The sequence below is a fragment of the Cornus florida genome, unplaced genomic scaffold, assembly GCF_030987335.1.
Source record: "Cornus florida cultivar Cherokee Brave unplaced genomic scaffold, ASM3098733v1 CherokeeBrave_3.0.0_Hap2_Chr01, whole genome shotgun sequence".
NCBI lineage: Eukaryota > Viridiplantae > Streptophyta > Magnoliopsida > Cornales > Cornaceae > Cornus > Cornus florida.
In genome coordinates, this window is record NW_026775571.1 from 72941238 (window position 1) to 73002185 (window position 60948).

At 36.4% G+C, this 60948-nt stretch overlaps 2 protein-coding genes and 1 pseudogene across 5 annotated transcripts; 2 read left to right on the forward strand and 1 right to left on the reverse strand.

Moving 5' to 3' along the window:
• The first annotated feature begins 14333 nt into the window (after window positions 1–14333).
• LOC132274602 (disease resistance protein RGA2-like) lies at window positions 14334–15122 on the forward strand. Its single transcript, XM_059775922.1, has one exon. It carries the CDS (start codon window positions 14334–14336, stop codon window positions 15120–15122), a length of 789 nt encoding a protein of 262 aa, XP_059631905.1.
• Window positions 15123–23943: 8821 nt separating this feature from the next.
• On the reverse strand, window positions 23944–33242 carry LOC132300533 (PTI1-like tyrosine-protein kinase 3). Of its 4 annotated transcripts, none has more exons than XM_059797675.1 (10): window positions 32899–33242; window positions 32561–32586; window positions 31594–31765; window positions 28855–29111; window positions 28575–28701; window positions 28201–28474; window positions 25057–25189; window positions 24845–24931; window positions 24603–24738; window positions 23944–24281 (listed from the first exon to the last, which is right to left on the reverse strand). In XM_059797675.1, the coding sequence occupies exons 3-9, from the start codon at window positions 31685–31687 to the stop codon at window positions 24613–24615; spliced, it is 1098 nt and encodes a 365-aa protein (XP_059653658.1). In that variant the 5' UTR covers window positions 31688–31765; window positions 32561–32586; window positions 32899–33242; the 3' UTR covers window positions 23944–24281; window positions 24603–24612. The 4 variants fall into 4 exon arrangements, with proteins under 4 accessions (XP_059653658.1, XP_059653647.1, XP_059653638.1 ...); XM_059797664.1 differs by having other exon boundaries at window positions 23944–24289; window positions 32899–33241; XM_059797655.1 differs by lacking the exon at window positions 23944–24281 and having other exon boundaries at window positions 24331–24738; window positions 32899–33241.
• A 1995-nt stretch (window positions 33243–35237) lies between these two features.
• Window positions 35238–53186, forward strand: LOC132274612 (nuclear pore complex protein NUP155-like; annotated as a pseudogene).
• The last annotated feature ends 7762 nt before the right edge of the window (window positions 53187–60948 follow it).

Here is a 60948-nt window from a genome sequence, read left to right on the forward strand (position 1 = left end):
ATTAACCTTACACGGGAAGAACAGTTGAATATGTAGTACATAATATTTGCACATTAATTAACCTTACAGTGAGGACCCAGTTGAAGGAGACTAGACTAGCTAGCTTTCAATTTTCACATGCTTCTGTTGGCCAATTTAACTTTAATTGTGGAGAAACATTCTCCACAATTGAGTTGGAAATGATAATTGAATTGGAATCACATTCTCTTAAGAAAACTAATTACAAAACTACTCTGCAGTGCAAAATTGAATTGGAATTACATTCTTGACAAAACTCATAAACATAGTTTCGACTTAAAATTTTATATTATTTTTTTAATTAATCATATTACAAAAGTATTGTGTCTTGTTGTGAATGTGCCAAAACGTATGAATATTGTGCCTATATCATGTCACAATCTCACCACCCAAAATTAAAGTTAAAATAAAAATAATTCAAATTCGAAACTCCAATATTGAACCTTCTTGTGATGAAGGCCAAAGCCACTACCACATCATGCTCACTGCTCACGAGAAATCCGGGTGCGGGCCCCACCTGGAACTCCTCGGCTCAAAATTCGAAAAAATATCAAAATAGCCGACAATGTATTTTTAAGTGTCCTAAACTCAAAAAAAATGCCCAAAAACAACTCCCGAAATTCTCACGAGACGGTAAATAAAATAAATCGAAAAATGCCCAAAAATAAGAAATGGAAAAATGAGAAACATCATAATACTATATGATATCACTATTTGACATTGTTACATAGTAATTATTATATCACCTATTTGGTCTTCAAATTAAACAGTTGTAACAATATCCTTTATCTTCCCCTTATCTTGTACAAATTGGTAGTCTATCTCTAGATCTTGATGCTGTTAAAAATAATAAATAAATAAATAACCTCTAGATCTTGTTTTTCTCTTGCAACACTGTCATATAATTTTTCAGAGAGTGGCCTAGTTCTCAAAAACATGTTCATAGATGAATCCATTACAAAATCTTCTCTCTTGCAAAAGTGACCTAATCCAAATGAGCCTCCCGCTTTATGGACCAATAATACCCTGTACTCAGCTTCTTGTTTGTTGTACCTTTTTTTGGGGGGTTAATTGGATAAGAAATCATCAGCAAGTTGATCACTGCAATAGTGCAATTAGTTAGTTAGTTAATTTGTTTGTTTTTATTTTTATTTTTATTTTTATTTCTTCTTCTGAAGTTGAAGCAAAAACATACTTATTATCCATTTATCTAGGTATGGTAGCGGGGCAGAGTTGGGGTAGAGTTGGTTAAACCCTACTTTGCCTCGTTAAAGAATCAGTCATGCCAACTCTGCTCCAACTCTAGGACGGGTTTATTATTAGTATACCATTCCTGCCCCTCCTCTAGTAGACAAAATACCGACTCTGCTCCGCATACTCCTTTTAATTGCACTAAAATTGAAACTGTTGAATTAATTCCTGAATTTGAAATAGAATAAAAAGATCTTGAATCATTGATTGATTCTTGAAGATTGAATCACGTGCACAATTGTGGAATTTTAGTAAGTAGTGATTTTAATGAATATTTAGTCAAAATATATTAATGGACACTTAACTTAAATATATACTATATATATATATATATATATATATATATATAATAGGGATCGAGGCCGGGGTGGGGCGGGGCGAGGGTGGGGTTGGGGCATTACTAAATCCGCCCCCGCCCCAAACCCGCTTTGGGTTTTCAATTCTTTTACCATATCCACCCCAAACCCATTTATGGAGTTACCAAATTCGTCCCATTAGGAGCGGAGGGGGGCGAAATCCAGCGGGTTAGAGGAAAATGCCATCCCTACATTTATCCACATATTCTTAACGTGACTTGAACTCAGTCAGAATTCCTTTGGTTCATTTATAATGTTGAAGTTGCCAATAATTTGAACATTACCTTTATACTAGGAAGAACATTATATATATAGTCAAGTAATATTTGGGCACTAATTAATTTACAAATGCACAACTTCAGTCTACAAACTTCTCGCTCATTTTCGTTTGTTTCGTTATCATAAAATATTTATGAAGAAAAAAAAAATTAAAATTTAATAAAAACAATGTATTCATCAATTTTCGGTAACTAATTTTACGCGTTTCACCCGATAGACTCGACCTCAACACCTTAACTAACCTCATACCTAAACTTTTGCCGAACACTAAAATACAGCCCATTTTTTTTTTTAATTTTTTTTTTTTAAAGTTTTTCTATCCATTGGAGGACCCAGTTGAAAAGAAGACTAGCTACTTTCTTCTTTTTTCATATGCTTTGTCGACCAATAAAACTACTTTACTTTACTTTTGAACTTATGATGAAAGCGAAAGCCACTGCCACTGCCACTGCCACTACCACTACCACTACCACAGCCGTGCTCACTACTCACCACTTTCCTTTTCTTTTCCACATTAGAAAAAGAAAAAAAAAAATGCTTGGGCTCCCACCTGATTATCATGACACGACCATATTACACCTAAATGCTCACTCATCAATTCTTGTGGGCTCTCATTTTCATATTTTTCTTTTATTTAGCTTTCAATCAATTTTCACTTTTACTTTGATTGAGTGGTGAACTATTTCTTCTTTTACCATTCTCCCAATCCTTCAATTTTCTTAAGTGCTTATTCTGTAACTGCACAAAGAAACTATTAAGCATCTCTTCCAAAGAAATAGCAGAAGCACTTCTAATTGATATTGTGAAGAAGTTGGGTTCCGCTCTTCTCCAAGATATGGGACTTGTGTGGGGAGTTAAGGGTGAACTTGAGAAACTCAGAAACACGGTTTCCACAATCGGAGCTTGAGGATGCCAAAAACGGCGCGAACCGGGTACAACCCACACGATGAGAACAGGCTGGGTAAGTGATCCTAGTCCGAACTAAGTTCTCATAAGTCAGGCCCAAGATTGAAGAATGAAGCTGAAAGCCCCCAGAAAGTACTCAGGCCCATGACTAGAGAAGCCCGGGAGTGAGCCCAACACAATTAGTTAGTTAGGAGCCTCTAGAAGGCATGTAACAGTTTATAAATAGGCTGAAAATAGAGGGAAAAGGGGTTGAAAAATTCTTGAAGTGTAAATATATTCTGTCAAAATAAAGAGGGAAATTTCTAGCATCTTCAATGGCGTCATCTGTGGGAATCGACGAGGATTGATTTGTGTTCGATCAAGATTAGTTCATGAAGTAGAAGCTTGACCTTTGAAATTTGAATCTAGATCGATGCGATCGTGATTCATCTTGCAGAGTCTTGATTCTGGTTGACTTTGAGAGATTCGTGTTGGATCTATGCAACTATGATTTGTTTAGTGAAGCTAGATTTGACAAGTTCACAGTAGTAGAGATTCAGATCCGGCCAATTCAGATCGGAGTTCATCTGGTTTGAGTCCAGATCTAACACAATTCGCATTAGAGAAGTTCAGATCTGATCAGGAATTTGTGGCTAATGACTTTGTTTCAATCAGGAATGATGATAGGAGGTAAGAGCTCAAATCCACTGGAGAATGGCTAGCAGTCGAAGCTCGATGAATTGATAAACATAATCGAAGTCCTGCGAAAAGAGAATGCAGAATTGCGAGCTGGAATGGAGTGCCGAGAAGCTTCGGTTATTCCACGACCGCCTCCAGCAGAAGAGGGAATTTTGCAGTTCGATGCTACTCATCAAGATGATCCGGAAGGAAACAATCGCATGGACCTTCATTGCGAGGAGATCATACTAGGCGATTTACCGCCAAATGTCCGTCAGATGGAAGATCAAGAGGAATCTATCCACTTGGATCCGCACCGCGAGCGGATCATGAATAAAGAAGCTGCAACGTTTGATCCAAGTCAGAAAAGATTGAGGTGTGAAGAAGCCTTGAAGTTTGATCATCATAGAGCTACATCACCGTGACAGAGAGAGTTCACGGAAAAAAGATCACTTGATCCACCCTACCGACCTTCAATGGATACGTATGACTACAGGAGTTCGGAAAGGGAGAATGAAGCCCTCCGTTCGTCAGCAAGAACGGTTGCCTCTCCATTCACTGACGAGATCCTGAACGCTCCGAATCTGAGGAAGTTTTCCATACCAGTTTTCATTATGTTTGATGGAATGACTGACCCGATCGATCACATTTACCACATTCAGTTGAAAATGGCTCTGAACACGAACAATGATCCTTTGATGTGCAAGGGCTTTCCTATAAGTTTGGCCGGGCCAGCGCTCAATTGGTTCAAGAATTTAGCCCAAGGTTCAATCGCTAACTTCCAAGATTTGTGTGATAAATTCATAACCCAGTATTATGGGAATAAGTGCCCAACCAAAGATATCTCAAGCCTGTTTACAATAAAGCAGCACGAAGATGAGAGACTCCAAGCTTTCCTCAACAGGTTCAACTTCGTCAAGAGCATGGTAATGAAATGTCATCCGTCCACGGCAGTTCAAGCATTCAAACTGGCCATGAACTGAGGAACACTGTTCCACACAAGCCTGGTGGTGAATACGTCGAAGACCATGGACGAGCTGAACGAGAGAGCTGACGATTTAGTACGTTTGGAAGAAGAAGAAGCAGCTAATGCGAGAAAAATGTCAATTATCTCAACAGAGGAAAAGTCTAAAGCCAAGATCCGGCAAAAATAAGCTCTACCTCAGCATTAAACCTCCTGGAAGGCAGAAAAGAGGCCTAGGGAAGAAAAATTGGTCACTCCACTCAAGATCACTTTGGCTAACCTGTACCAAGAAAATAAAGATAAGTTTCGCTTTCCCCTACCAATTAGATAACCTCTCAAACAGAGAGATCAGTCCAAACACTGTGTTTTCCATAGTGATTTCGGTCACCTAACTAATGAATGCAGGAACCTAAGGAGGCAAGTGGAGATGCTGATAGCAAGGGGGAGTTAGCAAGATATGTCCAAAGGCCAACAGTGGAGCGAAACCGACCGGCTGAGCAGGTAAAAAAAAGTCAAAAGTCGAGCCATCATACCGCTCAACCCGTTCAGATTATAAATGCAATTCATGGCCGACCTGAACAGACCGCAGAGTCGAAAGAGTTACTCCGAACGCATCTCCATTAAGCACAGATGAAGAGAAGAATAAGCAGTGTAAACGTTATGCACCAACAGAGTGCATCAACAAAGATAAAGTTTGACAAAACAGACCTGCTGCGAGTTCAGATTCCTCATAAAGATCCTTTGGTCATTAGTTTGACGGTGGCAGAGTGCCTAGTGCAAAGGGTGCTAATTGATCCAGGGAGTAGTGAGAACGTCATACCAAGGGTCACTTTTGATCGGCTCGAGATCAAGCCAAAGGCACTTAAACCTACTGGAAATCCGTTGTTGGGATTTGATGAAAAGCGAGTAGAACCGATTGGCATGGTAGAATTACTTGTTCGAGTTGCCGAGAAGGAACTAGTTGAAAGCTTTGTGGTAGTTAAGATCCATCTATCTTATAATCTGTTGATGGGAAGATGATGGATTCATAGGGTCCAAGGAGTCCCATCGACCTTGCACTAGGTAATGAAATGTCTGAGCCGGGATGGGAATAAGATGATTGATATCTATGGGGATCAGGTTGCAGCTAAAGAGAGTTACTCAGTAACTCTAAAAGCCGCTGGGAAGGGAAAAGCTCCCGTCCGCTCTGCTAGCCCAAGATAGCAATTACAGGAACCTCCCCCCAGCATGAACGGGGAGGAGGAGCCTTCAGCGTTGACCGAAGAACCCCTTGTTGATGTGCAAATTGATCATTTGAGGCCAGACCAAACCACAAGAGTAGGCTCGGGACTTGCAGAGGAAGAAAACCACCAGTTAGTTAATTTTATTTCTCAGAACACTGATGTATTGGCTTGGAGCCACTCGGGCATGCCAGGGATCGACCCTTTTGTTTCTTGTCATTCCCTTAACGTAGATCTGAGTGTCAAGCCTATATGACAGAAATAGAGGAGGTTCGCCCCGGAGTGCAACCAGATCATTGCCGATGAAATTGTTAGGTTGTTAGAGGCTGGGTTCATTAAAGAGGTTCAATATCCGTCCTAACTATCGAACGTGGTTGTAGTGCAAAAGAAGAATGGGAAGTAAAGAGTTTGCATTAATTTCACTAACCTGAATAAAGCCTGCCCAAATGATAGTTTTCCACTTCCAAAGATTAATCAAATGGTGGATGCTACAACTGGGTACGAATGGCTAACCTTTCTGGATGCATATTCAAGCTACAATTAAATCCCTATGGATCCGAATGATGAGGAAAAGACCTATTTTGTTACTGAATGAGGGATCTAATGTTACAAGGTCATGCCATTCGGACTGAAGAATGCTGAAGCCACGTATCAAAGGCTAGTCAATAAGATTTTCAAGAATCAAATGGGTAAGACCGTAGAGGTTTATATCGATGACATGGTGGTAAAGAGCAGAAAGAAGGACCATCATTTGTAACATTTGCAGGAGGTGTTTGTAGTACTGAGAAGGTACGGTATGAAGTTGAACCCGACCAAGTGCTTGTTCGGTGTAGGTTCCGGGCAATTCCTTGGCCACGTGGTCAACAACAGAGGGATTGAAGTTAGCCCAGCCCAAGCGGAAGCTCTATTAAAAAATGCAAAACCAAGCACAGTCAAGGAAGTGCAAGCTCTCACCGGACGCATAGCAGCACTAAGTCGATTCATTTCGAGGTTGTCGTATCGATACAAGCCATTCTTTGACATAATAAAGAGTCACAGAAAGCAATCTTGGGGGGATGAGCAAAGGTAAGCACTGACCAGGTTAAAAGAGTACATGTGAAACCCACTAGTCTTAACTACACCACAACCAGGTAAGACGTTTTTCCTATACCTCAGAGTTTCCAGCATTCCAACAAGTGCCGTTCTGATACGATGCGAGGAAGGTAAGTAGTTCCCAGTTTTCTATTAGCAAAACAATGACTGAGCAGGAGAAAAGGTATTCGAAGGCCGAACGAATGATCTGTCTTTGGTGAATGCAAAGAGGAAACTCAGGCACTACTTCGAATCTTATCCTATAGTCGTTCTGACCACTTTTCCCATAAGGGTGATCCTGCATAAGCTCGATTTGTCTGGGAGAATAACGAAGTGGGCAATAGAGCTCAGTTCTTTTGACATAACGTATGAACCCCGAACGGCCATTAAAGGACAAACGGTGGCTGATTTCCTACTGGAGTGTGACGTAGCAGACCCAGAAGAAAACTTGAAGACTCTTCATGGAAACTTTTCGTTGATGGTTCCTCGAATTAGATGGGGGCAGGAATTGGGATTAAGTTGCAGAAGCCAGAAGGCACCACGTTGAGTCAAGCGATCAGACTCGAGTTTAGGGTGACCAATAATGAAGTAGAGTATGAGGCATTGCTGACTGGATTAAAGCTGGCCAAAGAACTAAAAGTCAAAAGTTTAGTTGCTTTTAGCGATTCGTAGCTGATCGTTCGGCAGATAACTGGGGAGTACGAAGCCAAGGATTAAACAATGGAGGTATACCGTTCTGCCGTTTTGCGTGAGGCAAAGAGTTTTGATTGGATCAAGTTCATCCAATTACCGAGGGAGCGTAATGAGGACGTCAATCGATTAGCATGCAGTGTGTCAAGTTTCGGAGAAACACTGGCAAGGGTGATTCCGGTTGGTGTGTTGTGCCAGCCATCTATCTTTGAAGAACCATCGAGCTCGGATCCTTAGCAAGTGAATGTCATTTCATATGAGCCGAGCTGGATAAATCCAATTATGACTTATATACGAGATGGTGTTCTACCCGAGCAAAGGGATGAAGTAAGGAAGATCAGATCGAATACTACAAAGTATGTCATAGTGCACAACCAGTTGTATAAGAGGTCTTACTTAGGACCTTACATGAAATGTGTTACCCCCACAGAAGCTAGACAGATATTACGAACTATCCATAAAGGTGTATGTGGTAATCATTCAGGGGGGAGGTCTCTAGCACACAAAGCGATGACGCAGGGGTATTTTTGGTCGAATATGTTACAAAATGCAGAGGAATTCTCTAGAAGATGCGATAAGTGCCAAAGGTTTGGACCATTGATCCACCAACCACCTAAAGACTTGCACGTAATGGCCATGGCCTTTGGCGCAATTGGGGATAGATATGGTTAGCCCGCTATCGACCACCAGATCGTAGAATAAGTACGTTCTGCTTGCAACAGATTACTTTACCAAATGGGTGGAGGTAGAACGATATCCCAGCGTGACTCAAACTCAAGTGAGATGATTCATTTGGAGCAATATCATTTGTCGGTTTGGTGTGCCAAGGTCGATTGTTATGGACAATGGGACCAATCTTGACAGCAAGCAAGTGAGGGAATTGTTGGAAGAGTATGGAATCAATCAAAAGTTAGCAGCGGTCAGCCACCCACAGACAAAATGGTCAAGCTGAGATCACAAACAGAACGATCTTTGCTTGCATAAAGAAGAAACTTGAAGAAGAAAAAGGAAAATGGTTGGTTAAGCTCCCGAATGTCATGTGGGCTTACAAAACAACCCCGAGTCGGCCGACCGGAGAAAGCCCATTCGCTATGGTGTATGGCACTGAGGTAGTAATACCGGTCGAGCATTTAGTTTCGACTAGTCGGAGCTTAGCATGGAATCAAGAACAGAACGATAACATGTTGAAACTCAACCTTGACTTACTGGAAGAAAAGAGAGACGCAACAGCAGTAAGGCTTGCATCTTATCAGCAGACACTCAGAAATAACCACAACAAAAAGGTGAGGCATAGAGATTTTGCGCCTGGTGATCTAGTTCTGAAGAAGAAAGTGGGAATTGTCAAGAAGATGATGTCACCATGGGAAGGTCCGTACAGAATTGCAGAAGTCATAGGAAATGGGGTATACGTTCTGGAGACTATGGCTGGAAGGTTGGTCAATAAATCATGGAACGCCACATCTCTGAAAAGGTACTACCTGTAGGAAGTTGAATTCCATTTTAAGCAATGCCTGCTTTGAGTTATGTACTCATAAATGTATGCATAGAATTCCCAAAATCTATAAAAGATGTCATTTTGTTTCAAGAAAAAAGAGAAAGCAAAGGCTGACTGAGCAAAGAACACTTAGCAAAGTAAATGGCAATTGGCACTATGAGCTGAATGCCAAACACTTGCTAAAAAATAAAGTGGCAAGTGGCATTCTAGCCGAGCGTCAGGCACTTAGGAAAGTAAGTGGCAGCTGGCACTATAAGCCAAATGCCAAACACTTGTAAAAAAAAATAATAATAATAAATTAAATAGCCAATTGGCAAGTGACATTCTAGCCGAGCGCTAGGCACTTAGCAAAGTAAGTGGCAGCTGGCACTATGAGCCAAACGCCAAACACTTGCTAAAAAAATAAAAAACCAAGTGGCAAGTGGCATTCTAACCGAGTGCCAGGCACTTAGAAAAGTAAGTGTCAGCTGGCACTATGAGCTGAACGCCAAACACTCGCTAAAAATTAAATAGCCAAGTAGTAAGTGGCATTCTAGCCGAGCGCCAGGCACTTAGCAAAGTAAGTGGCAGCTGGCATTATAAGCCGAATGCCAATCACTTGCTAAAAATTAAATAGCTAAGTAACAAGTGACATTCTAGCCGAGCGCCAGGTACTTAGCAAAATAAGTGGCAACTAGCACTATGAGTCGAGCGCCAAACACTTGCTAAAAATTAAATAGCCAAGTGGCAAGCGGCATCCTAGCTGAACGCTAAACACTTGCACAAAGATGATATTAAGAGGCAACAATAGGATATTAAAAATACTTTGGGACAAGAGTTGGTAAAAAATCATTCATTTTATTCATAACTAGTTCACAGTTTCCGAGGCTTTTTTTTCGAGAGCCAGTCTCACAGACCGTTCATTAGACAACAAGCATTGGAGATTATCTCTTTTAGCCCTCAAGACTTCTCGCTCGGTCTGTAGAACGTTCTTCTCAATCTGGAGAGTGTTCTTCTCATCCTAAAGAGAGTCTGCATCTTTCTTCAGAGCGTCTCTCTTTTTCTCAACATTATTAAGCTGCACCATTAACTCGGCGTTCCTGGTGCTGATGACCTTATTTTATTTATTGGCCGTTTCAGGCCCACTAGCGAGCCTGCGTGCCCGAGCGTTGGATGAGTCGACATGTTTTTGCATTGTCATCATCCCAAACAGAATCTGCAAACAGATGCACGAATACTAATTAAGCTGAACGTATATTCAAAGAAGGCGGAGTATGAAGGTTTTCTTAAATTAAATAAGTAAGAGGTGAAAGATTACCTCGATGGCAGCCAGAGGAAAATGGTTAAACGTCTCCTTCTGGGTCAGAGCTTTAGCTACTTCAATGTCCTTAGGGGACCATAAGTGCTTGTAGTAGGCCAGAGCGGTCTGACCTTCCTTGAACATAGTTTCATTGGATTTAACGACCGATCCATCCGATCGGATGAATCGTGGGGTCCATGGGCCAGCTTCAGAAGGAGCAGAGGAAGCTTCACTGGCCTAAGAATGACAGTGGTTCTAGTTTGGGAAGTTATGGATGCACCCACCCCCAAGTTTCAAACCCTTCTTAATAGAGGAACGTCATCAAGACTGGGTTCACTGTCAGGCTGGGGTCTTTTACCCCGTTCTTTCTCCAGAGCGCACACCAAGGCGCTGGAAGGGTTATCTGCCCTTGGGGTGCTGTTCGGATTGGCAGGAGGAACACTGACGTTAGGGCTAGTGGTAGCCACGATATTCGGTGTGGTGTTGGAAGTAGTGGCAGAATTGGATACCGAGGCTGGAGAGGAAGCCAGGGCAGGAGCGGTGACACTCTTAGGAGGGTCCTTCCTTCTGCTAAAAGAAGGGATCTGAATTTGATTTATAGTAGTGCCTAGAAGTGAAATATCATTGAGATTCTCGGACGTAAGGAGTTCCGAACAAGAAGGAACGTTGTTCAGAACGTATTCCTTCAGATGTGTGATCATATCCCTGCAAACACTGTAACTGAGTTTGTTATGAGGAATACCCAAAGAATTATAAAGAAAAGAACAGAAGCGAGGAATGCAAACTTCACAAAGGCAGTCGCTCTTATGGTTCTTGTATTTTTGTATGAGGAAACAGAGCATTCACCAAAGGCATTTGGGATGTGGTAATCCCTGGCAGCCGGAGCAAACCAAGCCCCTCAAACCCCAATTATGCTCTTCTTCCACCCCTTCTCAGAGTCGAGCTTGTCCGTACAGATGGATCTTCTTTCAATAGGGTAAAAGTGGTAGTACATGTCATCTAAACTGATCTTACTGACTTTGTAACAGAGGAGAAGATCTATAATATCAAGATCTAAACCTCTATCACGGTTCAGAAGCAGTAGAATAAACAAAACCTTAAGAAAATTAGGGTTAACTTAGAGAGGGGAAAACCTTAACCTATCAAAGACATAACAGAAAAAAGGATGCAAAGGGAATCTAATAATGTTTAGGTGAAGGAGGGAGAACAAGGTTTCACCGGGAAGAAGGCCAGCACCAGTTTTAAAGTTTATGATGAGCACTGAAAAGTGCGCATTTAAACCCGTTAAGCTTAAGCATTCTAGTACCTTTATCTATCTTACTTTGCCGTTTTAGACTTATTACGTGTTATTTATATTTTCAGGCACTAATCCCAAAATTGAGCTAACTCAGCCAAATAAGAGCTTAATTGAAGCAATCCTGAGATAAACCAAAGGAGGGAGCAAAGTGGAGAAAGAAAGGAGCAAAAAGGAATCAAAGTTGTGCAGCTGAAAAGTTCGATCGATCCAACTTAGAGTTCGATCGATCGAACATCTATGATCGATCACAGTACTTCTCGATAGATCCAACCTTGGCCTTTGCTGAAATTCCAAGTTCGATCGATCCAACATCACCTTCGATCGATCAAACCCTATTTTGTCCTATTCAAATGATTGATCTTATCCACAGCTGTACGCCTACCAACCACTTTTGTCCTTTTTCCCATAAATATCTTCGAAATATCTCAGCCTTGTTCTTATCCGGAGGAGTCAGACCACTTCGATCGATCCAAGATGCAGTTCGATCGATCGAACCCATCTTCGATCGATCCAAGTTAATGTTCGATCGATCGAACTTCCTCCAGCAAGAAAAAGTTAAAGTCCAGCTCATTTATTCCGTCCTTCACCCAATCATTGGAGAATATGCCTTGCACGACCACAGCTCATCGTAGGGTGTATTTGACCTACCTATATAAGGAATATGATACACTTTTTGGAGAAGAGTCTAGAGTCTCTTGACACACATTGAAAATCATCTTGGAGGCTATTCTTGGAGAGGAAGAAGGGAGGAAGCTAGAGCAACCATTGGAGGAGATCTTCATCTACAAGGAGCAGCCATGGAGTTAGCCCTTGAGGGTTGGATCATCACTACCATGAGTGGCTAGACATCTTCTTGGGGCTAGAGTTAGCCCCAAGCATGCTTTCTATACTCTAATCTTGTGTATTATTGAGGGATTAGTGTTGTATGATACATCTTGATATTCATGTATATATAAATTTTGATTATTTCATGGTTTGTATGGTTTAATGCTTCCAATTGACTATTCTATTCTACCCATATGTCTATGTATGCTAGAGTAGGATATTCATGTGCTTATCTTTAGATTTAGTGTTTTTGATGCATGTCTATGTGTATTGATGCTATAGATCTAGAGATTATCAAGATGATATGCTTAATGAATGCTATTTTGGTTCATTTGATGGTTTATGCCTATTCTTGATGGTTTGTGCCTCTCCCCTAGTCTAGATAGCTTTATTTTCATGCTAGTAGTGTAGATTTAGTGTAGTGGAAGTATAATGTTAGATGGGAGGACAATTTACTCTTGATGTTTGATGTTCCATGCTTGTGAGTCCAAATGACATATTCCTCTAATATTGTGTTGCATGTGGATTGTGAGCTTAATGAAGGATTAATGACTTGTTTTGATCTATTGTGCTATCCCCATGTTGTCTAGACAATATATGCTCTATTGCTTAGATATATTGTGCTCTTCACATGATGTTTAGACAATACTTGCTTGATTTGTCATCCTTGCCAATTGAACCAACCTAATGCACACACACCCTTATCATATTGCAACACATCCATTACCCTCAATTGATCACTTGTTAGTAGTATAGAAAAGTATTGCTTGGTGGTGATCTCTACACCCCAAGACCTCTCTCTCTTGTTTACCTCATATTATTTTATTTAGTTGAATTCAATTTAGCTTAATCAACCAACCAACCAATTGTGTGATCACTTGACCTACTAATCCTAATTACCATAGTTTCACAATTCGATACACCATCAAATCCCTTGGGACGATCCCTACTCGCCCTATCTATATTTTATATAGAGAAAGGTAGTAGTGGCTTTTTATAAATGTAAAACTTGGCCACCTCCTAAACACACACAACTCTTCAAGCTTGACTTGGTATCGCGACCCTTGTAAAGGACCGGTCAGTTTACATTCTTGGGGCACTCCCTAATATGAATGTTGTTAGGGAGTTGGAGTTTCATGTGAAGAATATCTAAATCAATGGGCATGGTAAGGACGAACACGATCCCCAAAGAAGTATGTAAAGTTTTTAAGAGAGAAAGGGAAGCAAAACTAACCTCAAGAGGATTCAAAGTTGCAAAAGATGTTGCAGGATAGCTGAGAAGGGAGGATCTTTTGCAGGGATTCGCCGGGGAAGATTTGATTTGCTTGGAAAGAATGAACAGTGAGTTGATTGACAGCGAGATGTGATAGAGACGATAAAGAAGGCTGTGAGTACAGATTGAGGGTTTATAAAGGAAATGTAGACCCAGTAACCGAGATGTTAGGAAACTAAAGAGATTTCAAATTTCGTAAATATTAATTCTGAAGCCGACTGCTTAGTACCCTACGTAATCGCCTTGAGCCACCAAATCATCATTAGCTCCCATTGATAATCTCACCTTAATTAATTAGGGAGAGATTATTGGGGGCAGATAAGGATGCCAAAAATGGTGCGGGCCGGGTACGACCCATACGATGAGAAACGGGTTGGGAAAGTGATCATGGTCTGAACCAAATTCTCACAAGTCAGGCCTAAGATTGAAGAATGAAGTTGAAAGCCCCCAGAAAGTACTCAGGCCCATGACTAAAGAAGCTCGGGAGTGAGCCCAACATAATGAGTTAGTTAGGAAGCTTCTAGAAGGCATGTAATAGTCTATAAATAGACTGAAAATAGAGGAAAAAAAGGGTTGAAAAATTCTTGAAGCGTAAAGATATTCTGTCAAAATAAAGAGGGAAATTTCTTACATCTTCAGAGCTGTACTTGCCGATGCAGAGGAGCAGGAACTCACAAACCCTGAGGTTGAAAACTGGCTCGATAAACTCAATGATGCATTTTATGATGCTGATGACTTGCTGATGACAGGCTATGACTCACAACACAAGTCTAAAAAAGGTACGCCATTTTTTCTCTAGCTCAAACAAGCTTCCTTTCAATATTAAGTTGGCTCATGAGATTAAGGCCATTAGGGAGAGACTAGATGCAATTGCCCAAGATAAGAAAAAGTTTCACCACACTGAACGACCTATAAATCAGATGCGACTTGAGAATGTTAAGAGAAAAGAGACCTACTCTTTTGTTCGTGCAAAAAGTGTTATTGGGAGGGACGGTGATAAAATGACAATTGTACAACTTTTATTGGAAACCAACGTTCAAGATCAGAATGTGTCAGTTGTTGCAATAGTTGGAATTAGGGGACTAGGAAAGACCGCACTTGCACAATTAGTATATAATGATGAGAGGGTCAATAAACATTTTGATCTTAAGATGTGGGTTTGTGTTTCTAACATCTTTGATGCGAAGGTCGTTGCAGAAAAGATGTTAGGGGTCAAAATACCTGAAAACCTTTTGATGGGTAAATTACAAGAAAAAATTGGTGAAAAGAAATTTTTGCTTGTGATGGATGATGTGTGGAACGAGAATCGTGACAAATGGTTACAAATGATAGATCTGCTGGTGGGTGGTATGAGAGGAAGTAAGATTTTAGTAACTACTCATTCTGAGTTGGTTGCAAATGTTACAGAGTCAAATTCACCATATATTTTAAAAGGCCTATCTGAGGAGTCGTCATGGTCTTTATTTGAAAAAATGGCATTCAAACAAGGGAAAGAGTCAGATAATACACTTCAAGTAACAATCGGCAAGGAAATTGTTTAGAAGTGTAAAGGAGTCCCTCTTGCCATAAGGGCTCTAGGAAGCCTACTATACACTAAAGATACAATGGATGAGTGGTTGCTTTTTAAAAACAATGGTTTGTCAAAAATAGCCGAAGAAGAAGATGTTATTTTTCCAATACTGAAGTTAAGTTATGATTATCTCCCTTGCATCTGAAGAGATGTTTTACATTCTGTTCCTTGTATTTAAAAGATCAAATTATTGATAAGCAAGAATTAATCCAATTGTGGATTGCAGAGGGATTCATTCGAGGGCCGGTGTATGAAAATCAACAGTTGGAGGATGTTGGTGACTTATATTTTATGGATTTACTTAGGAGGTCCCTTTTTCAAGTTATTTAAGAAATGGATGGCGTGTTGTAGAAAGTTGCAAAATGCATGATATTGTTCACGATCTTGCGCAATTGGTTGCGAAGGCCAAATGTTTCATGGTGAATTTGGATGTAGAAATTGTTAATGAAAAAATTCCTCACGGTGTCACTTGATTGCAGTGTAAATTTATCACAACAAATTTCAAACCACTTGGTTAAAGCTAAAAAGTTACGAACATTTTTTTGGAATCATGGAAAGGTTGTATTTTCAAATAAATTAGATTGTGAAAGAATTGTTTTAACTTTTAAAAGGTTACGCGTATTGGATTTGCATTTCGTGGGGATTGAGATTGTGTCGATTTACATAGGCAAATTAAAACATTTAAGGTATCTTGATCTCAGTAAAAATGGGAGTATGGAGACTCTGCCAAGTTCCATAACCACATTGTAAAATTTGCTGACCTTAAAACTCAATGGATGTTGGTCTCTTAAAGAATTGCCAAGTGATTTTAAGAAATTGGTCAGTCTTAGACATCTTGAACTTGACAACTGTGGTGCATTGAGTTGCATGCCTAATGGATTAGGTGAGTTGACGTCTCTTTTGAAATTAACATTGTTTGTAGCAGAGTCAAATAACCGATTGAATGAATTGCAAAGCCTAAACAATTTACGAGGAAGGTTAAAAGTTGCAGTTGGACGCTGGGACTGCTCATCTGGCCGCAGGTGTTTAAAAACAACATCAGCAAGTGGCCTAAGCTGGAAATTACAGTTTGATTTAACATGTAATGCAGATAATGAGAAGGGGTTATTGTTTGAAGTCCTACGTCCACACCTGAATCTAAAGAAGCTGGAATTAGTTAATTATTGGGGAGTGAGTTTCCCAAGTTGGATGATGGTTGACAAAATTGGCTTATCCCACCCAAATCTAATCAAAATTGATATACACCGCTGTCATGGATAGAAACATCTTCCACCATTTGGGCAACTTCCTTCTCTCCAATTTCTTAAGGTTGATGATATGGAATACCAGGAGTACATTGACAGTAGTACTGGCCATGGTGACGAAGAAGAGAACCAACGTCAACATCAAAATTCATTCTTCTCGTCATCGAGTGGAGCAACAACAGTACCAATATCAATATTTATTCTTCCCATCGCTGAAAGAACTCGAACTCTCTGGCTTGTCTAAATTGAAGGGATGGTGGAGGACAATACAATACCAACATCAAAATTCTTGCTTCTCTTCTTTACCCTCCTCATCGAGTGGAGCAGCTGCAAGAGGAAGAGCAGCAAGAAGAAGAGAACCAACACCAACATCAATATTCTTCCCATCCCTGGAACAGCTAGAAGAAGAGCTCTCTAAATTACTTATTACTGAAGCAGAAGAAGAAGCAACAGCAACCACAACTTCTTCACCAGCCCAACAGCAATATCATCGGCTCCCATCATTTCCTTCACTTTCCAAATTGACCATCCGTAACTGCCCTAAACTACCAGTGTCTCTTCTGCAACCATGTCTTGAAACACTAGATCTCTGTAGGGTCAACAAGAATCAAGTACAACAACAGTTAATGATGATGGTGTCCCCAACAACTGTCACAACGTCGTCCTCTTCATCTTCTTTGCTTCTTCCTCTTTCCAATTTAAAGTCTCTGTCTTTAAGATCCATTGAGGATCTAGTTACTCTGCTTGAGGATTCGTTTCGTAACCTTACTTCTCTCCAGAAGCTTGAGATTAGGAATTGTGAAAGACTAACCTCTCTGTCAGGAACACTGCGACATCTCACCGCACTCAATTCCTTGTCTATCTCCGAATGAAAAGTGGTTGATCTGTTAGATGATGACGACGGCATGCAATTTCAAGGCTTCAAGAGCCTGACGTATCTCCATATTGAAGCTCTTACAAAGCTGGTATCTCTTCCTGTAGGGCTTCAACATGTTACCACTCTGCAAAAACTAGACATTTTACCATGCCATAAAGTTTTATATGATAGATGCCAGAAAGAAACAGGGAAAGATTTGCCAAAGATTGCTCACATCCCAATTGTTTCTATTCATCCATATCATCTTTTTTGGGTAAGACCATTAAACTTCGTCTTATTCTTCTCCCTTCTTGTTCATTGTCTCTTTCTTTATTTAAGTTCAATTGTTTGTTTTATGGGACAGAGGGACGACTTTTATTTGCAATCAGACAGTGATGGGGATGACGAGTCATTGTAATAAGTAAACAAGATTGCATATTTCATTCTACAAATTCCAACTACAACAACTTAGTAATTATCCTCCCTCTAGTCTCTTGTCATTGTACTTCTTTCTTCCTCCTCTTCTCTTTTTGTTATTATTCATGTTATACTCTTTAACACATATCTTTTAATAAAATTATACCGAGTTTGAATAGAAATATTATATTTTTTCTTTTTGATCTTATCAGGGAATGTCCGCATGTGCTATGGGGCATATTTGTTTTACAGTCTTATTCTTTTTCCTCTCCATGTGTTTAATCTCGAAGGTGAGACATTTTTAGTAGCTTAAATATTTTTGTGACTTTATGAACCAATTTGTGAAAACTTGCTTCGAGTCTGAAAACTTGCTCCGTATAGCAGAACATGCTCTCTCTCTCTCTCTATGAGCAAAAAAAAAATTGATCGGATAGACGAGTAATCGTCTTTTACATTGCGGTGACAAGTGTGAGAATGCATTTCAAGCCTGCTTGGTGCAAAATTGTAACGACCCACTCCACCACATGGTATGATATTGTTCGCTTTGGGCATGAGCCCCCACGGTTTTGCTCTTGAGTTTCACCCCAAAAGGCCTCATACCAATTAGAGATGACACACTTACATATAAGCACTTCACCTTTCCTCTACCCAGGCGATGTGGGACTGTGTACCCGTAGCTCGCTAATGTGGTAGCCTGTCAGTGTCTCTCGCACCCGCCCACGACACACCCGCCCACAAGGTCATCACAATCCACCCCCCTTGGAGGCCCGACGTCCTCGTCGGCACACTTCCGGCTGGGTCAGGCTCTGATACCATTTGTAACGACCCACTCCACCACATGGTATGATATTGTCCGCTTTGGGCCTGCGCCCGCATGGTTTTGCTCTTGGGCTTCACCCCAAAAGGCCTCATACCAATTGGAGGTGATACACTTACATATAAGCACTTCATCTTTCCTCTATCCAGGCGATGTGGGACTGTGCACCCGTAGCTGGCCAGTGTGGTAGCCTGACAGTGTCTCTCGCACCCGTCCACGGCACACCCGCCCACAAGGTCATCACAATCCACCTCCCTTGGAGGCCCGACGTCCCCGTCGGCACACTTCCGGCTGGGTCAGGCTCTGATACCATTTGTAACGACTCACTCCACCACATGGTATGATATTGTCCACTTTGAGCCTAAGGGCGGGTGTGCCGTGGGCGGGTGCGAGAGACACTGTCAGACTACCACACTGGTGAGCTACGAGTGCACAGTCCCACATCGCTTGGGTAGAGGAAAGGTGAAGTGTTTATATGTAAGTGTGTCATCTCCAATTGGTATGAGGCCTTTTAGGGTGAAGCCCAAGAGCAAAACCGTGAAGGCTCAGGCCCAAAATGGATAATATTATACCATGTGGTGGAGTGGGTCGTTACAAAAATAATGCCAAAGTCTAGTTTTGTCTCCGTCTTTTCTCCCATCATTACCCTGAATAAGGTAACCAAGCCTATTTAATGTCCTGTTAATGGTTTTCTGTCCACACTCAATGCTAGGTTTATTACCACTGAAAGATGGAGTGGAGAGATGACAAATATCAATATTACTTGCTAATGTGGTTCTATCTCGTGGATGAGACTGCAGATTTCGACTCGATGCCTGTGTTTGCAATCATTCCCTAGCAAGGGAAGTAAATAACATGTAAAAGGTTTCTTTTTATTTAGTAATGTACAAATTAATGGTTTTATGAGAATGCATAATATTTTACTCCCTTAAAATTCCCTTATCTAAATAGGTAGTATCATTTAGAGAATGGCAACATTTTTGTTTTAAGAAGATATCTTCAGTGTCTGAAAATGTTAAATCTTTATTTAATTTCTCAACAATTCATTGTGTTATATTTTACTTATCTTTATGCTTTAATGCAAATTTTTCTTTGCAGAACATCTAAACCCTCAGATTCACTAGCTCCGGTAGTGAGATTCATATCTTTGTGAGTCTGTAAGACTTGAGAACTTCGTGTGCGCTACATTGGGTATGACACTAAATTGATGGACATATTTCTGCTTCTAGATTGCATTATTATTGTGTTGCGATGGATCTTGAATGCTTAGTTCAAATGAATTTAGAATCCTGTCATGGAGCATGAAGGTTCACAGGACGAAAACTCAGAGGCAGCAGCAGTTGCTAGGGAAATGTGAATCTACGTGTATATAAACGCTGGTTCATCAAGAATACATAAGAAAAGCACTTAAAATTGTCGATTAAGTTGAGAGAAGTGATTCTTTCAAACCTGCAGCTATTTGTTTAGTTGAAAAGTTGGATTTGAGAATTTTCAATTACTTGGATTTGATTAAAAAAAATTATAATTTGTGTTTAATTGACTCTTATCATGCCAATAGGCCATTTGGGATTGTATGAAATTGGAGTATTTGTGATGTAATATACTTCTGGAGGAATATATGCACATACATTTGTTTTAAGTCTACAGCAACTTAACTATCTCATTCCTTAGCCAAAACAAAACCGTACTTTTGAATTTAGAAGATTGTGCCGAGCCTAGTAGCTCAGTTTGTGACCAAGCGAGGCATTAAAGTGGCTTGATGTTGAATGGTAAACACCCAACCCACCATGGGCTCGGTAGCAATCAACTCTCATGAATCCTTGACGAACTAGCTACATGAATTGTTAAAAATTGAAACTGCTTTGGCTAGAGAACTAGCTACACGAATTGTTAAAAAAAAAAAAATAGAAGACAGTGGTACTCCATGAACTACACTTCTTCTTCTTCTTCTTCTTCTTCTTCTTCTTCTTTTCGTTTCTTTTCTTCTTCTTTTTTAAATATAATACAAAGATAAGCGAAAGAAAAAGTTTTAAAATTTTAACATGCAAACAAATTAATAGAACTCAAAATTCTGAAGAAATGAATCAAGAATCTCATAACAACCTATAGATTACTTTGGAATACCTAAATTAAAAGAAAGAACATATCTATGCATACCTGTAATATAATGAAAGTACAATTTCATAAAAATGAAATGAGTGCATATGACATTTACCTAATAAAATGAGTGCCAGAAAATTGGGCCGAATATTACATACGACGTTTAGCCAAAGCCTGTTTGTCAAACCAATAGGACCAAATTGGGCTTCAAGTAAAGTTTGATTCAACCAAAAGTTGCTGGGCTTCTTATGCCTTCTGGATTCAACAGCCAAACGTGGGCTGGCTTCAAAGTAAATGGGATACTGATCTTTAGTTTTCTGACATTGGAAGTTGGCTTTTGCTAGGCCGAAGATGGTGATACATCCAACTGGACAAAAAATAATAATAATAAATAAATAAATAATGAGATGAACTTTACTTTCTAACTTTATCTTTCGAAAAAAAAACTTTACTTTCTAACTCTACTTTTGCTATATTGGGCGAAAGCGTCTATTTCAAAACTGGTCCTTCTCTTTTTTCAGCATGGGAAGCTAGTAAATTGCAACCAAATCATACTACCTCAATCCCATATTAATAGTCCATTATCTCATTTTTGATATCCTAAATTAGCTGTTCATTTTAAAAAGTCACAGCAAATAAGTCTTTATCTTTCCATCATTATCTTTTATATCTTGGAAAAACTTCAAACTTAATAACTATATTTATTTAAATTAAAAGTACAAGTTGATAATTTTAAAATGGGACAATACACTGTTTAAAAACTCTAATTTCTAAACATGAATATTTAATATGGGACAAAGGGAATAGTTTAAGAGGACCCCATAGCTCAAGGTTTTTTTTTTTTTTTTTTGCATTTTACCCGTTTATAATAATAGCAAGGGCATGTTACACTATTTCTTTAAAGTTTGGACCATTCTCATTAAATAGTTAAATAGGATTTTTACCCATTTATAATAATAGCAAGGGCATATTACACTATTTCTTTGAAGTTTGGACCATTCTCATTAAATAGTTAAATAGGATTATAAAATATCAGTTATGCCCTTATTCATAATATATTATTATAATACAAAATATGCATTTATTCTCTCTCATGTCTCTTATTTCCCTTTCCCTCTCCTGTCCACCTCCGGTCCTCCCATCACTGTCGATTCATCCAACCGCCACCACTATACCACCCCCTCTCTCTCTCAACAACAAATCATATATACAATAATACATATACACACAATATATATGGTTCTTGATATGAGTTATATTATTATACAAAATACACAATCTGTCTTTGGGGAAAAGCCCATTTTTGGGTTTGTTCAAGAGCACCTACTACCATGCAGGTGACAATCACCACCAATGGTGTGTTTCAATAATTGATTGGCTCTCTCCCTCTAAATATATATATATATATATATATATATATATATATATATATATATATATCTATGCAATTGACTCTCTCTTTCGAATTGGAAATGGCCATGACCGGTTCCGTTACACTCGATTTACCCGTGTGTACGAAATTACATATGAACCGGCCTAGTAATAAACCGGCCTACAAACTTTAAATTTTAAAACTTAAATATGGGCCTTTAAATTAGTAGTGCAGCCAACTTTTTGAACTTTAAAGATGGTAATTGGTAAGAGGCACGCCCTCCTAACCTTTTGGTTGATTAGGCATTGGCTTTATAAAAAGAGTTATTTACACCTTCTATTAAACTTTCCTACATGGGAACAATGACTTGTACCTTCACAAGCTTCTTTTTATCTCTAGACTTTTTCACACTTTTCAAAATATTTCGATGTGGGATACAAAGGGTATTATGTGAGGATTTGCTTTCTCTATCAAAATTTCTAGTAACCTAATAGAGCAAACCATCTATTTAAATTTGTATCTTTTACTCTCATGTGTTGTATATGATATGAAATTTCATCTCTTTCATAATTGACTTACTTTTTATTCATTAATTATGTAAAAAGTATAATTACTAAGTCTTTTTAATAATAATAAAAAAAAACATTGATTCAAATTCATGAATATATTATTATTAGTGTTAAATGATGTTAAAAAATTCATTAAAACTTACCAAAATTAATTTTAAAAAAATTATCTTTACCCAATTATGTTAAAAAAAAACTACCTATAGATATATTTTGATCACCGTATGCGAGTTTTAAAAAAAATTCACGATTGCGATAATCGTTACCGTTATGGAACACCGATACTTGTCCGAGTCCGTTACACCCCAACCGATATCGCAACTGCGAACCATGACTCTCTCATATACACAAACTATATATGGGTCAAGTACAAAAAGCACTCCTAAAATATGCTTAACAGGCATATCACACCCCTCACGTGCAAAACACACCCCTAAAATTTCAATTTGGTGCAAGCAGATCCTTCTAAATTTAAATCCTAAGTTGACTAAATTACCCTAAATATATAAAAATAAATAATTTTGTAAAATGACTAAAAAAGACACTATTAGTTTACCAATTTTGATTTGTGATTTTATTTGACTACTTTTTGTATCTAAACCACCGTGGTATACAAACATTTTAAAATCTTTTACTTGCCTTTCTTGATTATCAAGAATTTTAGGTAAGCTTTTCCAAAATACATATTTGCCCTTGCATACGTTAAAAAAGAAATATGTTAGCCGAGGGACTCAATTTGGCCCGCTTATAAAATTTGATGCTTTTAAAATTGGATCATTTGTGTAATTTTTATCCACTCAATAAGACATTATTTCTAAATTTTTAATTAGTTGTTTTTACTTAAAATAACTCATTTTACAGTATCAACCATTCTACTTCCAAGTTTATAAACTACTATGATCTTCCAACATCACAAAAAACAACATTCAACACATAAAATCAATTAATCTGCAAATACAAATATTGTATAGATAAATATTTTTTATGACTAGAAAATATGAAAAAATAATAACATATGGTAATCCAAATAAACATTTGATAAGATGTGAAAATTTCAATTCGTAGATAACTTCATTAAATTAGTAAAGTATTTAGAATGAATTTTAGTTTTACCAAGCATATTAGTCTTAAAATAATACTAGTAACACAACTAAAACATTCTATGTTTGACACATATTCAGTATAATTGAAAGGTAAACTAAACTTATAAGAACCTTACCTAATGTTAGTTTTACTCGTTATTAAACTCTTACTCGTTATTAAACTCTAAACTCTTATATGCATGAAATACAATTTTAAAATTAAAAATTCCTTTCTCATATAAGTTTTGTGAAATGAATATCTGATGTAATTGGTCACAAAAATCCTTAAATGCAAGCACATGAAACTACAAAATCTGATTTAAATAGGAGCATTCAACTTCTTAAAATCAGTAATTCTTTTCATATTTTTAAATGCAATCTAAATCCAAATAAATCTTCACCCCTTCACATATCAACAAATAAAATCCAAGATGTCACTGGAATTAGATTCAGGTTTTTCACAATCAAACTGACAATATTGAGACCTCATTTTCGGTTTTTAATGAACCCTGGAAGAAGATGAGCTTCCAGTATTCAACCTCTTATAGATTCGATCAGACTGTCTGCAATGTAGTAGCAGAATATTATTCCGAGTCTCTTTAATGGCCGAACCGACTTCAGCCAAGCCCAACTTGCTGGTATGAACCTAGCTTCATCTACAAAGCCTGGCAATGCTCTTTGCACCTCGAGAATAAAGCGTCAGTCATAATAGGTACATCGGGTAATTAGTAAAATGAGAAAGCTCATAGATAGTTTAAACAAATTCACCACCACAAATAACACAATGTCCATTAATGACTCAGCATAATTCAGCATCATAGTCCAATTATCAGCAACAGACTCAACAAACCAGACATAAAATGGGGAAATCCAATCTCAAATGCCACAGAATAAGAAAATTTACATGTACAGAAAGTGACTAAATCAACCTCTTCACCAATGAGCCGTTAACTGTGCAAAAGAAGAAAAAAGTTCAACACAAATAGGGGGAACTAACTTTATTTGGCTTAGACCTCGGGAGCAGGGGCAGTAGCAGGCAGCTTCAGAAGCGGTTGGAGAGCCTTAACAACAATGCTCATATTTGGCCTGAACTCAGCCTCGTACTGCACGCATAATGCTGCCACAGCAGCCAGCTGCATCACCAAACGATAGCCTCATTGTTAGAAGCTACTTCTGTGGGTGTGTTTTGTGTGTGCGCGCGCGCATGTGTGTTATAGAGAGAGAGGGAGTGAGAGATACCTTAGCAACACCTTTTGGAGGATATTCTCCCTTGAGCTTTGGATCTACACATTGTTTAACTTTGTCTTCACTCAGTCTTGGGGTAGCCTATCAGGAACAAAATAAATTTAATCAATTCTATGATCTGATCTACACAACTTTACCGGGAGAGAAAAAAAAAAAGGAGTCAACAGAAGGGATGATGAGAACATGAGCAAATATAGAAGGCTCACCCAAGTAACCAGAGACTGCTGTCCACGAGGCATTGTATGATCAACAGGTTTCCTCCCAGTCAAAAGCTCTAGCAGGACAACCCCGAAACTATACACATCACTCTTCTGCGTCAATTGTCCAGTCATTGCATATCTGCATTAGGATTTAACATACCAAATTAGTGTGGCTGGATACTTCTCAGATAAAAGAAAACCATGTGTGAAAAATTCTTTATTGGTTTAAAGCAAAGAGTGACTTCAAACAGGCATAAAACCACAATATGCCTCTATTTGGAGATTAATTTAATGTGTACCTTACTAAAATCTGCAATTATAGTAATTTCTTTGAAATGCAGAAAATAGATTCCTAGGCCCACCTAAAAATTTTAAATAGCAATTTCCCATAATTATGTTACTCAAACACTAACATTCAACACCACCACCGAAATAAAGCCTTCCCAAAACTACTTGGGGACGGCTACATAAAACTTATGATACATTTAAGCAAAAAATCAACCTATCACATATTTGGGTAAATACTTCTGCAATCAAGTGTTCACAAAATCTGAACATTACTTTGGACAAATTAGGCATAACTTCATTAAAAAATTAAAAAATAATTAAGAAGTAAGAGTGCTGACATCTCAATGATGCATCTTAGTAACAAAACCTATAACAACACAGTTAGTTTTAAAAGTAACCAATATCCCCAAATAATCACAGTCGTGTGTCCATTAGAAAGAACCCGTTAAAAGATAAATTAGAGAGCAGCATTTTTTTTCAGAAAGCTAAATGGCAGAATAAACTGACACGCGGCTTGCTGAAATCATTTATCATAAACATCACAATTTCTAATGACAAGTGCAACTCAGACTAAAAATCATCATTTACCTGAAAGTTTTGCTTACCTGGAAAAACATTAAAAATTATCACTAGCGTTCTCAGAAGTCATTCTTCCTCGAATATTGTTTCAAATAAATCAAAGAACCAATTTGTATGAAGGGCAAACTCCAACCGGATAATTGGGCTCTAGGCGGAGTGCTAAGATATTACATAAAAAAGAGGTTGAAACCATGGTGTATAATAGGAAAGAATGGAAAAAAATAATTCATGTGGCCGACCCCAAATCTATGGGATAAAGGAGAGGATGATGATGATGAAAAACAGTTCCTCAACAAGCTTCTAATTGAAGTCCGAAAATCATACAACATTTTCCCTTCCCTCCTAATAACAATCTTGTGCTTTCAAATTTTTAGATTAAAATTGAAATTTCTTGTTAATTTAATTACCAACCAAGAAAATATTGATCCTTAACTGACCAGTTACGATAAAATACTGATAGTTGGAGAGTTGTCCTGTGGCCTATGATTTTTGGGGTCTTCTTTTTGGCTTGTTTGGAGTTCAGTGGGTCATGCCTCGGTCTTCAAGAGGCTTGATTGATGCTTGGATAGGGTGCCTTGTGGGATCCCATGCTCGCGATTATTGGAGGGTGGCGCCCTTATGCATTTGGTGGTGTCTATGGAAGGAGCAGAATAGAAGGTCCTTTGATGGAGAGGAATCTTCTATTGGGTCTTTAAAATCTCTTATTGTTAGCTCGCTTTTTTGCTGGGTTATGCAGAGAAATTGTAAGTCTATAGAGGAATTAGTTGAAATTTTGGGGTTTTGGGGTCCTTAGGGTCCCTCTTGGCTTTTGGCCTTTGTGTAGCCTTTAGAATGTGTTCCCTTTTGAATGTTTTCTAATACATTTTTATTTCAAATGTTTATAAGAGTGATCCAAGTACACCTACATCATTCATAATAGGGTAAGTGGCATCCCAAGTGACCATTCTGGTCTGGCAAACTGTAGGAAGCAAAGTTATAATTAACATTGCTAAATTGTCATCCCAATGATGGTAAGTTGCAACCCCCAAAACCCTTATTAAGTTGATATATTTAATGCAATAAATACACAATAAATCACCCTTTAAAGATTAATAATCATTGGGCCAGAATACATTTTCAAGTCACGATATAGGTCATTAAATGGGGGCTAGCGATGTGACTCAGTCGCAGCATATTGGATACCAATCAGGTAGTATTCAAAGATGAGCTACGTACAAGTCTTATAAAATAGAAAAATAAGAATAAAAAATGAATTTACATAAAATAGAACATTTATAAAATATATAACATTGTCTAAAAGATTTATAAAGGAATTAGTATCACATCATAATCATATCATAGATCCAATTATAGCTCTACAAAGACCTAATGACATTTAAATATTATATTTACTATTTCAAAAAAATTACATATAAAATAACAATATGCATGCACACTTGGAAATATATGAATAATTATCTACGTTTAAAATGAAATTTGAAAATCAATAAAAAATACTTTTCTCTTTCTTTTTGCTTTTGTGTTAGAGAAAACCAACTACCCAAGGATCAAGACTGGATATACTTGATGATCGAACGGGATAAAACACTACTGGCCGGAGATATGAGTGAAGCAGAGAGAAAATGTGAGACTATAAATGGGTTTTGGAATGCAAGTAGAAGACATATTGTTTTAGGGAAAATTGAACGACTGCCAGTGGGAAGCATTGTTTTTGTAAAAAAAAAGGTGAAATAATATGTCTAAAACATTACAAGCCAATACCAATATGGCTAGTGCAACACCACACGAGATAAATATATAGAGTGGTACTTGTGATTCATTGCACAATACTATTGAGACAAAGTTGTCTCACTTAAATATTGTACTGGCACTCATTTACCAGCAGCCAGTGAGATTGAGATGACTTGTGCAAGTCAACTTGGTTGCCACTGATGCTACACCCCTTGGCCAAAAGAACTCATAATCGATATAAGAAAATACTATTTCCTCATCAAATCTTTGGAAGTCAATTGCTATATGAAGTGACCTAATGAAATAAAAAATAAAAAAATTAGAATTCTCGAAAGTCCTCTAATTTCTTAGGATCCTGCTATAGCTGGACTAGAAAGTAACTGATTGGTTGCAATAACGTCGAGTTTGTATCAGCAAATAGCATGAAACTAAATCACACAAGCACAAAAATAAAATATCTATTCTGTGAGAGAGAGAGAGAGAGATGTAAGAGACAGAAAATAAAATAATAATAGTCACAACCACCCCATGATTTGGGTCTTAGAGACATACTCTGGCGCATGATATCCAAAGGTTCCTAAAACTCTTGTAGAATGAAGGCGAGCAGCCATGTCAGGAGCCTGATTTGAAAGGTTGAAATCTGCAATCTTGGCTTTAAATTCCTCAAATAGGAGCACATTGCTAGATCTAATATCTCTGTGTATTATAGAAGGTTGAACCTTCTCATGCAAATACTCCAATCCCCTTGCAGCATCAACAGCAATTCTCACACGTTGCATCCAGTCAAGCACAGGACCTGGCTGTGCCCCTTGGACTCCCTTTCTACCTGTGTGTTGATATATAATTCAAGAAATTGCTTCTCACTTTAAGAAATTTTGAAGTAAAGTTCTTACTCAATTAAGAGAAGATAGACCAATTATGCATACCGTGCAAAATGTCATGTAAAGATCCCATGGTTGCAAACTCATATGCTAAAACACGGATATCACCTTCAACACAGTATCCAAACAACTCTACAAAATTTTCGTGCTTGAGTCTCGAAACCATGGAAACCTAAAACGAAAGGAGGACCCATATTATCAGATAAAATGATAGACATAAAAAATTCATTATTAAGAAAATGAAAATTGTAAACTCAAGGAAACCAAGGAAATCAAAGACAATTTATTCCATAAAAAGTTTGAAAAATAAAAAAGATGCACATACCTGAGTCAAAAACTCAACATTTGACTCATCAGGATCAGATGCAACATCAAGCTTCTTCACAGCTACAGCTTTCCCACTATTTAAGTCTGCATAATATACCCTTCCATAGGATCCTTCGCCAATCAATGCCTTCGATCCAAAATTGTCAGTTTTTTCTTTTAGCTCATCCAAGGAAAGTGCGGGAACTTCAATAGGTGGTACTGCCTTTTGTGGTTCAGCTTTAACAGGAGCTGAAACCTTTGACCCTTTATGGTATCCTAATGTGCACATATAAATTACCAACATTAGCAGAACACAAACAAATATTTGATTTTATGAGAAAGACTACAGGCCAGGTTGCAAAAGACCACAAAACAATTCACTAGTTAACAAGAATGCTTCCCTAAGAAGGGATATACAAGATAAAAGTCAATATGCGGTGCTGGCCCTCTTTAAGCAGGATGCTAAGCAGGAAAGACTGGGAGATAAAGCAAACATTTGTCGTCTCTTATACTCAAGCCGAATTCCTCTGCTTCTCAACCAAGCTTTTTGCATAAAGTAGTTGCTCTCAAGATTATAATAAATATATATATATATATATATATATATATATATATATATATATTCTCACTTTCCTTGTCCTTCTCTCACACTTTACAACATTTTTAAAACAGAAACTAAAAAAAGTGCACGTCTCCACTCTCCCCTTTCTCATTTCACTTTCCTTTACATCTTCGTTATCTTTTTGTACCCATTTCTTTAAAAAAAAAACACAACAGAGAAACTAAAGCATAATTAAATGACATATCCAAGTATAAATGGCCGCCACAGATGTGCAGCTACTAGCTAAGCTAATCTAAAAACCAAAAATACTTCTCAAGGAAGATTTCCTAAAGAAAGAAATTGCAAGAAAAATTGTGACAACTATGTAATTTGTTTTTCATTGTTTAGCGAAGAACATCAATTCATGGATCACTTGCCTAACCCAGTTGGCCTTTCAAGTTGATCCACTTTAAATCGTCAAGCTCATTCACATTTAGATTTTCAAATATTGGTTTAATATAGCATTGCTAACATTTTCTAATAACCAAATTATAACAAACAGGCTGATGGTTATATTTAATGGACATAAATAAGACATCATATGTAAACATTCTCATTTTTTCTTCATTGAAGATATTCCAAATATTTCAAACTCTTACTTTGCTTTTCTAACAAATAAGCTATGATATTATACTTTAAAGATTATAATTTAATAGACGTTAGAAATAAGAACTGTTTATCATGTTACAGATAGTATGACTAACATTTTCTAATTTAAAATCATAACAAATAGGGTTCATAGTCATATTTAATGGACAAAAACTTTGTACTAAATAAGACATGATATATTAACATTATATCTCAATTTCTCTTTCCAAATATTTTGAATTATTATTTTGTTTTTCTAACAAATAAATGCTATTATATTTGGAAATATTACATTATAATATTCAAGATCCGTTAGAAATGAGTCCTAAAGTATCAATGTGTGGCCAAAGTTAAGAGCAGAATTGGACCCTTGTTCAATGTAAAAAAAAAAATTAAAAGCGTTGATATATTTAAGAAGTAACGGACACGAAGTATTAATGCGTCGTAGGCTTAAATCAGATTTTCTTTTAGGACTACACACGGTACCCTTACCTGCAACTCAATGTTATGCAAAGCCTGCTACTCCACTAACTGTGCACTATGCACCTTCTACCTATAAAAGGAAGCTTTTTTAAATCCCAAAAATAACACAATACAACTACAAGCATACTTAACCAATGGCCTTCATTCATCCATATCTTCGTTGATGCTAGCATGCAACTTTCCCACATATCTATACTGAATTATATTAAGAATCCCAACCCATTTCCTATGTCTTCACAGAAACCCGGACAAAACCCAATTCTATTTTATGAATTTCCAGACAGCACCTGTAAAGCTGACTACCATGTCGATTCCATAAAAAGAGGGAAAAAGAACCCCACAAAAATATAATCATAAAAAATTACTAAATAAATAAACTGTAACAAAATAAGGATTCTAAATGCATTAACTAACATCTTGCTAATTAACTATGAACTTGAACTCAATTCGTTCGTAACAAATAACAAGAATATATATTACCTAATACAAACCTGAATGGAACCACAACCAACTTTTGACTTCACTCGTAAATGGAAAACTGACGAGCATAAGACAAATAACATGACCAAATCACTTTTCCCACTACATTGAAGACAAGGATGTGCTTTAAGACTTGATGTAAAACCCAGCTCTATTTCAAACTCTCGAATATTAGGATTGAAAAAGTCTGAAATCACCAACTTTTGGGGTAATCCACGTCTGAGATGTTGTGGAATTTAATAAGTGATTACTATTGAGGGAACTCCAATGCAGAATTTCCTTTTCAAATCCACAAAAGCAACTAACCTCATAGTGATCATACCTAAATTTTAAATACAACTCTCTTGTTCACTTCTTTCCAGAAACTCTTCTTCCCAATTATATATTATATTATATAGTTCTGTCATGCTAATCTTTACATCCAAATCTTCAAAAACTTATTTCAGTTTACAACAGGAATACCTAAGATGAAAACTTGAAAAAGTCAAATGAACCAAATCATTATTACCAACCAAACAAGATAATTATCATAATTTCCTTATAATAAAATTGCATGCTAATTAATATAAAGCAAGATTCGATAGAAATGGGATCAAGTAAGCATACCATCTGCATTGTCATTTGGACTTTTTACGAACTCATCATCATTTGATGGGTAAGACTCTTCTACTTGACAAGTACAACACAGCCACCTGCGCATACTTGATTTCTTTCTCGAAAAACGATCTTCTCTATTATTCTCCAGACGTACGAAGTAACCAGGAGGAGTCGCATGTGCCTGCATAATAAATTACAGTCAAATCTACAGCAGCTACAAGTATTACAGCAAATATTTAAAGTGCATCCAACAACATAACCTTATAAAATTTCATCGATCACTTCGATTTAGACATTAGACACCAGAGGATTAATGAAGCTAACTTTCACATAACATTGCAACTTTCTTCCAAGGGAGCTGACTTGCAAAGACTACTAACAATACTGGTCTAGTGTACAATTATATCTATATATACACATGGAAAACAAAAAAATTTAAGGAAGCAAAATGTAATCATGTAGAAGTTAGAACCCAGAGGTCTAACGTGATCCTGTATCTTGCTAAACTCACCCCACTTAAGATTCAACTTCAAACACACCTTTAACTTTAAGACTGACAAATATAATAAAATGTTGAAATCTGATAGTAGCTGAAATTGCAGTTACAAAAAGGATAATAAAAGCTACATTAAATGCAACTTAAGACTTCAAAGATGATATAATATTACATGTATCTACATATATTACATATATCTATGCTCACATACATAGAGATATATCTACATATACATATATACAGACATTTAGATACACCCAAAAAAATTACTACCAATCAGAAGAAATCTATACCCCTATATAATTGAATAAAAGGTGATGTCTCCAAAGCAATATTTCCAGGTAAAAGGCGAACCAGATAAGGTAACTTGAAATCAAAATACGTATTTTTTTGCATGGTTTCTAATAAAATTAACCTCAGATATATAACCCTAATAGCAGAATTTCATAAATACATGCGAGTTACAAAATTAATTCTCACCTTTGTACCACCACGTCGAAGGAAGTCTTCACCCATTAGCCCAAAAAAAAAAAAATGTAACAGATTAAAACACACCCACAAAAAGAAAAAGAAAAAAAAGTTCTCAATACGATTCGATCAATGAAATATACTCTGAACTGGGCAAATTCAGTAATTGAATTGCGAAAATAGACACTAAAATTGCATGAAAATGGGACTATTATCAAACAAAGTACGAAATATAGGAGACATATGAAAAGAATGTGCGAAATGAATGGGTCAAAAAAAAATCTTCAAGAAATGACAGATAGACAGATCAAGAATAGCCCTAGATCACCAACCGAAAATCGAAAAAGTACCTGATTTCTCTCTCTAGGGCTTGCAGTTTTGTAGATGGTTTGGTATCGGAAAATGGGGGAAAAGACAGGTGGGCAGACAGGAAGGCAAATGCAACGAACGCGACAGGGGACTTGGAAATCTCTCAAGGATGGTTTCGCTGTCTAGCTTTTCGTTACGTATATATAGAGAGAGAAAGTGTGTGTATACGTTTTAGTTTCTCTCTCTAAAAATGCCTACTGGTGATGAAAAAGAGAGGAGGTCGGTTGAGCGGAGAGGTGGCGGAGAGAGGAAGTCATGACAATAATTTGTACAAATTCTTTTCTTCGCCGTCAAAAAGCTTAGTGCGGCCAACGCGTTTTATTTTGCCTCATCCCAATCCCAAGTCCCTTTTCTTAGTCCTTTATCTCTATCTATTAATTATGATGCTTAATATTAATTTTTTATAATATTTAATATTTATATTTTTTGTAATTAATAATATTTGTTGATATTTGAATGCAACTGAAATACGAAAAGCTTGTTCACTAATGTTTCCTATTATTTAAATAGTACCGTAAGGTTTTCAAAAAAAAACGAAGTACCAATTTTAATTGGTATTATTTAATTGGTATTTCCAATGGTTTACCAATGAATAGTACCAATTTTTTTTTTCTTTTTCTTAAATGACCTTTCTAACTACTACATGAGAGAGAGTAATTATTTTATTTTCCAAATTTACAATGTTTTTTTACTTACATGTTTCCACACAATCAAATGAAACAAAAAGGCCTGGCCCTGGGCCTAGGTGTCCAGGCGGTCACCAAAGACCTCTAATTTGAGCCCAAAATTTTGTATTATTAGAGCCTCTCAAATTTTTGGACCTCACATTTGCCCAAATCTCATCAAATATTGAGCCTCTCAACTGGGCTCAAGTGTAAAAGCCACAAAATCTAAAATATTTTTGTGGGACCTATGCACTTTTTGGCAGTAAAAATACCATAAAGAAAGGGTTCATTTATTCTCAAACAAACTACCAGTGAAATAATTTCTAACTTCCCGCTTTCTCTCTTAATTTTAGTGAATTTGAAACACTCCAGAGAGTTCTCTACTAAGAAGCACGAATATTTCTCTGAAAGTGTTGTGGTAGTATCAGACATGTGTCCGTTCCCGATACGCATAGAATATACTCAAACATGTGTCTAATACTCTGGAGAAGTATCCGACTTTTTTAAAATAAATTTTAATTTTTGAATACGGTTGGGATACGCTAAGCCCCCCCTAATAATGAATGGTTTAAGGCTTTAAGCTTTTTTGATGTTTAATATGGTGTGCAATGAAATCTTATGTTTCATTTACTTGCTTATTTATTTATGAATATGTTAATTAAGCATTTAAATTCTAATATTACAGGAAATTGATATTTATTTATTTTTTGTGTAAAAAATGTATATATATATTTTAAAAATTACAATATATCGCCGTACCCGTATCTTATTTTTTTGAGGTCACGTTTGCATCATATCGTATCGGTGATTCATAACTTCTCAATAATTTATTATGTCAATCACGAGTCCTTTCCAAAAATAATAACGTAATATCTATCCAGTCGGGCTAACAAATAATTGTTATACTTCTTTGGTGCATGGATAGAGTGGAATGGAAATCACCATTCTATGAGTAAAGAAAGTCCTAAGAAATTTCACTCTACAACTAAAAATTATAAAATAATCATTCTAGTTTCAAATAATTTTTTTTTTTTTTTTTTTTTTAAATTAAGTTTCTAAAAAACTTTCATTTTTCAAGTAAAAAAAAACTAACACCACCTTCCATTAGGGATTTGGGCGGGTTAGCCGACACCAAATCCAAGATTCTAACACCTTAATCCGTGCTAAACCCAAGTCTTAAGAAATCCATCTCATCTTAGCTCACGCCATACCCCACTTGTTTCTTGAATTTTTCAGATCTCTCAGGCCCAAATTTTAATAACCAAGAAAATAAAATGTAAAAGTATAACTAAAATTCTTTTATATTCTTTATTATTTTGTTTCCTTAGCTAACATTTTATTAGTTTATTTTTATTCCTTAAAATTTTAAAGTTCTTTGTCAAAGTTAGGCAGTAGGATTGACGATAATATAAATAATTTTATTTTATTTTTATTTTACATAAATATATATAATATTTAAAATAAAAAAGTTATAAACTATTCTCATATTTCATGTTAGTAAAACATTTGCTCAAATCCGTACAAAATAAATTTGAAATTTAAAATTTAAATGAGTCTCATTCCATGGTCTCTCAAGGATCTTATTCACTCCCGTAAAATGTTTGGACGGGAATCAGGTTATTCGGGTTAGACCCACCCAAATCCTGACAATTACGATGACAATGGTTTGTCAAGAATGTGAAATGACAATTAAATCCTTCTTACTATTTATTTATTTTTATCATTTACCATTACAAGATATGAATAAAAATGTTTTTCCAAACGTTCTTGCTATTACTTTTTTGGGAAAAAAAGAGAAAAAAACTTCAAAGCTTTATATTTCCTTGCAATTTACTTCTTTTGAAAAAACAAAGAGTAAAAAAATTCCAAAGCTTTATACTAAAATATTTTATATTTCGTAAACCGTAACACTAGTGGAATAAAAATGCCCCCATGTACTTTCAACTGAATCGACTCTGGCCATCTCCTCTTATTCCCGCCAAACGAAACATCAACATCTACTACATCTTCCCAGGGTTTACATTCATTTGATTGGAAATCGATTGTCATCTACAAAATTAGGGTAAAGGAGATTATGAAATTGGAGAGGATTTATGAAATTGGAGAGGATCAAACAAACCGATGGCGACCTAGCCCTAGATTCTAGAAGCCTCAACATTTTCATCTCATCAATATTCAAATCATTCTGATGATGTAATTTTCACACACACACACACATATTTATATGTATTTATGTGCAATTAGAAATATTGAAAAAGCTTTTAGATGCACTCCTCGGAGATGACACTACCTACGAGTTCCATTCATCATAATAATGAGAATTTTTTTTTTCTTCACGTTGTGCAATGCTTTTTATTGCAGTGGCTTCCGCGGATTGAAGTGAAGGAGATTTGGGAGTTACCTTGCGTACTTACGGAAAGAAGACGTGGTGCTTCTGGTTCTTCTTTATGTGGAATATTTCCAGAGAGACCCCTAGCATGGGCATGCGTGAATAATGTTTTATTTGTTTGGCGTTTCAATAAGAGGTGAGAGTGATTTTCCCCCCTGTTTTGGCATTAATGGATTTTGTATGAAATCATTATTAGGGCATGAGCTTCTTTGCTATGTAAGAAAAGACTCTAAAATCAAGGTGTTCTGGTATTATCCTTCAAATTGTTGTGATGTTGTAAAATTGGAGTTTGGTCTTGAAAGTCATGTTAATCATCTGAAATATCAATAAACTTGTCAAAACATGTTGGCTATTATTTAAAAATTAAATAACTAACTGATTTACACTTAATAATCATAGATTTCAAGGGCACCAAAATATATATTTTTTCATTGCTGGTTAAATATTTGATTTGATTTTTTTTTAAGGGATTGTCAATGCTCTGAATATAGTGCGGGGGAGCAGGCTATTTGTGCTGTTTGCCTGGCCAAAGCTAAAACTGGCATTTTTGTTGAAGCCATCCAGTATATTTTGGTCTGGGCAACTCCTCTTGAGGTAGTAACATTTCCCTTTCTGTTTTCGTTATCTTACTTGGCAATCAGTTACATGCAAGTAATGACATTGTTTTTATTTTTTTTTTGCCTTTTACCCTTTCTTCTATTATATTTTATTTTTTGTTTTCATCGAACATAGGTTTTAAAAATGTTTGGATGATGTATTGAACTGCAATTCTTCTAAGTTAGTATTTTTTTTTCTCCATCTCCTGCACAATTTTATATTCCAAATGCAGGTTTTCAAAATACAGAGTTGTATGGTATGGAAATGCAGTTCTTCTTAGTTAGATATTAATTTCTTTTTTCTCTACAACCTAATTTGACCCGTCAAATCCTAATGTGACATCTTGGTAAATGGATGGTCAAGAAGACCAAATGGATAAAGGAGAGCATAATGGGCATTTAAATTGCTTGAATGATTAGCAGAGGTACGATGCCTCTGTTGTAACTACAAAAATGCTAGAAAGCTTTTAATTAGGCCCAAATAACCATACTAGCCTCGTAAACTAAAAATGGCACAATGGATCGAGAGATATGTGCATGCCCATCATGGTCTGGCGCAACAAGACGTTGTGGCATGTATGCCTATGGTCTTTCTCTACCTCACTTATCCCTTGCATAGTTCTCTCACCAGGAAGCTTTTAACTAGGCACAAATACACACTTCAATATAAATATCTCTGAATTATTATATTTAGGTGAGGTTGGACAAGGCTTTTGATGTAGGGGTGCAACTCGGGCAGGTTGGAGGCTCAAATGGGGCTCAACTTGGGGTATGAAATCTTCAACCCTAACCATACCACCCTGGCCTTTAGGGCTGAGCTAATTAACCCAGCTCAGACCGTTCTAAAATATTGGCAGTTGGGTTTGTAAAATCGGGTTATAAAAATGAGTTGGAAAAAAAGACAACCAATTCGAAGGGTTGTAAAAACACGTCATCAATGGTCACTTGAAACTTGACACGATCGTCGCAACGGTGAGTGCAGGCTATAGAAGCAGTACGTTGGGAGGAAATAAGAGTGAGAGAAATGAAGTTAATCAAGTTTTAATCTCGTGATTCTTCATATTCATACACTCATATATAATATATAATAAAGGGAGAGAGATAATAAAGAAAAAGCCTTAAGATTTTATGGCAAGTGAGAGAGAGACAGAGAGCGAGCTTGAGCTTTTACGGTGACTGAGTGCTTTGCAGAGCATTTAATCCTCATACATATCGCAGTGAAAATTTTCAAATGACCAATCTCATATCATATATAATACACACACACACACACACACACACACAAATTACACACAGTTGGGTTTATAATTCAGGTTCTTTGGGTTTCTTAATTCAGGATGGGTTGATTTGGGTTTAGAGGTGTCCGATGCACTAACCCGAGCCTGGATCGAGAAGAATTCAGGTTGCTGTTTTTCAACCAAGCCTAAACTGAGTTTGAAAAATTGCTGCCCCAGCATGAAAAAATTGGGTTGGGCTTGAATCAAGCTCGTGTTACCCTTCCTTAGTTGCAGCCCTATTTTGTTGTAAAATTTGAAGCATCCCAATGATTAAACACATTAATTCAGAATTTTAGAATAAGAAAATAGATAGAAGATGATAAAAGACAGGCACAAATGTTTATATATAAGGGCCAATGTCGCTCACCTTGAATTGTCACTTAGGTTCTATCCTACTTTTAGCACGACCACACACACATATAGAGTTGGACACTGCTGGCAAAGAGATAGAAGCCATAGAGAAAGTGAAACAGAGTTAGTGAGGAAGTCTGTCGATGGATCAACTGTTGGAAGATCTGATATTGGTCTTTCGTAAGTCTACGGGAGGGACTAGGTGATTCTTGTTATTGAAGTCTGGTAATGTAGTTTGTAACCTCTTTCTCACTTAGCATTTGCCTGGTTAGGTCCGTGGTTTTTTTTGTTTGGGGTTTCAACATAAAATTTGATATCTCGTTTTTGATTGCTTTAAATTTTGTTGCATAATTGAGAAATACAATGGTTAATTAATAATAATAATGTGTTATATAGTAATAGTTCTGAATATTACTTACATACAGTTTAATTTAAAAAATTAGTTAAACAATTTGCTAATAATCTAGTGAGACCTATTTTTCCCTCCTCTCTGTCTAGATCATGGACCTTGCGCAACTCTTATAAGAGTCCAGGTCTCGGTCTAACAGTTTTCTCATAGACATACTAGAGTTCTAGAATCGTTGCCGTCATAGAGTGATAATGACTCATTTCTCTTCCTTTTAGATCTCACTTTAGAAGAGTAGGACATGTGATGAAGAGCCGGGCCTGGCCCAAGAGCTTGAAGTCCATACGGTCCATGCCTTTTATTGGAGATGTGGGAAAGAAAGATAGAATTAGGGATTTTTGTTTATTTATTATTATTATGGGATATTTCAGCAATTTAGGGTTTTATTTATGGTAATAGGTTGATTAGGGTTTTCTTTGATGTCTATTTATATGTTGGTTCAGACATTGGGAAAGTCAGCTTTTTGTGATTATTATTGATATTGAATTTGAGATCATCTGTGATTTCTTCTCCCTCTGAATTTTTCTTCTCTTCTAAATTCTTCTTCTCTTCTGATTTCTTTCCCTCTATTCTTATTCCCTTTCTCTCTCAATCTCTTTCTTATTCTACTTGAATTTTGATTTCGAATCGCCCCTACCCGCTACTGCATCAACATGGGTTTTAAAAGTTAAAAACATCTTATCAAAATCGATGAAGGTAAGTCATTTTGGGTGTTTCTGCTGAAAATTCTTATCCTAGTAGAACATTTTCCTGACTTTCTTTTGCAACCAAAAATACCGAAAAATACTAAAAACAGTTTTCAGAAAGCATTTTACCTCAAAACAAACTTACCTGTAGTGTTATACAGTTGTAGTGCACAGTCGGTGCATGCAACACAATTTTTATTCAACAAGTTCTCTCATGTTGACATGCTATAGCCATGTGTTTTACTGGATTTCATGATTGTTCCAGAGTTAGCCATAGCCTATTTAATGCCCATTAAGACCTTATGCTCAATCTTTTTATTGTGGCAATCTGCTTAATATTTTTTAGCACCACAGGGAGAGAAATAATAGTGCATTGTAAAATCTTTCAGTAACTTGTTCTTACTCATTGAACTTTCTTCCTGATATGTCCATTTACAAAGGTTTAGTTATTTTATAGGAGGTTTACTCTATTGACTAAAGTTCCTATCCTCCTCAATATATCATGTGTTTTCTTGAGTGGATCGGTTCGTTTCCTTCTAATTTCAGAAAACCTAAGGACATCACCTGTTCTTAAGAACTGTTGTACAGCGTTGTGTTGCAGCGTTATATATGTCTTCTTCTGATTGTATAATTTGTTTTTAGCTTGAGTTATGGTTACTTGTGACTTGTGACTTGTGAGTCATAGTGTATGGAAGCTTATGTAACATATTTTGCCTAAAGTGGTATATGTGCTAGTAGATTTCTCAGCCACTTTGTTCTGATCCAGATGTGTCTAATGGTATGAATTTTGGTGTTTGAAATTTGGTTGGATTATTTCCAAGAGACAGGTCCTCCCATAAATACATATCTGCTGTTTAAATTTATCTCATCATTAGCCAAGATCCAGTTTGTATTATAATATCCTCAAAACACTTGACCTCTATAATGAATACATAGATCAACAATGGTTTTGTGTTGGTCTGATGCTATAAAAGGAACAATAGGCATTTATTTTCTTTACTGGACTTGACCTGGAGCTTGAGCCCAAATACTTTGTCTAAGTTTAAATTCAAAATCAGGCATGCATAAAGCAGGAATTTATTGCTTCGGCTGGACAAATAAGAACTTGCAACTTTTTTGTTGTAGAAAGTGACATTTATTGCTAAGGCAAATTCGAGTCGGCGGCTTTCCTCTATCCGATTTTGTTTTGTTTTGTTTTGTGTTCTCAAGCTATATGTTCGAGATTATTATTTTGCCACAATTCATGCTGTTTGTATTGATTGTGCTTCCATACAGTCTGGAGGACCAGACTCATTTCTTTTTTGAGCAAACCAAAAGTGACGCTCGAAAGTAAGAGTACTGATAACTTATTGAACTTCTTCCACTTTGTTGGGTACTGCAAACATGCAGTTTTTGTTCAACATACATTTATGTGTGTGTGCAAAATTTTGTCTTTTCTCCCTTCTGGGAGGGATCATCAATGTCTTTTTTCCCTTTGAGGATTTAGTCTTATTCTTGTAAAAATTTCCAAAATTTATGCTGTCTGTTTAGTTATTTACGTGTAGCTTTTATTGTGGTCAGTGGAGTATCGTTAATGTAGGCTGCTGTTCTAGAAGGGGTGAAGGAACAGATCCGTGTGAGGAGGTTTTACTACAGCCCTTGCCTGAATATACAATACCTTCTGATGACGTAACTGTCACGTGTATCACTTGTACTGAGAGAGACCGTATTTTCATGGCTGGAAAAGATGGTAACATCTATGAGATTCATTATACAGCCGGTTCTGGTCGGCCAAAGTGTTGTCATAAAGTTTGTCTAACTTGTCATTGGACAAGTGCCATTTCTAGGTATCTTGAATATTTTTCTATTATAGTTATGTTCTTTAAACACCTGCAAACTACTTCACCCTTGAAATCAACTCTAATTTCCAACTATAAGATGTTCAAAGAGTTGAAGTAATTTCGTTTTAGAATTCCACGAGTATCTTGTCTAATTTTCAAATATTACTAGTGTTATTTAAACCTTTAGCTAAAATTTTGAACTCTTGCTTAAGTTTAGTTCTTATTGGATGTTCTTCCCCTCTCTCTTTTTTTCTTTCTTTTAATTCAAGTGGGTTATACCAGATATATTCAAGTTGAGTGCTATTGGCTCCATTGTCGAAAGGGTTGTTGATAATGACAGACACATTATGTATGCACGCACGGAATTGTCGAAAATTCAGGTTTTTATTTTGGGATCAGATGGATATGGTCCACTTGAGAAAGTAGCAGAGGAGACAATTATGACCGACAAGGTAAATGAAAATTTTGGAGGTGGACAAGCTCCTCAATCAAGAGCTTTTCAACCAGAAAAAACATCTATAGTTTGCATTACACCAATATCGACATTGGAATGAAAGTGGCTGCATCTTGTTGCTGTTTTATCAGATGGCAGAAGAATGTACTTTTCCACTGCATCTAGCGGGAACAGTGGTGTTGTTGGTGGTCTAAAAGTTGTAACCACCAGGCCATCTCCTCCTTTAAAACTGGATGGTAGGCTAGCCTTTGGTGCAGTATTTCTTGGTGGTAGAATGACATTATGTCACTCAAGATAGAGTCTGCATACTGTTCTGCTTGAATTTCTATTCTTGTTAATTCATCTTCACCAGAGATCTCTTCCATTCTTATTGTGAACAGGGAATTAAACCCAACTTCATGTGGTAATCTAGGAACCGGTGCAAGTAGTTCACAGGCACTATGGGAATCTGTTTCTTCCCCACACATTAGAGGCCAAATGATTATGGCAGATGCTTTCCCACTACCTAGGCTGCAACTCTTTTGGGGTGCATGAACCGGCACATGGAGCAAGCACTTAGAGGGGTCCCCCAGGCGCTAACGTTGAAGATAGGGTTGGATGCATTTTTTAATCATTTTGGAGCCGGAGAGACAGCGTCAATGTGTCTAATGCGTCTAATGCTTGCTGCAGGGATAGTTCACACAGAAGACCCCATCAGCAATGTTACTTCTGAGAAGGCAGCGAAGGTTTATTTTGAGGATCCAAGAGTTGTTGGAAGGCCAGAATGCGAAGGCAGTGGTGCTGGAGAATGTAGCACGGGACAGGTTGTTCAAGAGGCCGAGCCTGTGATTTCAGGTGCCCATGAAGGGCTCTGTTTGTGCTCATCAAGATTGCTTCTGCCTTTGTGGGAGCTTCCTGTTATGATCATAACAGATGGCTTAGATACTACCGATATCAGTGAAAATGAGAGAATCATTTGTAGAGTTTCCATTGAGGCGATGCAGGTGCTTGAAAATAAAATTCGTTCTCTTGAGAAATTTCTAAGATCTAGGTGTCATATAGATGATAATGCTGACTGTAGTGAAGATGGTACATCTAATACAAGGAAGCAGCTTCCATTTAGTAAAAAAGTAATAGCTGAGGTAAGTTGAAATTCTGCGGCAAAAATTAATTCTAATAACATTCCATCAGCTAGTATGTTCTGAGGAGGGTGATCAACTTGCTACAAGGCTTATTTCTGCTCTGATGGAGGTATTTCATATTCAGCTATTAACAGACCCCAAAATGAATTCTCAGTGGAAATAACTATTTTTTTTTTTTTGGAAAAGTAGTGGAAATAACTATTATCGTAACTAATGTTTTTATATGTACTTTTGGTTACAAAAAGATAATGTATTTAGCGTATTTCAGTTCTATCTGGCATTGCCACGCTTTATTCTGAACCTTTGTCTGACATCGATCTCTTCCTTTTCTCCACCATTACACTGGTCCTGATGGCAAGGGAACAGTAGATGATATTAGTCGGAGATAAAGGCAAGGCTGCCCAAGTTATTACAAGGAGTTAGATTACAAGTATTACTCAGCTGTGGGATGTCTTGTGAGAGCTATTACGATCTCTCATACTGCTGAGAGGGAAGATCTTGTTAGAGAATCTTTTGACTGCCTAAGTTTAGTTCCACAATCTGCCTTTGAGGACTTGAGGTTTGTTGATTTATATTATGCAAAAAGAATGAAGCTGCAGGTTTATTTTTAAATATTATATCTATAATATTTTTATTCAATTGTTATATTTCAATCCTTACATGAGAGGGAAATTGCAGATTTTATGAAGCTGTGGTTCACTAGCCTCTGCGTAAGGCAGAAGCTCTTTACCCTGCGGGTGATGCATTCAATGATACTATAGATGCAGAAATTCATGCAAAAGCACTGGATCAGCGTGTGCAATGCTTTGAGTCTATCACCCAGGCTTTTCGTTACCTGAAAGATGAAGCTTCTCGATTGGAATTTGGGTTTCCCATCAGTTTTTCACTTGATCAGGCCACCAGGCGAAGATATATACGCTAGATTATACAACTTGGATTGCAATTACCTGATACATTATTTCGTGAGTATCTATATACAAAATTGATTGATTTAGGTCTTGAAAACGAGTTATTGGAGTATGGAGGCCCTGATTTGGTGCCTTTTCTGCAAAGTGCTGAAAGTGTACAACAGGTGTTGCCCTATTTTGTTTGCATTTAATTTGTCTTTTTATTTTGTTAAAAATTATTGGATATTGAAGCATTGACATTTGCTTGTGGGAATAATATTTCTTTTTAATTTCTTCTGCACGTCTCCTCTCTCCTTAGGTTGGTGCAGTTTCGCTATACCGTCCACCAAGAATACCTGGTCCACGTAATCCATCAAAATATTTTGAGCTTCTGGCACGATATCATGTCATTAAGAGTGAACATATTAAAGCTGTTAATGTTTTGTTGAGACTGGCAGAAAGAAGAATTACTGATGATGAGGATGTCCCTACGCTAGAACAGAGGTATTCATCATCACTTGCATAAGAATTGTGAATGATATATATATTTTTCTTTAATGATGAATATATATCATGCATCTTTAACACTTCTTACGAGGAGTGTCCATGTTGAAAACCATGTCAGACACACATTCGTGGGAAAAATATTTAACTTAGAGTTGAGCCAACCTAGGTATTCTTGTTATTACTGCAGAGAAGTGGAAATATTACTCTTTAGAAAAGACTAAGCCAACCAATGATTGCATTTAGGTACTTAGGTGGCAATTCATATGTCTATTTTCCTTGGTATTTTTAAACAGCTCAGGATTCAAACTTAACTGAATTTAATTGAGAGAATATTTTCCTCTTTGGTATGTAGTTGCGATAGTGGATAACTAGAATGATTGTGGTACCATGTGTATTGAAGAAGGCAAAGGGGGCCTATAAATCTGTATAACCTTAGATTACCTTCTTGTGTGGTTCACTAGAGAATCAAACTCGATTGCAGCTTCCTCATCATGATGGGGCTTCACTCCTTGGTGTACTTACTTAGGGATGAAATTTTCTTGGGGTGTTATTTTTCTTGTTTCCTCATCATGATGGGGCTTCATTTAAATAATTTGAGTTTTTGCCCCTATTTCATCTGTTTCTGGTTATGACCTCATTTGCTATTTATACCTCTTTTCATTCTTCTGGAAGAAATAATGGTTTCTTCTATTGTTTCATCTTCTTCTTTTTTTTTTTTTTAAAGATTTCATAAAGTTTTTGGAGTAAGACTCTACTAATTTGTCCCTTTAAATTGAAGGTTTTGGCAGGGTGGATAGTTGAAATTTAACTTTGGTAATAATTGTGCAGAGTCACTGCTCTTGAACTCAAATCACAACCTGAGCTTCTACCAAGCAATGGCCCCTACTTAACTTTTTTATTTTTTGGCTTATATATAACCATGTGTATATTATTTAGTTGGGCCAGAGAGAGTGAATTTAAAGTTATCAACCCAATACAAATGAACACTTGTTTTTAGTTTTTTATCACCAGCATGCACCCAATATATGTATGAAGCTGAGCTGAAAAAATCTTGGATCAGATTGAATTAATTTCTTTTCCAATGGAGTTTATGACCTATATGTGACTTCTACCATGTATCTTTCTGGTAAATTTTATTTCTTTCATCTGGCCAACCCCATTCGTATGGGATTAAGGCAAGGGTGATGATTTTGACTTTGTTGATGTCAGGCATCAATACTTAAGCAATGCAGTTCTTCGGGAGAAAGTGGGAAGACATGATGATGGTGCAGCTATAAAACGCAATGCTGATGATGGACTGCAGGATGCACTTGAAAGGAAGCTTGCTGCTCTTCAATTTCAAATCAAGATCAAAGAGAAATTGGAGGCTTCTGCTTGCACTGAATCTAAAAGAGAAAAGGTGAAAGAATTATCATTACTTTTCAAGAATATCGTTTAACCGTATAATGAATACGCAGTTCCTTTTAAGCTCTGGGAGGTACATTTTTTGGCGCCCTCACTGTTCTTCCCCCTCCACCCCACTGCGTCATTATAACTGTTTGCATATTAGAAACTTTCTTGAATTGATATGTTTGTATGGATTATTATTTTTTCCCCAAATGATTCTATAATAAATGAGGTCATAGAGGGAAAGGGAGGACAGCATAACCCTGTACTGATTATATGATTTATATCTCACCTTCCATAAGTTTGCTATTTTTTCTATTCTCTGTTTAATATTACTAGATTTCCATGTTGGAAAGAGGTAATTTTTTAATCACATTGTTGGTTTTTCAATCTTCATCATCATTCTTGTCCTCTGTCTTTTAACTTCTAATTGATCTTCCTCTTCTCATTGGTGCATCTTGGATATGTCCATACTACCCAAGTCTTCTCTCTCTTATTTTCTCGCTGATGGGCACCACACCTAAATTCTCCCTAATCCTTCAATTGTTAATCTTTCCTAGGTACTACTTAGTTACTAACATCCATCTTAACATTCACATTTCTGCCACATGGATGCGTTGTTCGCGTTTCTTTTTTAGTGCCCAACGCAGTTGCAACACTGCGCTCCATATAAAGTAGCCGGTCTAATTACTGTTCTATATACTTTCCCTATTAACTTGTTGGATAAATTACACTGACCTCCCCTGTAGATAGCCATAAAACAAGGACCTCACCTCTAGTTTCAGAAATAACACTGACCTCCTCGGTAGTTTTTGTCAGTAGTGACCTCCCGTCATAAATAATGTCAGTCTTGTCGGCTGATCTCATGCTTGAAAAATACTGAAAATCCAAAAACGATTGAAAAGATATTTCTGTCCCGATGTTGTACTAGTAAATGACTAAAATGCCCCCCTTTACATAAAAATAAGTGGTCAAAAGTGCCCTTTGGTAAAATATTTACAAAATCCCCTCCATTTCACCCCATTTCCGAGTCTCTCTCACTACAGAGAGCTCTTCCTTGCTGGGAAGTCTTAGTAAAAGAAAATATTATCTTCACATGCAACTAGTTTTTTATCTTCAAAATTCAGTGGCCAAAGAATAAGAAACTACCATGATACAACAGATGTGTTACCACACTAACCGACATATATATATGTATATATATGCATGTCTATGTATCTAGATATATATAAGCAGCTGGGATAATCGCTTTAGTGGATTAATTTTCAAAAAGGATCATCTCTTTAGTGGATTGGAGATATTAGGTTGTTTATACATGAAAACATGATCCGGAATGATCTGGGTTACAATTTATGAATATTATATGGTTGGTGCTGAGAAAAATAAGATAGTAAGCCACCCAATTGCAAGATTTTATAAAAGATATAGGCACTACAGATATAGGAAATGATGATTAGCCAAGTTGATTTCCAATGCTTTCAAATCAGATCTTGGTCCTCACACTTAATTAGTGCTATAGAAACTTGATTAACTTGACCTGCTTTATTGAATCAAAATTCCCTCAACATGAACGTAATTGATCTTTTTCTCTTTGTGGTCTGTGGGGAAGGTATAAAGCAGGTCTTGTTAAGGAAGTTATAGGAGTATTTTAAGAATTGAGGTTGTGTTTGCTAAAGGAGCAAGGAGGGTGAAATTGATTAAAATAGGATTGTTTCTGCTGCTTTTGGGTCCTTTTGATGTTGCTTCACTGGTTATTGGACCCCTTTGTTTCCTGCAGATTCTCTCTCAAAATTTATTTAATTGTATATATGTGTGTGTGTGTGTGTGTGTGTGTGTGGGTGGGTGTGCGTGTATCTAAGCAACAGCAAGTCCTAAAGCAGTAAACTCTGAAGTTAAAAAATTCTAACAACTAAAAAACCTTAATTGCATGCAATGGAAGTGAGAGATGGAAAAGATGAAGAAATTGATACCTGCAATGGAGTTTTCTATCCCAGGTGCTCTAAGTGTACACAGTGAAACAAATGACTTGATGTGAAAAAGTGAGTCATTTATCATACTTTGTGAGAGGGCGTTTTGGCTTTTTAAACAAACGGATATTTACATTGAATACTAATAAAAGTACAATGGGTATAATTGTCATATGCCTTCTCCAAATCTATATAAACCAGGTGTAGATCTTTTTACTTACCTCTACAATCCTCTACTAATTGCCTAAATAGGTAAATGGCCTCTACAGTGGATCTCCCTAGCATAAATCCAAATTGATTATCGTATGCAGTACATTCTTTCCTTAGTCTTTGTTCTATTGCCCTTTCCCATAATTTTATAGTATGACTCATTAATTTAATTCCTTGATCAGTGCTAAAATTTTGTATATCTCCCTTGTTTTTTTAAATTTGTATTATAGTACTTTTCCTCCACTCATCTGGCATTTTACTTCCTTTACAAATTTTATTAAATAGGTTTGTTAGTCATTCAACTCCTAGTCTCCCTAAGTGTTTCCACGCTTCTATAGGGATGCTGTCTGGTCCTACCACTTTATTGTTTCTCATTTTTTTGCAATGTGTTCCTATTGATTTGTTTATCATACTGAGATTAGGCTCATTATTCTCAATGCCCTCTTCAGGATATTCCTCATTTAGGAGTTGTTGAATGTAATTTTGCCACCTATTCAATATGTCGTCATCTTTTGCCACACTCCTAATGGAATCCGCCATGGTACACCATACATTATATATATTGTTAGTCAGTCGGTTTTTCAATCTTGAATTTTATATTCTCTTTCCTTCTCTTTCTGTCCCACCAAAATAGGGAAGCAATTTCTATTTGCATTCGAGACCAGAGACCTTTTAAGATTTTCTCATATTTACGCGAGTTGCACACAGAGGGAGGGAGGGTACTGGAGGGGGTACTGGGTTTTCTGGTTCATAAAAAACCTGTTTACTGGTTCTCAGTACCTTATCATACAGTCCAGTACTCCTAAAGTTTCACTTATTTAGTTATTTACTCCTTAGAATTATATAGATTTTCACCCTGGACATGGGCATTACACAATCTATATGTTCACTCTTTCTCTATATCTGTCTGTGTGTCTATCTATGTATCTATTTATATGTATGCATAAGTATTTGATAATGAATTGTTAGTTTTTACTAGTACAATTTAGTGTTAGCATATTTTGGTTTGTTTTTCTACTAGGATTCTTTGATTTTCCATTTCTGCATTCAGATATGTCTGGAGATGTTGTACTTTGCAAACTATTCTGGTGAGGAGACTATACGAGAGACCTGGGCCATAGTAGTTGATGAAGCTCTTTTGAAGGGTGGCATTGCTGAAGCATGTTCGGTATTGAAGAGGGTTGGTTCCGACATTTATCCAGGAGATGGAGCTTTCTTACCTTTAGATACAGTGTGTCTTCAACTTGAGGAGACCGCTTTAGTACTTCTTCCTTATTCTTCTTTTAATTAGTTTTTTTACCCTCATCAGCAGTTTAAGCTGTTTATTTTAATATTGTCTAAAGGTTATTTTCCTGATGTGATGACAACTATGTTTCGCTTCACATCTTTCCTTGATTAATTAATATGTTTTTTTCCTTTTCTTTGTAGGAACGGAAGGCGTCAGGGGTTGAAAGTATCGGAGATGAAGATATCGCATTGGCTCTTCTTGCCGCATGCAAGGGTGAAATAGAATTTTTATTGGAAACTTATGACCAACTGTTATCATATGGATCAACCTTTCAATCACCCCATCAAAGATTGTGCCTCCTCCAATCAGTTCTGGTGCTGCTTCGTGAATGGGCAACGTGTCTGTTTACACAGAATGTGCACGAGTGCTACTGGAGCATCTCTCATTCTTGGTGGAACCTCACCGGATCAAACAGCCAGTAACCAGTTGGTTCGTGATAAGATCACTAGTGCAGCGAAAAGGTGAATTTCTTATTCTTCTTTCGTTTTCCGTTAAGTATCCTATTTGCAGTCTCTTTTCTGGATTGATTTATATAGGTTACTTATTCATGATACTCCTAAGCTGGCCATGTTGTGTCTCACCATTTTTCAAACCTTTGATACCAACTTGAGCAGAAGGTTCAAAACTTTTTCTGTCAATGGCATTTCTGTTGGCCCTCTAAGTGGGCCTTCAACTAAGCCTATTTTCTATTATGACAATCTGTTTTTGTAATTACTTGTTCTATTAAGCTGGTGCAATCATTTTAAAACCCTACACACATGTTTACGAACTCATTGATATGTATCAATCAATTGGTACTTTATTTCTGTAGTGCCATATGCTACAAGAAAATTAATGACTTTCTAAACCCTGAATAGGACTAACCCCAGCAATTGAAATTATCAATGTGGGTTTGTGAAGTTTTTTTTTTTTTTTTTTTTTTGAAAATAAAAAAAATTCACTACGAACTACTCTAACCACCCCCAATGAAGGGTGAAATAAAGTCATCTGGGTCCATCGATCCAAAGTAGTGCCAAAACAGAACACAGTCTTGCTTCTATAGTCTCTCATGGCTACGCAGAAATAATGTGTCAGAGACTATTAGTAATGTATTGTTTAGGATCACCGATTCGTGTCTTTGATTTGAAATTGTAAAAAAATTAGTACAAACTTTGAACTAAATTTCTTCAAAGTCATGACGCCCTTTATTAATTACGCAGGAATAATGTGTCAGAGACTATTAGTAATGTATTGTTTAGGATCACCGATTCATGTCTTTGATTTGAAATTGTAAAAAAATTAATACAAAGTTTGAACTAAATTTTTTCGAAGTCATGACGCCCTTTATTAACTTCGTAGGCTTACTATTAATTGTTAGGGTCATGGGACATGCCCATGTTATTTTTGTAATTAATTTTCTTCACATAGACATTATTATTCATGAGGTTTGTGAATATAATCTATAAATAATGCAATCAAAACATGAGAATACTTTTTTAAATAAGTAAAAAAATGAAGTGTATAATAATTAAACCAACAATGCATGGATCGGGGTGGTGTATAATTAACGTACACAACTATGCATGGTTGAGGTAGGCTGTGTATTTTTATGGTTGGATGGGGTCAACAATCTTTCTTCTTTTATTCACTTCCTTTTACAAATATCATTTATGCATGAGTCTCGTACTATGATTGGTACTATGATTGATGTTATGTTTGAAAGTATAAAATATGTATTCTGAATTTAAAATTTGACAATTTCAATTTCAAATTCAAGGCAACCAGCTTATGATTCGAATGCCGCCAAACATAGCATGAATAATAATGCAATCACACACAGAAAACTTGGATAATTGTTGGATATAAACTCAATGTAAAGAATTTCCTCTAATAGTGCCACGTACACACACCCAAGAAACGGAAAAGAACAAGAAAAAAAAAAAGCTAGTAATTAAATTTGTATTTAAGAAATCCAACTGAAACCCTAAAACATCATCAAGCAGGGAAAAAAAACACCGTAAAAAACCAGCATCGCAGCTGGCATGCAAAGAATAAAAAAGAAAAATTTTTTGATTCGATATTTATCTCCGGGTTTTTCTTCTCCAACCAGAGACAATATTCGAAAGGCACAGTAAAACGTCATCCACAAAAGACCCCACCAGTACGCAACCCACCAGTACTTAACTGCACCTCTCCCCTTGCCAACATTCTTGCTGCTGCTTTTGGTAAAATAGATCAAGTATGGCCATCCTTCTCTACACCACAATCACACAGCCCTAACACCCCCCTATACACACACACACACACACACACACACACACTTACCAAATACATATCCTATTTAATAGAATATTTGAATCTCAATTTCAAATTTTTTATGTTTTATTTTTGGAAATTCAAATCTATACCAAATATGTTACCAAATACATATTAGGAAACTATGGACATCAATTATTTTGTTTTGGGATTAAAATGAAACAAAATAATTAAGGATATTGTAACCCAACAAAGAGTAATTAAGGGAACTCACTTAAAGTTCCTTACAAGTTTAGAGTTTCCTCCTAAGGTTAGTTTGCATAAAAAATCACAAAATTCTAGTTTTTATAGTTCAAACTCTAGTGAAGTGCACTTATCAAAAAAAAAAAAAAAAAAAAAAAAAAAATCCTATTGTGAAGTGCATAGGTTATATAGATACATACATACTGCTTTAGTTCTTCTACTTCTCAAATTAAGGTAATTCCTCATATTTCAAGTTTTATTAAAAAGGACTATTAATTTCAGCGGAAAATTCGTTGATGATGATGGCACAACCAAACTGAATTCTTCGAAAGAGAACATATAGAGAGAAACTTTGATATATCAAATTATTGATAATAAACAATCATTAACAGTGGCAAACAGCTGAGTTCTATTGGATAACTTGAGTCTTGATCACACATAAGTTGTTTCCAATATTTTAAAAAGCCCTAATCAATAATTTTAAAATCACGCATTTAGATGGAGGCATATTTTAAACTGATAATATTAAGCTACCCAATTTTTATTGCCTTAATTTTTTATTTTTTATTTTTGCTTTTAGTGACAAGGCAACCCGAAAGTTCTCCTAACACTTGATAGATAAATGTATCATTAGAAATTGGCATAACCCATCTACATGGATCAATACACAAGTTGTTTCCAATATTTTATAAAGCCCTAATAAATAATATTAAAATCACGCATTTAGTTGAAGGCATATTTTAAACTGATAATATTAAGCTACCCAATTATTATTGCCTTAATTTAATTTTTTAGTGACAAGGCAACCCTAAAGTGCTCCTAACACTTCATAGATAAATGTATCCCTTGCTATTGGGCAGTGAATGATTCACCAATATCCCATCCCACTTGTACATGCAAAATCAAATTGATAGTTCTTAAATCTTTCCTAACATAGCAGTCCATTCAGCTGAAGTAACCTTAGGTGAGGCTACGATGATTTAAATCAAGGTTGTTAGAATCGGGATCGATGAGGGGTCGATGGGATCGGAATCATAGGATCGTAAAATTCTATAAATCTATTAGAAAAGTAACTAAAACTAACTTTCCAAATTAAATATTTTCGATATAAGTAGAGAATAAGGCTTAACAACCAATTCAGACCTCTTTGAACCTAGTTTTATATGGTCATTTTAGTTATAATATATTACTTAATGCTTCATTCTTGCAAGCTCATTTTGTTTTGTATGTGTATATCTTTCTCAACCTTTTTTGTCAAGATTTTAAAAATCCTTATAATACTTGATACAATATGGTAGTGATATGTCAAAATAGGAAAATGATATTATCGCGATTCCAGAACTGTGCATTTTTGGCAATGAAACAGCCTTATTTTGGTGGAAATTACAATACCTTCTCGAGTAAATGGTCCCTTCAAAAGAAAGACTGGTACCTTTTGCAATAATGCTACTTTTTTCTGATGATATGGTTTTTGAATGGGAGAGAAGCTGAGTGAAAGTACTGTAGTATTAGAGGGTTTTATCATTCTTTCATCTTTCTATTTTATGCAATTTGGTCAAAAGAAATATATATAGTTTTTGTAGATTCCTTACATTTCGCATTTGTAGCTTCTTGGTGTTGTATATCCATTTAATTTTTAAGTGGATAGACTCATGGTTCCAATTAAAACTTCTGATTCTTTCTTTGCATGATTCTTGATTGGCAGGTATATAGCAGAGGTGTGCGGATTGGCCCTACCATTTTTACTTAAAAAAACAACTAAAATTCCGGCATAAAATAAAGTAAATCGTAAAAATATGCATATATACATATACTTGTACAATATGAATGCTAATAAAAAAAAATTGTGATAAAAAATACGATAGCATATATATATATATATATATATATTATGTATTACAATGATTATTATTTTTATACTATTTTGTTGCTTTTATAATCATATTCCAATATTCAATCAAAATAAAAGAGTGTTTTGTATGGATATCTTATTTTTTACTTAAAAAAAAAAAACCTATTTTTTTCCCTCTCTTTTCTTACTGCATAGTTTTAGCAAATTATGTATTATTACTAAGTTACATTATTTAGTATAGACTTTAACAAAGTACATGGCTATTTAGATATGATACTAGTTTTTGCTAAGGAGATATAAAATATTAATTTTCTATTGACTGGGAAAATAAAATGGTTAGATTTCATTCGTTCCGCAAATAAAATGATTTACAGAAATTTAAACTTCATAAAAAAAAAAAGAAAATTACATCAATAAGAATTTTTCATAATGTATAATACGTAAAACATTTAATAGCTGTTATATGTATATATATTGCAAGTGTTTTATATGATTCAACTAAAAATTTGTTAAAGTTTGAAACTCTTGTGAAAAGAGGAAATTATTTATTTAATAGCTGTTATATGTATATTTATTGCAAGTGTTTTATATGATTCAACTAAAAATTTGTTAAAGTTTGAAACTCTTGTAAATTAATCATGATTATGTGTTTATTGATGAATTAATACGACTTCTGGACAACATGTAGACTGTTGGAAGAGTATGCCAATACAACACAAACACATAGGATTCAATAATATTAATGCTATGTTTGGCCATGATGAAAGGCACCAGGCAAACATGGTGAAGTTATCCTTGTATTGTAACATTTTCTTGATTTCTTTGTCTCTTTCTTGTGGAGGCATTGATTTCCAAGATGAGTGTCAATAAATTCAGCAAAATAATGAAAACTCCACTATGCTTGTGGGAACACTGCAACATGTACTGATCTCCAAGATAAGCTTCAACAAATTCAGCAAAATAACGAAACTCGTTGGGAACTCCGCACTGCCACATGTACTGATCTTCAAGATAAGGTTCAACAAATTCAGCAAAATAACGAAACTCGTGGGGAACTCCGCTGTGCTTGTGGAGGCACTGCAACATGTACTGATATCCAAGATAAGCTTCAACAAATTCAGCAAAATAACGAAACTCATTGGGAACTCTACTGTGCTTGTGGAAACACTGCAACATGTACTGATCTCCGAGATAAGCTTCAACAAATTCAGCAAAATAAGGAAACTCGCTGGGAACTCTGTTTTGTTTCTGTACAACTAAAGGAGAAGGGTTTGCGCGAGTGAAGAAAATCAAATTTTTGGTTTTTTTTTTTCCTCATCAAAACTGAATCAAAGAGACGAAAACACACTGTTTGGATGACATAAACAATGCCTTAAAGGTTTTTTTTTTTTTTTTAACATTTTTTTTGCACAAATACTGCCATTACAACCATTAAGACATTGTTTGGCTTTAAATATACACAATCCCTTGTGTATACTCATTCAATCGCCAACAACATAAGCAACACCAAGCCTGCCCATTTCTATCTCTTCGTCTTCTTACATTTCTCTCATCACGTTAACACAACCTCTATCCATAGCAACAATCAAAAGAAATGGATGAAAGTGCCAACCTCTATCCAAAGCAACAACCAAAAGAAATGGATAAAAGTGGGGGAAAAAAACAGGTTAGACATAAAAATGTTAAATTTCATTTATGTGAAAGAATATATGTACGTGGGTGTGTGTGAAAAGGAAATGACGATTGAGACTACTTAATGCATTATTTATTATGTTTTTCATTGTTTTGTTTCTGTTTTAACACTTTTTCTACACACATACTGCAATAACAACCATTAACACAAGCAACACCTAGTCTGCCCATTTATATCTGTCCTTCTTCTTACCTTTCTCTCATCACGTGAACCAAACATCCAAAGTAACAGCCAAAAGAAATGGATAAAAGTAAGGAAAAAAACTGAGTTAGACATAAAAAGATTAAATTCTATTTATGTGAAAGAAGATATGTATGTGGTGTGTGTGAAAAGGAAATGGCGATTGATACTACTTAATGCATTATTCACTAAGCTTTTAACACTTTTTCTATACAAATACTGTAATTACAACCATTAAGACATTGTTTGGTTGACAGTTCTTCAAATATATTTTTCGTTTTTCTTAAAAAGATGGGTTTTTTTTTTTAAAAAAAAAAATTGTCTTTGTTTTCAGCTCCATAATGGATATTGTATTTTATTTGACTTTCTTAAAATATATATATTAAAAATTTTTAAAATATTATGTCATGATAATAAAAATATTCTAAAAGACAAAACTGTAACAGGAAATCCATTCAAAATGAAGGCTATTGTCATTATTTTATAGACTACTTTTAAAATTTGTTGATTGACACTTCCATTTGCTTGCAACTCCTGTGCTCTCTTTCTCTCTCTCTCAAATACTCTACTTATTATGAAGACTATTGTTGTCATTTCAAACCCTTGTTTTCCATGCTTCTTTTTCTATATTGGATTGATCATCAATTCTATGCCCCTCTCAAATTTTTCATTTTCGTGTGTTATCCTTTCAACTCACACCACAAACCAAACCCTCAAATCTCAAAAGCAGTATAAAATTGTTGGAATACTCAAACAGAAAAATGATATCTTTTGATTGTTTGAACAAGTTACTCAGAAACTACCAAATATTCCTGTCTATCTCTCTCTTTGATCAGACCTCCATTCGATTCCCTTTTCATCTATATCTTCGTGTGTGTCAACTATTCTATATAAATCAACACCTAGCCTGCCCATTTCTATCTCTCCATCTTCTTACCCTCTCTCATCATGTGAACCCAACCTCTATCCAAAGCAACAGCCAAAAGAAATGGATGAAAGTGGGGAAAAAAACAGAGTTCGACATAAAAAGGTTAAATTCCATTTATGTGAAAGAATATATGTATGTGGGTGTGTGTGAAAAGGAAATGGCGATTGAGACTACTTCATGCATCATTTACTATGCTATCTATTGTTTTGTTTCTGTTTTAACACTTTTTTTGCACAAATACCGCAATTACAGCCATTAAGACACTATTTGGCTGATAGTGCCTTCAAATATATTTTTTGTTTATCTTAAAAAGATGATTTTTTTTTTTCTTACTTTTAAATTGTCTTTGTTTTTAGCTCCATAATGGATATCATATTTTATTTGACTTTCTTAAAATATATATATATTAAAAATATCAAAATATTATTATTTTTGGAAAGCGAAAACCCTTGGAGCACATGTGATAGCTAAATTTTAGATAATCCAAATGTTCACGTGGCTATTGAAAATGTTGATGTGGCTCTTGAAAATGCTGACGGGTAAAAATCTCGATTGTCAAATTTTGGAGATGCCATTAGAATTACTCACGGGATGTTACAATTTGAACGACTTGGGGGACGACAACAATAACCAAACAGTGGAAAGAAAAGTAGTAAACGTAAAAATCAATTTAAGAGGGAAAAATAAACCTAAACTGATAGGAAAAAATAAATCTAACCTACCTTGATCTAACGATAGAGGCAACTAAGTATTGATCAGCCGTCAGACCTCTTCGACTTTCGAACGATGATATTTCCATTTGATAAGAATAATAATATTTCATTATCAAGGATAATGAAAGATGACGTGGTTCAATAATGTAAGGAATACCTTGGCACAATTTGAGGAAGTCAAATGAGTAAATCATATCCCCGATAAATCTGGCAATAAACGGATTTCCTTTAATCTCGCACAAGCGGATGATAAGGGAGACCTCAGCCATCGACAACGGCGGAACAATTTGATTCCAATCGACAGCCATAAATAGGGCACCAAGCTATTAAAGAATATACATAATTATTATGTATATTCTTTTTAGGGGTTTTTTCTCGTACCTTCTTTAACAGCTTGGTGTCCTATTTATAGCTGTCAATTGGAATCAAATTGGTTCCGCCAATGTCAATGGCTGAGGTCTCCCTTATCATCCGATTGTGCGAGATCAGAGGAGATCCGTTTGTTGCCAGATTTGTCGAGGATATGATTTACTCCTTTGACTTCTTCAAATTGTGCCAAGGCTATCCTCACTCTATTGAACCACATCATCTTTCATTATCCTTGATAATTGAATATTATCATTCTTATCAAATGGAAATATCATCGTTCGAAAGTTAAAGAGGTCTGGCAGCTGATCAACACTTAGTTGCCTCTATCGTTAGGTCAAGGTAGGTTAGGTTTATTTTTTCCTATCAGTTTAGGTTTATTTTTCCCTATCAGTTGCCCCCCATTCCCAAACTTGCTCGTCTAGCTTTGGGAATGTGATTTTTTTTTTTTTTTTTTTGCCTTGGGCACTATTCCCTCGGGAAGAATGCCCGCGGGTATTGTTTATGTGAACAATAATTTTTTTTTTTCCTCCCTGGGTAATATTCCCTTGTGTAATGTTCCCTTGGGTAATCTTCCCTTGGGTACTATTCCCAATGGTGGAATTAACACAGATACCAATTCAAGGTTCTGTTTTGGAAGGGCATTGATTCAAACCCATGATCAACTCTTAGTGATGTAAAACTGGATTTTTCTTTTGAAAATCCAATATACTAGTTGTAAACTTTATGGGTTTCAATCAGTTCATACCTTTGGCAAGGGAATAAATTTTACAAGCTTCACTCAGCTCGTCACACCTTTAATAAGATAATTAAATTTTACGAGCTTCACTCAGCTCGCCCTTTTAATAAGGGAAGTAGGTTTTACGAGCTTCACTCAGGTCGTCCCTTTAGTAAGGGAATTATGTTTTTTGTTAGCTTTTTGTAAAACATTAATTACCACATAGGTATAACACATGAGGGAGCTATCCTCCATTTAAAACAATAAATTACCGATCAATAAACATCGTTCCTTTAAAGATGAACTTCTCAGAAACTTGTGAGGAGGATCATTTTTTGACTTGATCTTTGTAGGTTAAATCCTGATCTCTGATGACCATACTTTTGTCAGTTAGGCCTTGGTCTTGGTCTCTGATGACCAGACTTGGGGTGACCAGGCACTGATCTTGGATGACCGAGCCTTTGTAGACTTTGGGCAATCAATTCTTAATCTTGGTTGACTAGGCCTTGGTTTCGGATAACCAAGCCTTGATTTATGATAACCAAAGGTTGTACCCTTATGATCTAAGTTTTGGTGTTGGAACTATTTTCTCTTTCCAGAGTCGTATTTAGATCTGTTTGACCATTGATGTCTCGACCCTTTAATAAGGGAAGTAGTCGTTCTTACTCCTTCGGTAAGGTGTTTGTAATATGTCCAAGCTTCACTCAGCATGCCCTATTGATAAGGGAAATAATAATTTCGAGCTTCACTCAATCTGCCCTTTTAATAAAGGGTTATTTTTACGAGCTTCACCTAGTTCGCCCCTTTAATAAGGGCATATTTTGCCCCAAGCTTTATATGATTGCCCTTTAATAAGGGAGTTAAAGTTTTTCACTTTCATGGACTTATCCTTTATGCTTGCCTTGCTTTGTGGCTATGGTGGTAGTGACCCGTCAAATTTGAAGTGCATGTGACTAAGCTTGGTTCCTGGTAGAAAAAACCATCATTGGTGCTTAATGGTTAAAAACCTCAAGGGACCACCTTGGACACGGTGGACTCATTGATTATAGAAATTTTACTGGACTCAGAGTCCTTCCCGGTGTGTAGAGACTTACCAGGTTATGGTTTCGGAAGATCGGGCACCGATCTTGGACAACTAATACCCCTGAGGGGTCGCTAAAGGAGAGAGACTAGAAACCCGACTAGCTTGATTTACTAAGGTTGGTACGACAATCTTCTAAACCTTGTCATCACATGTAGATTGACGATTAATATCGTGTGATCCACTATTCTGCCCCCGATATAGACGTTTATATAGCAGACGGGGTGTCTGGTGCTGCAACAATTTACAGTTGTCTAAAAATATTAGATTGTGTTAGAAATAATTACTTAAAATTAACCTGCAATGGATTATCAATCCAAAATTCTGCATAATCTGAAGTCGATAGGCTTGAAGGTAGGTGGAGGCTTAGTGTCCAGTGATTGGCTTGAAGCCTGGTGGATGGGGGCGTGGTACCCAACGGCTGACAGATGATGGTCTGGTGGCCAGTACCTCGTTGGGTCCAATGATCGCCCTTAACTAAGGAACCTCCTTGGGAATACAGACCTCATTGGATATGGGATTTTGAGAGACATTGGACCTGAAGGCCTCGATACATTCTTGGGTGTAGAAGGCCACCTTAATTGCACGAACGGACGGAGTAATGAGACTCCGTTGCTAGAGGCATCCTCAGTGGTAGAGGCTTTACTAGTAGGTAGAAACCCCCTTATTGGTAGTGATTTTCTTGATGGGTGGAGACCTACTCATTTATGTAGGCGCAGAAGGACAAGGCCTTAGTCTTCAACGATCAAGCCTTGGTAGTTGGTTGCTGCCAGATATGAGATAGAGTTTGGTCTTAGACGACCAAACCTCAGTAGTGAAGGGACCAAGCATCGCTAGATGTAAAACACCACATTGGACTGCCTGGGTCGACGTGCTAAATTTTGATTATTGTCATCATATATTGGGTGACATCACGCAACCCATCGTTTTGCCCCCAATATGATGAACGGGTAATCATGATGTAGAGATCCATCCTTATATAAGAACATAGAAACCCGTTGTCAACTGATAACTTTGGGATGGTTTCCATGATCAGAAACTTTCGTCTTGCCGTCTAAGCCAAGTAGCGTCAGGATTATTATTTCTTTAGAGAACTAACCATTCCCATAGAAGGCGTCAACTTATATGATACGATTACAAATACTAACTTGATCGTTGGAAGGGTCCTCGGCTAGCACCCCACCGGTGCCATTCGAGATAACGTCCTTTTGTTTTGCAGGTAAACGCCGTCCTTCCGAGTCACGATGATTTTCGCATCAACGGGAGATATGTTAAAGGTCTTTGTGTAATAAATTAACTAATGGTGGAGGTTTTGGTGTTTTTATCGAACTTAGTTAGTAGACTTTAGGTGGCATGATTTTATGGTCTTCTCTCTACACATGTCTTTCATGCACCTTATTATTTATTCTCACCTTACGTTTGTGTACACCTCTTGACCACACCTCAATTGGAATGATACAGAGAATTAGAGAAAAGGAATAGAGGGACTGAGAAAGAAAGTTTCGGCCATGGAAGGGAGGAGGAGAAAAAAAAAAAAAAAAAAATCTGGCCGGACCATGGGAGCTTCACCATCACCACTACCATCATCTCAACTATTTCATATTGTTATCTAAAGGCAGGGATATCTCTAACACTTGAAGCCATGGGAGCTTTTCATCTTGAATTTTACTTATTCTCCTAAATTTTTATAACTTTCCAAGTCATTCTACTCTATATTTGAATATATTGCATTATTTATTTTCATTTCTGAAAATCTGTTTCGCGTGTGTTGAAATTATGATCTTTATCTGGTCTTACTACCTTTGTTTTTATGAATTAAAGTTATGAGTCATGGCACTTGCTGGATTTTGTCAAAGTGATTTTGTATCAGTTTCTCATGCTCTATATTTTGAGTTAAATTAATCATTTTTGGATTAAACTTTATTGTTGCTAAACTATGGGACTAGGAGGGTGATGTTCCGGATGAAAGGGGTGAACAATTGGGTATGAGCTACCCATAAGTGAAAGACCTT

Coding starts and splice junctions, on each gene's coding strand:
- LOC132274602 (XM_059775922.1), top strand. CDS start 14,334: ATGACTCACAACACAAGTCTAAAAAAGGTACGCCATTTTTTCTCTAGC.
- LOC132300533 (XM_059797675.1), bottom strand. CDS start 31,687: ATGCGCAGGTGGCTGTGTTGTACTTGTCAAGTAGAAGAGTCTTACCCA. Junction 29,112..31,593: donor TCCAAATGACAATGCAGATG/GTATGCTTACTT, acceptor TGTGCACATTAG/GATACCATAAAGGGTCAAAG. Junction 24,739..24,844: donor CTCCAAAAGGTGTTGCTAAG/GTATCTCTCACT, acceptor TTGGTGATGCAG/CTGGCTGCTGTGGCAGCATT.